This window comes from Bubalus bubalis, chromosome 2, assembly GCF_019923935.1.
Source record: "Bubalus bubalis isolate 160015118507 breed Murrah chromosome 2, NDDB_SH_1, whole genome shotgun sequence".
NCBI lineage: Eukaryota > Metazoa > Chordata > Mammalia > Artiodactyla > Bovidae > Bubalus > Bubalus bubalis.
Window position 1 is genome coordinate 2,380,427 of NC_059158.1, and position 71,200 is coordinate 2,451,626.

General features: G+C 50.6%; 1 long non-coding RNA gene, 1 other non-coding gene and 1 pseudogene across 3 annotated transcripts; 2 read left to right on the plus strand and 1 right to left on the minus strand.

Annotated features, from left to right (window-relative positions):
- Window positions 1–1,709: 1,709 nt before the first annotated feature.
- TRNAF-GAA lies at window positions 1,710–1,782 on the plus strand. The gene has a single exon. It is a non-coding gene; the product is annotated as a tRNA-Phe (tRNA).
- A 16,799-nt stretch (window positions 1,783–18,581) lies between these two features.
- On the plus strand, window positions 18,582–19,281 carry LOC102407653 (annotated as a pseudogene).
- Window positions 19,282–31,477: 12,196 nt separating this feature from the next.
- On the minus strand, window positions 31,478–55,164 carry LOC112579139. 2 transcript variants are annotated; one of them, XR_003103574.3, is made up of 3 exons: window positions 54,893–55,164; window positions 50,695–52,956; window positions 48,898–50,154 (listed from the first exon to the last, which is right to left on the minus strand). It is a non-coding gene; the product is annotated as an uncharacterized LOC112579139 (long non-coding RNA). The 2 variants fall into 2 exon arrangements; XR_006543730.2 differs by lacking the exons at window positions 48,898–50,154; window positions 50,695–52,956 and adding an exon at window positions 31,478–33,469.
- Between the last annotated feature and the right edge of the window lie 16,036 nt (window positions 55,165–71,200).

Consider the following 71,200-nt stretch of genomic DNA (forward strand, 5'->3'; position numbering starts at 1 on the left):
CCCTGCGCCCAAGTCCTTGGGGCTGGGCAGACGCTCAGACACTTCCTTTTGGAGCAAGGTGGCCTCGGTCAGGTTCTCAGGGCCTCCCCTGCAGCAGATGCCACATCCTGGGACCTGCTTCTCCTTCTGCACCCGGGAGCTCTTCTCTGGGGTCGCCTGAGCCCCCAGAAGGTCCACATCTCATCTCCAGAAAGCAGAACCAGCACCCTGCTCCCTGACTTGGGGGAACCCGTCCTCCACCCCTGGCCCTGCCAGGTGAGGAGCACAGAGCATCCCTCCGCCCCCTGACCCCAGGGGTGCACCTGGCTCCAGGCGAGGGGTGCACCCTGCCCCTTCCTGCCCCTTCACAGGAGCTGACGGGGGAGGGCCAAGCAGATCACAGGCTCCATCACTTCTTCCCAAGGCTGCCGTCGCCTTGGTCCCTTCCGTGCAGGCAGCAGAGTCTGCAGGACCCAGAGTCGGGGATGGTCTTCGAGGTTCAGACAGAGACAGGGTTTATGAGCACCCTCAGTGCCTCATCTCCTGGTCACCTGGATTCACAGATGGCTTCTCTGTGGACCCGAGGCTCCAGTCCCATCCTCTGACCTCAGCGAGGCAGGCTGCAGGGAGGTCTGAGGTCCACCCGAGACAGGCTCCTTCTTCGGTGAGGGATTTCCCTGGAAACCAGGCTGCCGGGAGCAGCACCAGGCGCTGGCGGTGATGACTTGTGGCCACGAGGCTCCTTAGGAAGTCACGGCCAGTCTCCAGGTCCACACGCTCAGCGCGAGCTGGGCCAGCCGTGGGCTGTGAGAGCTGCAAAGCAGGGGGCACGCTCTGGGTCATGGGTCCCCTGGGGCCTGAGAGGGCTGCCTTGGCTTCCAGAGCCACTTGGCTAGTAGCCAGGGAACACTTACAGAGAAGGGGGCTCTGCCTTGTGCAGGGTAAGGCGGTCACGTGTTCTACTGCACGGAAGTGACACAGATGCTGAGGGTGGGTGTGGTGGAGGCAGCTGGATTCAGCGCTGGCCCTGGCCAATCAGAGTGCAGGTTCGTACATGGGGCCCCAACCGGTAGCATCTGCATAGCCTTGCCTGGACACTCATTGAACATGCAGATACAGACCTGGACCAGGAACTGTGGCTGTGGGACCCCAAGCAAGGTGCCTCTTAATCAGGCGGCTCTGATGCTGCGAGAGTCCTAAAGCACGTGTTAGAGATACTTGGGGGGGGGGGGGGTGGCTCCAGGGTCAGGAGCCCGCAGTGGGGAGTCTGATGGGAATCTTGGTCCTCATGTGGGGTCCAGCGGTGGGTGGGTAGCAGGAGGGGGAGAATCACCATGACCAGCTTCTCCTAGCACGCTCAGGACCTCCAGGGAGAAAAGGAGGCTGTGATAGAAATGGAAGAAGGTGTCCTTCTGGAACACAAGCAGGGCAACTGGAGCACCTTCCGGAACTCAGCAGAAGCAGAAGATGCTGAGAGCCAAGCAGGCAGGTGGGCCAGCCCCTCCTGGGACCCGGCACTCACTCACTCGTACGTTCATGCACAAACATTAACTGCACGCTGATTATGGGGCATGTGTAAGGAGCTCAGCCTGAGGGATCAGGACCCAGAGTCAGCCCCCGCACTGAGGAATAAGCGTGCCCCCCTGGGTGAAGGGGTGATGTGCAGACAGACGATGTGCCCCCAGATCATCAGTGCATCACAACCCCGTTCGCCCACCTGGATGAGAGGGGACGGAATAGCTCAGCTGGGAGAGTGTTAGACTGAAGATCTAAAGGTCCCTGGTTCAACCCCGGGTTTTGGCAGACTGAGTGTTTTAATTTACATCCAGGAGAAGGAGCAATTCTAGCGACCTCCTTGATCTCCATTTGCATGATTGAAACTCCGCGAAAATTATATCTCTGGGCTTCCCTGGTAGCTTATCAGTAAAGAATCCGCCTGCCAGTACAGAGGATGTGGGTTCCATCCCTGGGTCAGGAAGTTCCCCTGGAGAAGGAAATGGCAACCCATTCTGGTATTCTTGCCTGAGAAATCCCATGGATAGAGGAGCCTGGAGTTAGTGACTGAAACAACAGTAACCTGGATAAGAATCCCGAGCTGACAATAAAGGACTAAATTACTCTCATCTCTTTTACTAACAAGATGGGAAAACATGAAACAGAGACATATCAAAAACGGCAAAAGCGGTGTATTTGAGACCTCACTCTCCCAGCACCACTGTGTGTCTTCCAGTCTCTTCTCAGATGATAATTTCTTTGAACTTGACGGTGGGAAATTAAACAGAAAGTGGAGTGTCTCGTTTTAGGTGTCACTATTTGGATTGTAGCAGCCATTTCATTTTCCATGGGGAAAATAATTAATCTCCTCTTCACGGCCCTATTTGTGCTCAGGTTGTAAGAGCTCCAGAAACAGGAGGGCATCTCAATGTGTCCCGTCATATTTTCTCTGCATCATAATCATCGATCACGTCAAATCTCCATTTAACCATCACTACCCTCAATTAAAAAATTGTCAAGAGTTTAATAGGGCCTTCAAAATCCATTTAGTTTAAATAATGCATCGTTGAAGGGCCATTCTGCAACTGCTAAAGCCGCTTCTGTGAGACAGTTTCACTGAGTGGCCCTGGGGAGCATGCATTTCATTTAGGCAGCGTTTGGTTTGCCGTATAGGATTATCATAAGGAGGGAATTTCCTGAAATAAGGTTTATTCCAAAAATATTTTCAATCTACTTTCAACTTTTGTGTAAAAATAAGGATAGATATTAGTCACTCAGTCACGTCCAACTCCTTGCGACTCCATGGACTGTAGCCCGCCAGGCTCCTCTGTCCATGGGATTCTCCAGGCAAGAATACTGGAGTGGGTTGCCATTTCCTTCTCCAGGGGATCTTCCCAACCCAGGGATTGAGCCCAGGTCTCCCGCATCTGAGCCACCAGGGATGTTTGTCAGATAAACCCATCCTCTTCAGGGATGGTTCCTCCTGCAATTGTTTGGCAGCTTGCATAGAAGTCTGGAAGTATTTTGGACTGAAGCCTTTGACATGTGAGGCAGTCTTCCCCAGTATTTGAAACTGTGCTGGCTTAGTAATCTCCAGGCCCCTGAGCCTAAAATACGATAGAAATTCCCAGGAATAACAACACCCTCCAATCCCACAACTCAGCTCGAGTGCCCCCACGGCCAGCCTCCAGGTCCCGTCACCCAGCTGATGGGGCATCAGCAAGAGTCAGTCATTCCCAGGAAGAAAGTGAGCGACGCTGGGCCTGGAGGCTGCCCTGAGCCACGCGTGTGTCCCTACTGTGCGCAGGCTCGGTGGTTTCCATGGGGACCTTCCCCTCCCTCGTCATTTTATCACAACTAAACAGATGGGCGGCCTCGCTGCCTCCCCTCCCAAAGGCCCTGGTGGACTGGCCTGTCCGCACTGGTCACAGGGCAGGAGGGGACAGTGGCATTGTGGGCAGTGCCCCCGACTTTTCTGGACCTAGGGATGGCTTGGCTCTCGGAGGGGACGCCTCTCAAGTCCACCATCCCTTACATTCAGAGTCCTGGTTAAGATGGAAAGTTATTCTGAGTAATAATGCTTTCCTTCCCCCTGGTCCCCTCACGTTGAAACCGCGATGCTTCCTACCTGGGACTTCTCGCTCAGTAGACGTGACTCTCGGTTCTGGAGAAGAAGGTGCCTTGCTCTCTGAAGTGCAGTGGGGCTTCTGCTGACTGCTCTGACCAAGCAGCCTTCCCATCCTGGGCGGCTTCTACTGACCCCAGAGGATGCCTCACCCGAACTCAGGACAGCCTGAACTTCTCCAACACAAGTCATGTTCCAGGCAGGCTGTGGACACTGGCAATAAATTTGCAAAAAAAAAAAAAAAAAAAAATCCTAACTAAAGGATCCAGCGCGTGCTATTTTGAGCACGTAGGGTCTCTGCTCCCCCAAAGGCGCTGTGTCCCTGGGCTGACCACAGGCCTCCAAGTGGGTTTCCCCATGGCCACCACGTCTCCCCACCCCACTCGGGTGTCCTAGTCATGAAGGGCCACACGGAGAGCACATTTTCAAAGCCCCCATCGCTTCTAGCTGGGGACCTGCTGGGAGCCTGGTTCCTGTATGTGAATGCTGGCCGGACAGGAAGAGTCCTGGGGGTGTGGGAATGGAGAGAGGAGGCATCCGTGCGCAGGGCTGTGGGAATGTGCATTTGCTCACAGTGGGCCCCATAGGAAGCTCTGGGTCTGATGCTGACCACAGACGAAGGCCCAGGTTGGAGATTCTGAGTCCTCTCTGCTGCCCACTGGCTGGATGATCCCCGAGACACATCTAATCTTCCTCGTCTGATACACAGCATGGGGCCCAGGCCAGATCAGTGGCTCGGCTCTCAAACAGTAGAGTTCGGAAGACTCACCTGGCTAACATGTGAAAAACAAGGACCTCCCAGCAACACCCAGAAGTTCTGGTTTCAAAGGTCCCCATGGCGATGGTGCTGACAGTCTGTGGACCATAGGTGGGCAAACGCTGGACCAGAGAGAAGCCTTTTGGCCTCAGGTATCGCTGACAGGCTCCAGCTCTGATTCTAAAGCAGATTCTGTCTGTTGGGTCTGGTGTTCCATTGTTTTTTCTATTTCCTTTTTATTTATTTTTTAATTGTAGGATAATTGCTTACAGAATGTTGTTGTTTTCTGTCAAACCTCAACATGAATCAGCCTTAGGTATACATGTATCCCCTCCCATTTGGACCTTCCTCCCTCCACTGATTTTTATACACATGAAATACTTTAAAATTACCAGAGTATTCATGATCTTTTCTTCATAATTAAATTTGAAAACATTAAGAGAGTAATGGTCTTCCCTGGTGGCTCAGCAGTAAAGAATCTGCTCGCAATGCAGGAGATGCGGGTTTGATCCCTGAGTAGGGAAGATCCCCTGGAGGAGGAAATAGCAACCCACTCCAGTATTCTTGCCTGGGAAATCCCATGGACAGAGGAGCCTGGCGGGCTAGAGTCCACGGGGTCACAAAGAGTCGGACACGACTGGGCGACTACACAATAACAAGAGAGTAAAAGCTTTGAGAAGAGTGTCTTTGGGTGAAGGGCTAAACAAACAAAGCAGACAGATGAGGAGTCGGCTATTTATCAATTACTCCCCAGAAGATGTTCTGGGAGGATCTGCACGTGGTCAAAATTCTCTTTTTCATCCCGCTTTCTTCCCCATCCTTTCTTCCCTTCTCTTCTGTCTCCCTCGGGTGACTCTGCTTTATCTGGGGCTCCTTTGATTAAGGCCACTGCCCGTGTAGAAGCAAACAGGAACCGTGGGTTCAGGGCCCTGCGAGCAGGTCGGAAACCTGACCTGGCGGATGAGTGCGTCTGCTGTCACCATGGAGCCCCGCGCCTCGGTTCTGGGGTTTTGATCGGAACAGGAGGCGCCCTCAGCAGTTTTCAGCTCGCTCCTGGCATCAAGCCTTAGATCGAAAGATGAGGAAAACCAAAATCAGCGGCAGTAGGGAAGGGGAGGCTAGCTGAGATGTAGCCGTTGACTACTTTATTAGAGCAGCCGTAAGAGAATACTCACACACGGGAAAACACCAGCAAATATGGGGGGGAGTGTTTGAATAATATAACGCTTGGATCTCTAGCAAGGTTAATAACACCATACAGAATCACTTTTGAAATTGCCAGTTAGAGAACTAATTTTGCTTCTAAAACTCACTACTTTTTGGAACACCTTTCCTGGGATTTGTATAGAAGACAAAGCATACAAATCTATCAATATTTACTTTATTTGCAGGAGTGATTCGCCCTTGGCGCAGAAAAGCCCTGAGCATGCACACGCCCACAGTCCGCAGCTGACACGGGCCGTGATGACCGCCCTGCGGAAGTTCCTGCCCGGTTCCCGGAAGCGTCGGCCTTCACCTTCCCCTCCCTACGCGGCTCTTGCCTGACGCCAGCGTGTGCCTGGAACAAGCAACGCTTATACGTAGTTGTTTTTTTTTTTTTTTTTACTTTTTTTCCTCTCTACATATGTCGTTAAGCTTTAGTCATTGCAGGAGAATTATAATACTTGTTCCAGTTTTCCCAGTTTCTTGATTAATTTTTCCCAGTTCAGTTCAGTTCAGTCGCTCAGTCGTGTCCGACTCTTTGCGACCCCATGAATCGCAGCACTCCAGGCCTCCCTGTCCATCACAGACTCCCGGAGTTCACTCAGACTCATGTCCCCCCGTTCCTCGAGTCAGTGATGCCATCCAGCCATCTCATCCTCTGTCGTCCCCTTCTCCTCCTGCCCCCAATCCCTCCCAACATCAGAGTCTTTTCCAATGAGTCAGCTCTTCACATGAGGTGGCCAAAGTACTGGAGTTTCAGCTTTAGCATCATTCCTTCCAAAGAAATCCCAGGGCTGATCTCCTTCAGAATGGACTGGTTGGATCTCCTTGCAGTCCAAGGGACTCTCAAGAGTCTTCTCCAACACCACAGTTCTAAAGCATCAATTCTTCAGCGCTCAGCCTTCTTCACAGTCCAACTCTCACATCCATACATGACCACAGGAAAAACCATAGCCTTGACTAGATGGACCTTTGTTGGCAAAGTAATGTCTCTACTTTTGAATATGCTATCTAGGTTGGTTATAACTCTCCTTCCAAGGAGTAAGCATCTTTTAATTTCATGGCTGCAGTCACCATCTGCAGTGATTTTGGAGCCCCCAAAAATAAAGTCTGACACTGTTTCCCCTGTTTCCCCATCTATTTGCCATGAAGTGATGGGACCGGATGCCATGATCTTAGTTTTCTGAATGTTGAGCTTTAAGCCAGGACTCATTAAAATGTATGCATTACCTAAGAAGTGCTGGGAAGACATATCTCTAGGAGACCCTTCTCTGGGCCTCTCGGTTGTAATGGCCACAGCAAAGATGACCTGGTACCCTCGGATGGCTGCATGGAGTGGACAAGACTTTGAACAAGACTAAAAGTGATTTTATCCTCTCTACCTTTGAGGCATTTAAACATTTTCCTTCTTTTTAGTTCAGCCTAGGGTTTCTAAAAAAAAAAAAAAAAACTACATTTGTGACAATAATTTAAATGCATGAATTTGAGTCAGTTCTAATGAGATGGATGAACCTAGAGCCTATTTTACAGAGTGAAATAACTCAGAAAGAGAAAACTATTGTATGCTAATGCATACATATAGAATCTAGAAAGATGGTACCGTATATATGGAATCTAGAAAGAAGAACTTATTTGCAGGGCAGCATGGAGAAACAGACATAGAAAACAGACTTATGGGCATGGGGTGAGGGGAGGAGAGGGTGAGATGTATGGAGAGAGTAACGTGGAAACTTACTTTACCATATGTAAAATGGATAGCTAACAGGACTTTGCAGTATGTGTCAGGGAACCCAAATAGGGGCTCTGTATCAACCTAGAAGGGGGGGTGGGGAGGGAGATGGGAGGGGGGTTCAAGAGGGAGGGGACACATGTACACCTATGGCTGATTCATGTTGATGTTTGACAGAAAATGACAAAATTCTGTAAAGCAATTATCCTTCAATTAAAAAGAAACAAATATTAAAAAATTAAAAAAAATAAGTGTGTGAGGGCTAGGTAATAATTTAATGGGAAGCGGGTGGAGAGCTATCCTTCTAACAGAGACTGACTAATGGGAACTTGCATTAGGAAGTAATCTTTTTATTGTTGTCTTGACCTGTTGCCCGACAGCAAAGCCAGTAAGCTGGAACAAACATCGTGTCCTCCGTCCACGCCCGTCTCCCATGACCACATACTCTTGAGCAATATTAGGTCTTACCCACTGAATCGGTTAGTATTGAGGGCATATGGCGTACACCCAAAATCCACATTTCCTGGTCTTCAGATGAAAGGTAAGGTGTAACAAAATACACTTAAGAAAATTTATTCCAAAATAAAGTACTTCACATGAAAAGACTATGAATTAGAAACTTTAAAAGTAAATATATGCTATGCAAGTTCTCTTATAAAATTCTTATCCAATTAGATCATAGCCTGAGTTAAACAGTTAAGAAAAATTTGTAGGGAATTGTAACAGATGATAATGCTCCAATTGAATTTGAAATATGTGAGCATTCATTCAGTAATCTTTTGGTGTAAGGCCAAGTTCTTTTCTTTCTATATGGTCTGCTGATTGGAGTTGCTTGTCATCTTTCTTGAATAAATCTTGCCTGAGATGCGTTTTCAGCATCTTTAAGTGGAGGTAGGAATTAAAATAGTTCCAAAACAATCTAGGTGCACAAAGCTTCTGGCTTTGTAAGATTAGATTTCCTCTGATTATGATACAATAAAATTAACCTTTTTTTTGGTGTATACAATTCTGTATTAACACATGTACAGATCATGTTGTTGTATTGTTGCTGTTTAGTTGCTAAGTCGTGCGACTCTGTGTGACCCCCTGACTATAACCTGCCCATGGGATTCTCCAGGCAAGAATACTGGAGCGGGTAGCCATGCCCTCCTCCAGGGGATCTTCCCGACCCAGGGATCGACCCGCGTCTCCTGCACCTCAGGTGGACTGTTTACCACAGGGCCACCTTGGCCCTGCTGGAGGCGGAGAGGCAGGCATGGCGGGCCTGAGTCGGCAGCATGTGCAGCTGTTATTCAAGGTCTCAGCAAGGCAGGATTCTCAGCACAGTCATCCCATCAGCTGGGACGTGGTCTTCACGTTCAGCACGACAACTGTCCAGGCAGCCCTGCTGCCCGTGGGAGCCTGTGAGAACTTACATTCTAAGTTCAGTCTCTGCAGCCCCCCACACCGGGAGGAAGCTCACACGCCCTCGTGCTCACACACATGCCTGTTCACGGGCAACGTGAGAGCAAGCCGGGTGAGCGGGATCTAATTCAGGCACACTGACATCTAGGGCCTGCACGTGGGGTTCTGGGCAGCCTGGGTGCTGGAGGAGCCCTGCTGGTCAGATAGGAACACGAATCCACCCCAGTCATAGTCTGCTCAGGGGCTGCTTTCCATGTTCTTCTTCTCTCTTTCTCTATCTTTTTAAGACTGGGCGCTCAGGGCTGGTGCACTGGGATGACCCTGAGGGGTGGGATGGGGAGGGAGGTGGGAGGGGGGTTCAGGATGGGGGACGCAGGTACACCCATGGCTGATTCATGTGAATGTATGGCAAAACCCACTAAAATATTGTAAAGTAATTAGCCTCCAATTAAAATAAATAAATAAATAAAAATAAATAAATAAAATTGAAGTATAGTTGATTTGCAATGTTGTAATAAGGCCTGCTATATGGCAGAGTTATGCATATACATATTTTTTTCCCTCGTGGTTTATCACAGGATGCTGAATATAGTTCTCAGGGCTATACAGCAGTACCTTGCTGTTTATCCATTCTTTCTTTTTCTTTTTTTTTTTCTATAGACAAGGCAGCAGTTACACACATCTTCAAAAATCACCTTCAGGCTCACGTTTAATGCATTCTTTTTCTCGAGAAGACTAAAATGATGCAGACACCAGCACCCCTGGAGGGAATTCTGGAACACTCAGCGCCTTTGAGCCCCCTGGCAACGCTGCAGGGTTTCGTGTCTCCCTGAAACGACGCACTCCTTAGGGGGTGAACCAACTGCGGGGGTGGGGGGCGGTGTCTCCTGGAAGACAGGAGGCCCACTTTTACATGCAGGAGTTGGGGAAACTTCATTTTGGGGCCATTTGTGGTCAATGAGTGGACTCGTGAGTTCCGAGCTTAAGCTGGTTCAGGGACAGAACCTCACGGGGCAGGGGGTGGGCACTACTGAATCAGCCCTGAGGAAAAGCCAGTTGAGAGCTTCCAGCCACATGTTAAAGATGTGCAACTGTTTCCTGAGGACCAAGAGGGTGTGCTAGCCACAGGAGATGCTAAGAATATTCTGCGGGAAGAAAGGAGAAAGGGAGAAAGGAAGGAGAGAAAGGGGATCATCTAAAGCTCTAGAAATAAACACTCCACTCGGAGAAGAAGGCAAACAGAACCCCGGCAACCCCTTCCAGTAGAGAGTCGGACACGACCTAGCAACTGACATCAACAAAGAGCCCCTGGTGCGATGGGACTTGCCGCAAACAGGCCTGGTCCTTCCCTCCTGATTGTGTCACCCTGAGCACCTTATTTACCCCTTCTAAGCCTCAGTATCCTCGTCTGTAAATTGAGCCTTGCTTCACAGGAATTTGTTGAGGGCCAATGGATAAAAAAGAGCTTCTGCATTCGCAATGATGTTAAGGGCAGACACAAGGCAGCCCTTTCTAAGACGCTTTCCATGTGTAATTTGTCCAGTTTTCACAACAGTCTTGCGAAGTTCCCGCCTCTTTGAAAGAGGACAGGGAGATTGAGCCGTGTGCTCGGCTAAGCTGGCAGCAAGACTGGGATTTGAAGCCACAGGAGTCTGGCTACCTGATCTAGGCTGGATCCCTCCTTCCTCACTGTCCTAATTTGCAAGTCTTTCTTTTGACCATTTCACAGGTGAGATGTGAACTCTGGCCATTTTCAAGATTTCAAACCGCAATGAAGAGAAGTGTGTTTGGCCAAACCCGGGCTCAGTGCAGCCTCGGGCTTCTCAGTGGATTGGACTTATCTGGCTCAGTTCACTGCTAACGGACATAATTGACTCGTACTTGTACCTTGTAATCTGAGTCCCAAGAGTATAAAAATTAAATCCACCAGTATTTTCAAAGTTCAAAGTTTGCATTAGTGAAACAGGGGAATAGAAGCTTCACAGACAATGGCAGCTTTCCAAGGACAAATACCTTTATTAGTGGGGAAAGTTGGCCTTTTGTGTCGCTTAATGCTGGTTCTTCAAGGAAGTTGTTATTTAGTTGGTAAGTTGTGCCTGACTCTTTTCAACCCCATGGACTGTAGCCACCCAGGTTCAACTGTCCATGAGGTTCTCCAGACAAGAATACTGGAGTGGATTGTCATATCCTTCTCCAGGCGATATTCCTGGATCAGAGAAAGAACCTGTGTCTCTTGCATTGCCAGGTGGATTCTTTACCACTGAGCCACCAGAGAAGCCCTCTTCAAGGACGATCAACTGTATAAAATCGACCTTACGTTGGTCATGATGGTGAGCAGCTGGGCTGTAGGACATTTTACACCAGTGTTTAAAAATAAACCCCACACAGTGAGAACCGAGGGAGTCCTGGAGGGAAAGGAAACTCCGGAGTTTCTGGTTTCCTCCGGGCTGGGAGCAGACAAGCCCCATCTCATCAGCTCTGATCGCATCTCCAGTGTTTAGACAGTACTTCTCTCCCAGGAGGGAAAGTGGTTCCCTAGAGACATCTTGGCAGTCATAGGCCTGCCCAGGTGCCAGCTTGAGAGTTATTTTCTTACGCTGAGGATTTTCTTCCCAGTCGGCAGAGAGGAGAGATGTCCAGACTTGTTTGGGAATATGATCCCATCCGTGCTCAGATATATTTAGAGTGTCTCCCTAACTCCAGCCTTTCAATAGCCCTCGAGGGAAGTGTTGATTTAATTCTTGTATGTTTTAGGATGTTAAAATGGGAAGTACCCAAAACACAGATCTGAAATTTTCTCCTGGAGTCTGGTGCCTGCTAACTCAGGTTAACGTGAATTCTGACGAGCGTAATTAAATGTGTCAGCGATCCGTTTGCAGAAGAGCATTCAGATCCACGCAGAGCTCCATCAATATCTCTCTTCCTGTCTCTCGCTCACTTTCACATACACATCCAGACTGTCGTGGGCTCTCGCCATTTTCTTGCTATCCCCCTTCAGCCCTAATAAAACCATTTCTTCAGGAGAGTTTCTCTGGAATCAGTATTGAGCTAAGAAGCGACTTGAACATGAATCGTGATAGTGTGTCTCACTGTTTACGTAGCAATGAAGATTCTCAAGATGAATGGAGAGGAGCCAACCACCCTCTGTTCATCTCAAAGCTGTGCAGCCCCACTATTCCTCACGCTGAGAGATGTATTGGTAATTATTGCAGCACATAAGCAGTCTTGAAGGAAGCAAAAGTTTTCAAGAATTGAGGTGCTTCTGTACCAGAAGGAACTAGGATGTGCCGTGAAATCTGAACTAAATTAGATGGAAGAAATGCAAAAAAAAAAAAAAGCTAGCAAGTATTTAGAAAATAGTAATCAGTGTGTGTTGATTATCCTTTTTTTTTGACTGTGCCTGGCAGTACATGGGATATTAGTCTCCTGACCAGGAATTGAACCCAGGGCCTCAGCCGTGAAAGCACAGAGACCTAACCACTGGACTACCAGGGAACTCCCCAGACTGATCTATACTCCAAAGACCTCAGACACTGGGATTATCTGAAACAAAGTCTAAAACAGCCAGAAATAATCTATTTAAAAATAGAAGATTATCTTAGAAGAAAACATAGGTAGAACACTCTTTGACATAAATTATAGCATCATTTTTTGGGGGACCTGTCTTCTCAGGCAAAAGAAACAAAAGCAAAAATAAGCAAATGGGACCTAATTAAATTTAAAAGCTTTTGCACAACAAAGAAAATCATCGACTAAATGAAAACACAGTCTACTAAATGGGCGGAAATATTTGCTAATGATATGACCAACAAGGGGTTAATATTCAAAATATATAAACTGTGAATATAACTCAGTATTGAAAAAAAAACCTCTTTCTGTTTATCTCACTCTTCTTTTCCTTCCATCTTTATCATTGACTATATATATTTATTTACTTTGGCAATATCCTCTATAGACTATAAACTTCATGAGACTAGAGACATTTTCTGTTTTCTTTGCCATTTATTGAATGGCCAAATGAATAAATGGATGATAACTAAGTGACTGACTAGAGCAACATGGGTGGATCTTATAAACATTGTGTTCAAAAAAACTGAGAAACAATGGAAAGTGTAGCACAATTCTATTAATATAAATTATAAGCACAAGCATTGAAAAAGTCCAGAGGGGGGAAGTCTTTTCAACCAATGCTGCTGGAACAACTGTGTGGAAAGAAAAAAGAACCTCAACCCTTACCTCATACTACATGTAAAAACTAAAGACGGTCATAGATTTAAACATAAAAGCTTAAAATATAAATCTTCTAGGATAAAACAGAGGAGAATACCTTCCTGAACTTTGGTGAATATAGGCAATGATTTCTTAGGTTGAACAACAACAAAAAAATCAACCAGAAAACAAAACAAAAATTTTTATATAATTGACTTCATTAAAGGTAGAAATGTCTGCTTATCAAAAGACACCATTAGGAAAATGAAAAGGCAAGCTACAGAGTAGGAGAAAATATTTATAGTACAGAGCTCTAAAACATGTATAGAACTTCTAAAAAAATAGGGCTTCCCTGGTAGCTCAGCTGGTAAAGAATCTGACTTCAATGCAGGAAATCCCAGTTTGATTTCTGGGTCAGGAAGATCCCCTGGAGAAGGGATAGGCTACCCACTCCAGTATTCTTGGGCTTCCCTTGTGGCTCAGCTGGTAAAGAATTCACCTGCCGTGTGGGAGACCTGGGTTCGATCCCTGGGTTGGGAAGATCCCCTGGAGATCTAAAGTATGTATAGAACTTCTAAAAATATTCAAAAAATATAAAGAACCCAGTTTTTAAAGTGGGCAAAGGGTCTGGACTCTTTATAGAAGAAGACTTGAAAATGACCTAAAAGCACGAGAAAAAAACACCCAACATCATAAGCCATCGGGGGATGTCAAGTAAGACTGAAGTGCACACCCATTGGCCTCACCGGGGTGTCCAGTGACACCGGACTTAGAAGCAGCTTCCCAATTTCTCATTAAGTTCAACATAATTTCTCCAATGAGCCAGCAATCCCAGTGCTGGGTTTTTTATCCCAAAGACCTGAGAACCTAAGTCCATATAAAGAGTTGTGCGCAAACTTTCATAGCAGCTTTGTTAATAATAGTCGGTGGAGTGATGTGGATTGAATACAAATGTTTGCCAATGGACAGATAAGTCCACGCACTTGTGTGATGGGGTACAGCAACACCAGGGAGTAAACTGCGGGGTGCCTCTACAAACACGGCTCTGCGAGAAGGCATTCGGGTGTAACAGACCAGACGCTGTGTGGGTCCGCCTGCAGAGCGGTGGTGGTGGTTTAGTCACTGAGTCGTGTGTGACCCCATGGACTGTAGCCTGCCAGGCTCCTCTGTCCATGGCATTCTCCAGGCAAGAAGACTGGAGTGGGTTGCCATCCACCTGCAGAAGAGGAGACGGAAGTGGAGAGCAGAAATCTTAAAGCTGGTGCCTCTAGAAGGTAGGGATTGACTAGAAGGGGCAGGAAGGAACTTTCTGGGGAGATGAAGATGTCTTGACTGGGATGACCATGCTAATATTGATACATACATCAAGAACTCATCAAACTCTACAGATCTGTGTATTTAATGAAAGAAAATTATTATACCATGTAATATGTGTGTGTGTGTATATATATATATAGAATATGAGGGAAATGACTAGACGTGAAGCTTCTCCTGAGGAGAGAAGGCCGGCAGGCAGGAAGCAAGGGGACAGGGAAGGGAGGGGGAGTGAGGCGGAGGATGGGTGGCGGGCGGGAGGGGAGCGAGTGGACCAGCGCCCCGTCTGCTTCTTTCCTTCCGTGTGTCCTCTCCCTGCGTCCGGTTCTCAGTCCAGGAGTGGGGCACCGCCAGCTGCTGGGCACCCCTCAGTGGCATCTTGATTGGCTGGTTCACAGACCCCAGGCGTGCATTCTGCAGCACAGACACCTCCTTTATTTGGGTGCCAGGGAGGAAAGTCCTGGGAGCATCTTACTGGAAGTGTGTTGGAGGCAGGGGTTCCAGGCATTTCAGGATGCAGGGCTTCCCTCCCCCAGGCCCCGGGGACCCCTGGGAGGCCCCCATCTGACGCAACACAGGGGCAGCTGTGGATCTGAAACCTGCCCCGGGCCTGGCGCATCCACAGGGCTCATCTCTTGGAGCCACCCCCCAGCACCGTGGTCCCTGGCCGTCACCCTGGCCTGGCCTGGACCTGTGCCCGAATGCCTCTGACCCACTCAGCACTCACCTGCTGAGTCTCACCCTCGTGCCAGCTCCAGGCTGGGTGCCGGGCGGGGAGGACAGGACCCCTGGGCCCCTGAGCCCTCGGGATGGAGGAAACAGAGAGAGTGTGCAAAGCGAAGTCTGAGAGAGCTGCCAGGCCACCCTCAGGCCCCGGCCCAGCCGGCGCTTTCAGAGGACTCGGCAGAGCTGGCCCCTGCACTCTCGGACGTTCCTCCTCCTCTGACGCGCTCTTAGCTCGCTGCACGTCCTCCCCAGACCCCCAGGCCCACAGGGCAGCCTACTCCTGGCTGCCAGCCTCTCACACTCACCGTGGCGTCTTTAGAGATGGGACGCTGCCCCCACCTCCCCCGAGCAGCCTCACATGGCAACCGCAGGATCGAAGGCGAAGGCCCACCCCTCCTTCAGTGGGTGAAACGGGAGTTTTCAAACTCTGCTTCTCAGAGACCTCTTGCAGCTGGCCATCATATGTATTCACAGCGGGGAGAAGGCAGCCAGGGCTTTGAGAGACTGGTATTGTCATCTTCTAAGCATCTGTGGAGATGTTGTTTATGAGTTCTATTTCTCTTTTCATTCTACCTGTAAATTCCACTCTTACCGACGTCCTGTGGAGCTGGATTTACTCCCAAACTAACCCCAGAAAGCAGAAGTCCTGTCGCCTCTGGGTAGGGAATTGCTTACATTTGTTTCACAATCACCCAGATGCACGGAGAGACACATACGGAGAGGAGGAGGATGAGGAAGAGGAGGGACAGGAGACGGGGAGAGACAGACAGGGAGGTGGTTTGTCTCCCGAACCTGCAGCTCAGCTATGTACCGCCTCCCTGCTTACCCATACCAACCCCACCTTCACACGTGTCGGTGGAAAGGCTTTCTGAAGCCCTGGTTCTAAGATCCCAAAGTGTCGTCTCACCAGGGACCCCAGCTCTAGGCTGTTCACAGAAAATCATTCGCTGAAAGTCATTTCATCTAAGGATCATTTCCATAAAGGCCAATTTGTCCAAGGTCCCAGTTTACAAAATGTGTACCCCTCTTACCTGCTTTTGAAGCTTACAGGGCTCCAGTCCCGAAGCTCTGGCGGCCGAGAGCCCTGGGGTGGGGGCACCGGGCTCCTGGGACCCCAACCTCAGCCTCCAGCCTCTGCTTTCCTTGGGCCAAAGTGCAGCGGCTTCCAATAACAATAGCTATTGATTATCTCACAGAGTCCTTGTGGGTCAGGAATTCAGGGCAGATGAGCCGGGGTGGGGTGGGGGTGGCGGGGGGCCGGGGGTGGTGGTCTGGCTTTGTCGTTGTTCAGTTGCTCAGTCGTGGCCCACTCTTTGCGACCCCATGGACTGCAACACGCCAGGCTTCTCTGTCCATCACCAACTCCCGGAGCTTACTCAAACTCTTGTCCATTGAGTCGGTGATGCCATCCAACCATCTCATCCTCTGTTGTGCCCTTCTCCTCCTGCCCTCAATCTTTCACAGCATTGGGGTCTTTTGCAGTGAATCAGTTCTTCATATCAGGAGCTTCAGCTTTGGCATCAGTCTCTCCAATGAATATTCAAAACTGATTTCCTTTAGAATTGATTGGTTTGATCTTTTTGCAGTCCAAGGGACTCTCAGGAGTCTTCTCCTTGACAGCCTCACAGTTCTTATAGGGTGACTTGTCATCTGAGGGTCGAGTGGGAGCAGCTGCTTCCCAGATGGCCCTTGCAGTGTAGAGAGCCTGACACGTAGCTTTTCTGGTTATAATGTAAGTGCCTGGTTAAGCTTTTGACTGTTGAGGCTGCCACTTCAAAGCCACCTATCTCGAATAAACAACCTCCCAGCTTCACAGCTAGCTAGCAAAAAAGCCAAGCCATTCCACCCATGAAGTTCCCCTATTAGAAAGCCGGGTGACCCAGACAAAAAAAGATAAAAGATAAAAAGGACCCTGCTTTCCCCTGCTAAAGTCTTAATTCTCACTTAGGTTTTAAATTCACCCATAGAGAGAGAACCAGCAAAACCCTAAACACCCCACCCATTCTCCACCGAGAGGTCACAGAGGCCAGGGACTTGTCACATGAGGTCACTTGCAAAGAGGACGTGTGAATGGTCAAGCCTGGGTCTGTCTAGTTCAAGACTCGATCCAGTTCGAGGACCTTTCCCTCCACTCTTGGCTCTTAGTGGGGGAACCGCTTCCTTTCCAAGGCCTCGGTCACCATCCCGCAAGCCGGCTGTGGGCTCTGGATCCCGGGACCCCAGGGAGGGGCTGTGTGAGTCCCACCGGGGACCCTGGGTCTGGGTCTGCCTCTGCGGGGAGACCGCCTCCCTCTCACCTTCCTGACTGTGCGCTGGGACTGAGGTCCTGCCGGTCACCTGCTGACCGGAAGTGGTTACTCAGCGGACCGTGAGCTCCACGCATCGAGTCCTCCCACGCATCGAGTCCTCCCACTTGTGACCAGGGCCTGCAGCGCCGGCCGAGCCCGGGGCCCGCTTTCCCTCCTGACATCTAGAGGCGGTGGCTGCCCCGTCCTGGCAGCTGCCCTCTGGCAGGAGAGGCAGATGAATCATTTTAAAGGAACTTTCAAGCCACCAGCGAGAAAATGTGGGAAAGCAACCTCGTCAATCTCCTCTTGCCTGCTCTCTTGATTCTTCTTCTGTCTCCCTTCCTCCCTCTGTCCCTGCCCTTCCCTCTCGCTGTCTCCCTCTTGTCTAGGTTTTCCTGTGGGGTCAGGGACTAGCCTGACTCTGCCACGGGCTCCCCGAGACAGCGCTGGCAGCAGGGGCCACCCGCAGGCAAGGGGACGCAACGCGGTGGCAGCCCCCGCGCAGCGGGGTCCTCTGGGGGCCAGCCCTGCCTCCCTCCCTAGACTGCGGGGACCTCCTTGGATTCCTGTGTCCCGGCTATGCTGACCCCTGGGGGAATAGTCTGGTGAGGCTGACGGGTCCTCAGGAGCAGAGAGGGTGTGTGGGTGTGAGGCTGGGAGGCTGGGGGAGCCTACCTGCTGGGGTTCCTGCTTTGCCAACAACCACAAGAGCAGACTTCGGTCTTCCAGCAGGTGGATGACAGGTGGCAGGGATCACCAGGTCACCAGGGTCATTTGCAGGTGGCCGCCCAGAGGCTGCTTTCTGTCCAGTCCACTGGAGATGGGCAGGGGAAACTCAAGCTGTCCCAGGGGTGTATTCCAGGCAGCCTGGACCGCCGTCTAGGCTCTGTCGCCAAGGGCACCGGAGGGCCCTTGCCCCTTCGCATGTGGTCCAGCAGTGATGCCAGTGCAGCCGCGGGCAGCACAGGGCATCCGCGTGAGCAGCCTTTGAAAACATCAAGTGTGTCACAGAAGCAAATGAGTGAGTCGTTGTTATTGTTCAGTCTTAAGTCATATCCCACTCTTTGCGACCCCATGGATTATAGCCCACCAGGTTCCTCTGTCCATGAGATTTCCCAGGCAAGAATACTGGAGTGGGTTGCCATTTCCTTCTCCAGGGCATCTTTCCAACCCAGGGACTGAACCCGAGTCTCCTACACTGGCAGGCGGATTCTTCACCACTGAGCCACCAGGGAAGCAAATAAGTTAGATCAATGACAAGTCAGCAGCACCTAATTTTTATTAAAAATATCTCATTTACTCCTCCTTCCTCCCCTAACTTTCCCCTGGCTGGCAGACAGGAGGGAGGCCGAGATGGCAGGTGAGCTCACCAAGGCTCAGGCTGCCTGGCCTGGTGGCGACATGCTCTCTGGGAAGATCATCCGCAAGGAAATCCCAGCCAAGTCGTGTATGAGGAGGAGCAGGGTCTTGTTTTCCCTGACATTTCTCCTTAAGCACCCACACATTTTCTGGTTATACTCACAAAACACAAATTCCAGATTTCTGCAACAGAAGATGAAGATGAACGTCTTCTTGGACATTTGATTATCGTTGGCTGGAAATGTGCTGCTGATCTGGGCCTGAAGTAGGGTGGTGAACGCAGGCTCAGATGGTGGACAGCCTGTCCGTCGTGTTCCTCTCCACATTCTTGGAGGTCAGCAGAAGACTTGGCCTCCTGGTTAAGCGTGTTGTAGGAATACTTTTCCCTTTTCTATGCAGCGATCAGGTTTGAAGCTTCCAATTTGCTAAATAATACTTTGTTGGGCCTGTGTATGGAGAGATTGCACAAATAATTTTAAATACCATACATAATAAAAGACATTGCTGCATGGTTTGAAAAAAAAACTCATTTAAAAATACTTTTCCTATTTATGAAGCTTTAATTTTCCCTCAAGTATAGTTGTCTGCTCTGTAATACCCTGATGGTGGATTTTCAGTCCCAGTAAGTATTGTGAAAAAAGTGGGTGTTAGTCTCTCAGTCATGTCCAGCTCTTTGCCACCCCAAGACTGTACCCTCCAGGCTCCTCTGTCCATGGGATTCTCCAGGCAAGAATACTGGAGTGGGTTGCCATTTCCTCCTCCAGGGGATCTTCCCGACCCAGGGATAGAACCCACGTCTGTGCATTGCAGGTGGATTCTTCACCACTGAACCACCTAAGAAACCCATGGTGAGGGTGGCAGTCATCAAATTTCCACTTCAGAGGTTATTTCTGGAGTCGTCCCTGCCTCCGTGAACATAGCTCACTTCTTCCCAGCGTGGCTCTGGCTCCTTTCCATTCCTCTCTTTCTCTCCTTTTAAAGGGAGAACAATTCACTAGCTCTTTCTGCCCAATTAGGAGGGTTCACAGTGTTTCTCGGAGAAGGCAATGGCACCCCACTCCAGTACGCTTGGCTGGAAAATCCCATGGATGAAGGAGCCTGGTAGGCCGTAGTCCATGGGGTCGCCAAGAGTCGGACACAACTGAGCGACCTCACTTTCACTTTTCACTTTCATGCATTGGAGAAGGAAATGGCAACCCACTCCGGTGTTCTTGCCTGGAGAATCCCAGGGACGGGGGAGCCTAGTGGGCTGCCGTCTATGGGGTCACACAGAGTCGGACACGACTGAAGTGACTTAGCAGCAGCAGCAGTGTTTCTGTGGTGGTGGCCGACCCAGAGCAGAGGGAGCCGGAGTCTCGTGGGCCCTGGCAGCAAACAGCAGAGAAAATGGAGTGAAGAGAACTTTGCTTCCACACCCAGCGCCTGGGCTCATCTCGGGGCCAAGGCTGGCGCAGGGCAGCACCGTGGAGCTGCAGACATCGTCTTCAGAGTCTCAGCCCCATTCGCCCACAGCCTTGGACCTTGGCATTCCTTGAGTTATCTACTCCCGAAAAGATATTAATTATCGACTGTTTACATGTTGCTTGGGTTTTTTATTTTTTGATTACTTTGAAAGTTATTTGACTGGTCTCTGTGTCATGCTGGGTGGAAAGGGTGCCTCCGAAGCTCTGTCCTTCCTGAGCCCCAGGTGCTCGCTGTGGCTGCCCCTGCGTGAATCGGGGACAGGTCAGTACACAGAGGAGAGGACGCTGAGCCTGGGGGGTGAGCGCCGGGCATGCACTCGGGGGGCTTGGCCGGGGCAGCCCTTGGCCGGCCCAGTGCCGGTGCTGAACTGGTGCCCTCCCCTCTGGGGAGGACTCGACGTGGGGACGCTGATTTGACTGGACTAGACAGACTCCACATCGACGCTTTTGATGGGGTAACCGGCGACAGGAGTGACAGAAGACGCTGATAGAAACAGCTCTGGAGGGTGCGAGGCCTGACCCTGGCCCCGGGGCCTGCCTGGAGGAGGGAGGGGAGCTGGCACGTGGGGAAGGTCCAGCATGTGCTGCAGGTACCGCGAGACGGGCTCGGAGGGCGCGGGGCTCCCAGGAAAGACGCGACAGAGGGGAGGTTTTGAGGCGGAGGAGGCTTTGGCCTGGAGGGCTACACAGTGTCTCAGCAGACGTGGGACCAGGTCACACGAGACCTTGATGGGTGGATGGAGGAGCCGTCTCTACGTACCAAGTTAAGAGCATGGATGCTCTGGCCTGGGGCTCTCCTCCTCTGATCCTGACTCCCACCACCCACGCCTGGGGAGATGCCAGGGGCTGACCAGCCTGAGCGTGACTGCAGAATCCGTGTGCACACGGACCCCGAACACCGGTGCCCGCTGGCAGCTGCGGAGGTGCCTGCTCATGTCCACCTTCAGGAGGGACCTCTGCGGGGAGCACAGCTGGTGAGGTGACCTCTGAATGTCCTGGGGCTCCCGGCTGGCAGCACTTCCTCCTGCTGCTCCTGGCCAGGACAGCACAGGTGGGCACAGGTGGGCACAGGTGGGGGAAGGGGACAGGAAGCCGAGGGGGGCCGGTGGGACACATCCCCTCAGGGTAAGTGGTGCTCAGGTGGGCGAAAGGTCATGTGAACACAGCCTCCCGGGACAGGGAGGGAGGCGGCTGCAGTCAAACCACGCCGACGTGAGTTCCCTGTCCCGCTACCGGCACAGAACACGAGGGAGCAGGCAGAGGTCCACGCTCCCACGGTATTTGCACACAAGTATTCTCAGGCAGGAAGACCTCCTGGAGGAGGGCGTGGCAGCCCACTCCAGGCCTCTTGCCTGGACAATCCCCATGGCCGGAGGAGCCTGGCCGGCTATGGTCCGTGGGGTTGCAGAGAGTCAGATGCGACTGAGCGAGTAAGCACAGCACAGCGTTCTCACGCCGGAGCCCCCCCACCCCGGATCCTTTTTCAGGAACGAAGGATCTATTCCCCCAGCTGCTGGACGTGTCACCAGCGTACGACCAGCTGCTGCTTTGTTCTGGAAAAGCCGCAGCTGGGACAGAGTGGAGATGGCCTTGGGGTCCAACCCAGCAGCTCTGGCTGTAGCTGTGTGGTGGGTGGTCTGAGCCCCAGACCTTGGGCAGCAGGAGAACAGCCAAGATGGAGGCTGGTGACCCCAGGCCCACTGGTCTGAGACCACCCCAGGGACACCAGGCCAGGCCTCTCCTCCCCCAGCGCCAGAACAGTAGCGGGTGTGGGACACGTGTGGCACCCTGGGGAGGGGCAGGGGCAGGAGCACCCTGAACTCATGAAGATGACCCCAAATTGGCAGAGAAACCTTGAACTGATGGAGAAACCTCTTGCCTACCTGAGTCCTGGAATTTACTCTTGTGCATGTCGAACTGTGAACCCAGCTTACTGTCTAGGACCGCAGTTCGATTGACTCCTCGCTGCTTTTCATTGCTAGGGTTCAGGCAGGCTTCTTTATAAGTGGAGGGCCAAGGCTTGTATGGGGGCCCTGCTTCCTCCTGGGAGGGGAGTCAAGTCGTGTTCGCTGCTGGGAATCTGACACAGCTCAGTAAACCTTCCAACAAAATCCTGTCTGCAAGGGCAAGGAGCCAGGGAGGCGCCCCTTTCAAGTCTCCCTCTGGGAGAACCTCTGGGGGAGCAGGGCTGACTGACAGCCTCCAGGTGCTGCACCACGGGGTCCACCATGGCCCACATGCCAGGCCTGTGGCTCTGGGTGCCCAGGGGCTCCTACAGTCAGGAGGCCTTGTCGGGCAGCCCTGGCGCAGCCCTCTCCACTGGCTCAGCTGGGACCCTCAGGACTCGGGCCTGAGGCTCTTTTTGCCCCTCCCTTCCTACCAGGTGTCACACCTGTGTTGCAAGGTGAGTAGGACCTGACCCCAGCCATGAGCACCTAGCCTGGGGGGCAGGACAAACAGGAACCAGAGGGTCTGATCCAATCAGATGTGAGCTGCAGAAAAGCTGGGATCAGGATGCCCTGACCGCACAGGAAGAGAGGTGAGTCACTGGGTTTTGAAGATGGAGGAAGGCTTCAGGGAGGAGCAGTGGTTAAACTGGATCTTACAGGCTGAGTGGGTGTCTGCCAGCTGTTCTAGTCCATCCTGGCTGCTATAATAAAATGCCAACTGGGTGGTGTAAACAATAGACGGTTATTTCTGGAGGCTGGGAAGTCCCAGAGCAAGGTGCCAGCTGATTCACTTCTTGGTGGGGCCTCCCTCCCTGATTTGCAGACAGCCACCTCCTAGCCAGATGCTCACACGGCCTTCCCTAGGTGCACATGTGCAGGCGCAGGGACGGCAAGGTCTGTCTTCTTCCTTTTCCGAAGCCACTAATCCCACCATGAGGGCCTCACCCTCGTGACTGCATCTAAATCACTGCAGATGGTGATGCAGCCATGAAATCAAAAGACGCTTATTCCTTGGAAGGAAAGTTATGACCAACCTAGACAGCATATTCAAAAGCAGAGACATTACTTTGCCAACAAAGGTTCATCGAGTCAAGGCTATGGTTTTTCCAGTGGTCATGTATGGATGTGAGAGTTGGACTGTGAAGAAGGCTGAGTGCTGAAGAATTGATGCTTTTGAACTGTGGTGTTGGAGAAGACTCTTGAGAGTCCCTTGGACTGCAAGGAGATCCAACCACTCCATCCTAAAGGAGATCAACCCTGGGATTTCTTTGGAAGGAATGATGCTAAAGCTAAACTCCAGTCCTTTGGCCACCTCATGTGAAGAGTTGACTCATTGGAAAAGACTCTGATGCTGGGAGGGATTGGGGGCAGGAGGAGAAGGGGACAACAGAGGATGAGATGGCTGGATGGCATCACCGACTCGATGGATGTGAGTCTGAGTGAACTCTGGGAGTTGGTGATGGACAGCAAGGCCTGGCGTGCTGTGATTCACGGGGTCGCAAAGAGTCGGACGCGACTGAGCGACTGAACTGAACTTAACTGAACCTTAGTTATTCCCTAAAGGCCCCATGTCCAGATAGCATCAGACTGGGGGCTAGGGCTGCAGCCTACGAATTGGGGGAGGAACACAAAGAGCCCGTTAAGGATAGGCGCATCCTCCAAGGGCAGGGAGGCAGGGATTCATGCCTTGCCTGGAACGTGCTGGAACAGAGGCCAGGGGACAAGGCCGTGGATGCTACTCAGCCCTAGGCCTTCAGGCCCTGGGACCCTGTCCTGAGGAGCCTAGACTAGCCCGGTGGTACTGGGGAACCCCTGGGGTTTGTCATATTTTGTATTTCGATTATAAAAACATTGCTGATTTATTAACAACAGAACTATCAACTACTCACTTTCTGCACCCCTCACCCATACTCACTCAAAGATGCCAGTTTCTGGAAATGACCGATCCCCTTCCAAACCTTTGACTCAGGGGTGAAATCACTAGTTTGTTCTTTTTAAGAAACATACTATGTGGACTGGGACTTGCTTTATCTAAGAATAAAGTTCTATTTTTCTTTCAAGTTTATGAAAGTGAAAGTGAAAGTTGCTCAATCGTGTCCAACTCTTTGTGACCCCATGGACTGTATAGTTCATGGAATTCTCCAGGACAGAATACTGGAGTGGATAGCCTTTCCCTTCTCCAGGGGATCTTCCCAACCCAGGGATGGAACCCAGGTCTCCCACATTGCAGGCAGATTCTTTACCAGCTGAGCCACCAGGGAAGCCCAAGAATACTGGGTGGGTAGCTTATCCCTTCTCCAGGGGATCTTCCCAACCCAGGGATGGAACCCAGGCCTCCCACATTGCAGGTGGATTCTTTACCAGCTGAGCCACCAGGGAAGCCCAAGAATACTGGAGTCGGTAGCCTTTCCCTTCTCCAGGGGATCTTCCCAACCCAGGAATCGAACCCAGGTCTCCTGCATTGCAGGCGGATTCTTTACCAACTGAGCTATGAGGGAAGCAAGAGCCTCTTATTTAGACTCTGTGTCCTCTGAGGCCCCCAGACCTCACATCTAGGGAATAAGAAAAGTTTCACTAGAAGCGAAAATATCATTCCTTTGCTCTGACTCTACAGAATGGGATGAGGGTGGGAACCCAGGACCCCCAGACTCCTCCCAAACAGCCGGCAAGCTCCAGGGTGTGTCCCTGGGCTCTGCTGCCCAGCTCTTGCCCTCCCTGGGGCTTGGTTCCCGCTCCAATCACTGGGAGACTCTGGCCCTGGAGCTCAGCTCTGCACAGGCCTGCGTGCTGGGCCCCGTGTGTCCGTGCAGGTCTGCGCGCTGGCCACCACCTTGATTGACTTCTGGGCGCTTCTGCGTGGAGCGGATTTGTAACCGTGCCCTGAGGACTAGAGCAGGATCTGGCCAGGGACAGGAGAGCGGTGCTGGCAGCGGGGACGATTTGTGACCAGAAAAGCAAGCCTTCGGCGCACCATGGTTTTCTTCCAACTGGACTGTGTGTGAGCGAGTACAGAGAAGCATACAGGCTGGCCCAGGGCTTGAGGGCGCAGGGGAGCCCCGCTGCACGGGCAGGGGAGGGGTTCCCTTGTTGGGTTTAGAGAGGCTCACCAGAGGACCCAGGTGTGAGAGCAGGGAGGCCGGGAGGGGAAGCACCTGAGCAGGTGTGAGTTGGCAGGTGAGGGCTGGTTAGGGGGCAGGGAGGGCGTGGGGGAGGAGGCGGGGGGTCCCTGGGGTCAGCAGAGTCACATGTCGTGACTCAGATGCCCTGGATCAGAGAGCGGAAGTTCATAGATGAAGTCGTGAGGTGGTCACAGGAAAAGTCAGCAGTGTGGATCTTTTATCCCCTGGGAAGCGTCTGTTCTCAAAACTTACACCCGGCCTCCCTCTCTGGCTTTAGCAGTGAAGCACAAGGACACTCTCTGGGACTTGCCAGATGTTTGGAAGAAATCTAGGGTCCTGGGTTCCCGCCTCCCCCATCTGAGACCACTTCGAGTCTGTTTGGCATCCATATGGCTGGACCATCAACTCGGTGATGCTGTTACAGGAAAGCCAGTCCTTTTATTGGTACTGACGCCCATCAGGGGCTCCTCCCTGGTCCCGGCCCTGGTGTGGGGAGGGCTGGCGTTTCTTCCCGGGACAGCACAGCCCACCCTCTGGGCTCCACCTGGTGATCCCCAGGCAGAGCCCAAAGCCTGTTGGAGGGAATTTGGGTCATTTTGCATTGAAGTTCAGGTCATTCTGCCCCTGCCAGGCTGCCCTGGGTGCAGCGTGATGCACGGAAGCACGCTGCTGTTGTCACTGGGAGGTGGACTGGCATGAGAGGCACAAGGCATCCTGCACAGGCCCGAGCCGGAGTCACCAGGGCCACCTGTCACCCCAGGGACGTGTGCAAAGGGCAGGAAAGGCCGGATGTGGGGTGGGAATGGGAGGGATCGTCCCCCCATTAAAGGAAACCTGTCCTTCCCACTTACTCTTATTAAATAGCACAGCCTTCCCTTTGAGGATTTTGCAGTTGATCAGACTTGAATCTGAGTGGGTTTTGTGGCTACAGGATGAAGTGTTAGCCCTTGGCTGGGCATTTAAGAGCCTCCAGTGTGGGGGCAGGGCTTCCCTGGGGGCTCAGGGGTGAAGAATCCGCTGTCATTGCAGGAGACTCAGGAGACAGCAGTTGGTTTCCTGGAGCGGGAAGATCCCCTGGAGAAGGAAATGGCAACCCAGTCCAGTATTCTTGCCTGGAGAATCCATGGACAGAGGGGCCTGGCGGGCTGCAGGCCATGGGATCGCAAAGGAGTCGGACACCGCTGAGTGACTGAGCGCCTGGATGTACTGTGGGGCCGGCCACGAAAGCATCATATATGGGAACGCGCTGGCCTGGGACGGAGGCCCCTGGACTGTAACGACTGGGTTTGTTCTCCAGACAGCCCACTGCTGCTCTCCTTCCCTCTTCTTCCCGGAGGCCAGCCCCATGGTGGTCTCTGTCCAACCTACAAACTGTTAATGCATGTGGCAAAGAGAGAGGAAAGACTTTGAGATCCACAAACAGAACGTAAATCCCAAGGCCTCCCTCCTCCTTATTTAGCCTTCCTTCCGAGACTGGCTGTGTGGGTCTCGTGCAACACACAAACCTCTTCGGCCTCCTCTTTCTTCTCCTGTGACAGGGGTCTCAGGTTTCCTGGAGCAAGACGAGGACGTGGGTGTGCCGGGGCGGGGCAGGTGCCCCCAACGCTGACCACCCCCCGGCTCACATCCCCCATCACTCCTTCAGCGTCCATCGCATCTATGTACTTAGATATAATCACTGCATTATGCCTCTGTCCTGACTTTGCAGCTGAACTGATGACATATTTTTCTTTCGTTCTTTGAAAGAATGTTGGACGGAGGGGCTTATGTCCCCAGGTTGTGCTGGGCAGGAGGGATTCAAAGGGCGAAAGGTGCTGTTCCCAACGGGAAGCCTCGTCTTCTGCTCCGCTTCTTTGTAAAGTCACCACAAACACGTTTTTGACACAGGCAGAGTGAAAATACACAGAATATTTCTCCACCTAGTGGTATGCTAATAGGTGCCAAATAAATATTTGTTGAGTTCTGGGCTTTGGAGTTTTGGGTGAAGGTGTGAAATGCTCTCATGGTGTTATTATTATTTTATTTCTGAGCTGAGCTTATTCCAGGTGTGACCAAGTAGGAAAGTCTGAACTTTCAAAACAGCAGTGCTGAGAAATGACTGCTCACCGCCTGGGAGGGTCTGCCCTGGGCTTCCTTTAAAAGCTGCCGGCCTCCCGGGGTTCCGTGTGTGTGTGTGTGTGTGGTGTGTGTGTGGGGGGTGTGTGTGTGTGGGGTGTGTGTGTGTGGTGTGTGTGGTGTGGTGTGGTGTGTGTGTGGTGTGTGTGTGTGGGGTGTGTGTGTGTGTGTGGTGTGTGTGGTGTCGTGTGGTGTGTGTGTGTGTGTGTGTGTGTGTGGGGGTGTGTGTGTGTGTGGTGTGTGTGTGGTGTGTGTGTGTGTGTGTGGTGTGTGTGTGTGTGGGGGGTGTGTGTGTGTGGGGGGTGTGTGTGTGTGTGGTGTGTGTGTGTGTGTGGTGTGTGTGTGTGGTGTGTGTGGTATGGTGTGTGTGTGTGTGTGGTGTGTGTGGTATGGTGTGTGTGTGTGTGGTGTGTGTGTGTGTGTGTGTGGTGTGTGTGGTATGGTGTGTGTGTGTGTGTGTGTGGTGTGTGTGTGTGGTGTGTGTGTGGTGTGTGTGTGTGGTATGGTGTGTGTGGTATGGTGTGTGTGTGTGTGTGTGGTGTGTGTGTGTGTGTGTGTGGTGTGTGTGTGGTGTGTGTGTGTGGGGTGTGTGTGTGTGGTGTGTGTGTGTGTGTGGTGTGTGTGGTGTGTGTGTGTGTGGTGTGTGTGTGTGGTGTGTGTGGTATGGTGTGTGTGTGTGGTGTGTGTAGTGTGTGTGTGTGTGGTGTGTGTGTGTGTGGTGTGTGTGTGGTGTGTGTGTGTGTGTGTGTGGTGTGTGTGTGGTATGTGTGTGGTGTGTGTGTGGTGTGTGTGTGTGGTGTGGGGGTTGTAGAGATTGTTCAAACAGCTCCCTTCAAAGTGAAAAATCCATCACAAGCTAACTGACTACATTCCCTAGATTCTAGCGTAAGTCAATGGGGGAAAGTTTATAAAAGCTGAATTGCATACAAAATTTCAGGCACAAATCCCTCACCCGGAGCCAGGCTTTCCTCCTAACTCCCCAGCCTTGTGGTCCAAGCCGAGGCTTCGCTGCCAGAGGACGGAGCTGGTTTTGTGCCGAGCGTAAGAACCCTTCGACTCACTATTTCTGGATGAGTGTCAAGGAATAATACATTGAGGTTTTTCTAAACGGCCAGTCTCAGGGGCTTTCCTGGTGGTCCAGTGGTTAGGACTCTGCCCTCCAGTCCAGTGGTGGTGGGCGTGGGGTGCGGCAAGCTCATTCCCGGGTTGGGCACTCCAATCCAGTGGTGGTGGGTGCGGGGGTGCTGCAGGCTCGTTCCCAGGTTGGGCACTAAGGCCCATGCGTCTTGTAGCAAATAAAAATGGAGAAGCAATATTGTGGCCAATTCAATAAAGACGCTGTAAGCGGTCCACATCAAAAGAAAACATAAAATAAAGTGGCCGATTTCTGTGTGCAAACAGCTTCTTCGGCCGTTCCTCGGGTCCCGTGTTTCTTTCTGCTCCCGCCACGGAGCCCCATCTTCTCTGTCTGTCCTGTGTCGACGCTCGAGTAGCGTTGCTGGTGTGTGACAGTCCCGCTAAGACGCCTGACGTCCCAGCTCTCTGCGGGGCCTGCTCTCTCTAGGGCGGGATCTGTGGCCCTGGCCGCCTGGCTGTCTCCCGGTCGCGCAGTGGCTGCTTGCTGTCACGCGCTCGGTTCCTCACCTGCAGGCGAGGCTGTCTCCGGGGAGAGCGTGCGCGCCCTGTCCTGGCTCCTGGGCCCCGAGGTCCCCCCAGAGCCCTTCCCGCCCCCCATGTGCTGTTGTCTTCTCAGGTGCTGGGCGTCACCGGCAGCTCTCACTCTAACAGTCACAAGCGTGAGAAAGCTCGACACTTCCGTGGGAGCTTACAACCTGCCGGGGCCTCCCAGCCATCCAGTCACTCAGCCACACCTCCGACCCTGTGACCTCCTGCCTGCAGTCCTTGCACGACTCCTGGGTTTGCAGGGAGGAGGCCAGGCCCCCGGGCCCCATACCCAGGGCTCTCGCGGTCACGCCTCCAGCTCTGTCGCCAGCTGGCTGCACGGCCTCCCTGCCCCGCCGACCACCGCCCTCTCCTGCGACGGCAAGCTGCTGGCCGTTCACGGCACATGCCGCCCTTCCTCTGCCCCTCGTGGTTTGGCCTTTGCTGCCTCGGCCTGCGTGTCCTTCCTTTTTATCTAGCTCCTTCCTGCCCACCCCGGCCACGGCTGTGCCCCTCCCAAGCCACGCCAGCCCCGTCAGAGCTCAGAACAGCCCCTGCACACCCCCCGGCAGGTGCTGCTGTGTGTGTGGTTTCTTCACTCGGGTAAAACACACACAACATAAACGCTGCCATTCTAACCATTTTCAGGGTAGAGCTCAGTGGTGTTGACTTAGTGCTCTACAAACACCACCACCATCCTTTTCCAGAAAGTGTTCATCGTCTCAGACTGAAACTTGACCCATCCACCTGAGTACATCCTCCTTCCAGACCTGGCAGCTTAGACAACAATACTTATTCTCGCACACCTCTGGAGGCTGGAAATCCAAGATCAAAGTGGTCTCAGGGTCGGTGTCTGGTGAGGACCCTTTCCTGGCTCAGTAGATGGCTGCCTTCTCTCTGAATCCTCGTGTGGCCTTTTCTGTGTTCACATGTGGATGGGGGACAAGCTTTGCGTCTCCTCCTCTTCTTAAAAGGATACCAATCCTGTGTGATTAGGGCCCCACCCTTGTGACCTCGTTTCACCTTAGTAACCTCCCTAAAGGCCTCATCTCCAATTTCTGTTGTACTGGGGGTTTCCATGTAAGAATTTGGAGGGGACCCAATTCTGCCCATAACACCATTAACCACAAACTCCCCTTGCTCCCTCCTCCCAGCTCCTGGCCACCCCATTCTACTTTCTGTCCCTATGAATTTGACCGCTTTAGGGACCTCATTAAGTGGAACCAGCAGTAGCTCTTATTTCAGTGAGCATAAGGTCCTTCTTAAGGTCCATCCACGTTGTAGCACGCGTCTGCATTCCCTTGCTTTTTGTGGCTGAATCCTATTCCACCGTATGGATGAACCACACTTTGCATGTCATCATCCATCAGTAAACACGTGTTTTACAGGTGTCCGTGTTTGTCTCTCCTGAGGCTGGACACCTTGTCTGACACGTCTGTGCGTCCATGTGCCAAACACAGGTGTTGTCTCCACAAACATTGACTGGATGAATGGATGAATGAATAATCAACCAACTAACAGTGATCATCACCACGGCCCTCAGAGTTACTGCTTCCACTTCGTGGAGGAACAGCCCAGACTTGGATGGGCAAAGGGACTTTCCATTATCTTCAGTTGCCTTTCTTACCTTTTTGAAGATAATTTTTTAAATTTCTTTTTTCTCCATGCTGGGTCTGCATGCTGTGTGGGCTTTTCTCTAGTGTGGCGTGTGGGCTTCTCACTGCTCGGCTTCCCTTGCACTGAGCACAGGCTGCATGGCGTGTAGGCTCAGGAGTTGCGGTTCCTGGGCTCTTGGGCTCCGTCAGGCTCAGCAGCTGGGGCACACGGGCTTTATTACTCCACCATGTGTGGGACCTTCCCGGATCAGGGATCGAACTTGTGTCCCCTGCAGTGGCAGGTGGATTCTTTACCAGTCTGCCACTAGGGAAGCCCTTTTTATTATCTTACTTATAATTCAACTGAATAGAAATCAACTTGCTTTTTCTGGACACTATGCCCTATTTTAGAAATCAGCCGTAGAGTTTCATTTCTGAGATGGAAACTAAACTCTGGGGAAGGAGACGGTGCATAGAGGAGACACACAGGAGGGAACGTGGGGTCCCCTGAGGAGAATCAGGGGCAGGTTTCTGAGGATGAAGCCAGGGGGCCCTGTGATTAGAGATAAGGGGCCTAGCAGGTGCTGAGTGACTTGCTAACAGATTAAGTCTAAGGGTTTGGTGAGTCTTGGAAGCCCACGGTTTTTAGGAGGCAAATATTAGCATAATAGGCCAGTATCTCCCCAACTCCTTGTGATGTTCTGTGTGTGTTGCCTTTGGGGATGAAATCTTAAAGGGTGTCTATAGACTGCGACCAAACAATGTACATCATCACTCTTGGCTCAAGAGGTCCCCAGTAAGGACCAGACTTCACCTCTGATGGTCCCCATAGCAACAACGTCTAAGGCTCTTGGTTGACTTGTTACAAAAATCTTGGTTTGCACCAGAACATTACTTTTTAAACCACATTTAAATGGAATTTGACAAGGATCTAACACAGAGATGTAAAGCAATTTCACCACCATGATTCATAAACATCGAGGCACATTTTACATTTATGATTATGGTCCTTAATTTATTCCATAATCATCCTCATCCTCCTAACAAAACAATGAATGTCACCAAAGACTGGGTGAGTGTTTACATATTCAAGATGTAAAGACATTCAGAGAAAATGATGCCACGTGAAGATCTTCTCGGATAAAGATCTGAAGGGTGAATTGTCGTGTCAAATCTGTAATGGGCTCCTCTGTTTCCCACCTGTGTAGACTCTGCTGCAGGATTTGCATCTACAGATAAAGGCGATGGAACTCTTTCTGTCAGGTAATGAGTCTCCATTGCATCTTCTGCTGTCGGGCCACCTGCAGGTCCACCTCAACACCATCGCCTGCTACACATGGGTTAAAATGTATCCACCGGAGACAGCTCATGGCTAAACCACTGGCAGCAGCTGAGATGGACCAGGCTGCCCAGCAGAGAGAAGCAACCACGCTATTTGACACTTCATCCCTTTGGCCCCCCAGAAGTCCTCCCTGCTGCCGAGTTTGAAGACACTCTGAGATGAAGAGCAGCCCAGCTGGTGATCTCATGTTTTGTGAGCAAATCTGAGCTCATTTGCATCCTTGCATCCATTGCAGTAAAGAATGACCTCTAAACCTTAGAACCCTTTTCATACACGTGTGGGACCCCCACTCCAAAGAAATCACAACATGGACAATGACTGCAGTTTAGGGGGAAGCAGGAGTTTCTCCGTAAGGTCACGAGCCTGCCGGCAAGGCTACTGGCTTCGTGATGGAAATCTGCAGGCAGATTTCTTACCATCTGAGCCACCAAGGAAGCCCAAAGCCGGTCGCCATTTCAAAAGCAAAACAGGAAAGTAACTTCTTCCCCCACATGATGGCCGTGGATCTGCCGGTGACTCCGTCTTGGTGTTGGCCCCGCTCCCTAGTTCCATGGGCAGTGAGCCCTGGAAACCAGCCTGTGCTCAGACAGCGAAACAACCCCTGGCGAGCTGGTGGAAGGTGCTGGTAACAGGGCTGGTCTTGAACTGCATGGTGAGAATGTAATGCCAGGGGTGTCTATGGAGTGGAAGAGTCAGGCGGCTGGAGGGTCTAACCCAGGCTGAGCAGGGAGAAGACACAGCTGGCAATTCTAGAAGTCACCACAGATAAAGAGAAGAGTGCCTTGAACTTAGCATGAGTCAGAATCATTAGGGAGATTTGTTGAAAGGTCAATTGCTGGATCCCGTTCCCAGACTCTCAGCGTCAGTGGATCTGGGATGAGGCCAGAGGATCTGGGTTTCTGGCAAGTTCTGGAGTGATGCTGGGATGCAAGGACCACTCTTCCGAACCCAGTGGTCTGAATCTTCCAGTGACCGGCTTTGCACTTTCTGCCCAGAACAGCGCTGGGGCTGCTGGGGGTGGGATGGGGGGAGGGTGGTAAAGGTGGAGGCTCAGGCCAACGGCTACTTGCCAGCCTCGTGGTCCTCCCAGCAGCCCGAGAGTGAGATGTGCCTTCCCATCTCTCCTGAGGACACTGGATCAGAGGGGCTTTTCTCGGGTCTCACGGCCAGTGTCCATCAGAGCCTGCTCTCTCTGGCCTGCAGGCGCGGTATCAGACTGTCTGGAGCTCCCAGAGGATTGCCACACGTGGCGAAGGTTGAGAGCCCCTGGGCTGGGACTTGCCCCCAGAACCAGCTTCCAGAACGCGAGGCCGTTGGCCCCTACACTGTAGAGATTCTCCCCTGGGGGGTCTCAGTGGGGCCTAGGGGTTTCCAAAGTCAGTTTTGTGAAAATGGATTTTTTTTTCCATCCTAGAACTAGAGGAGTTGTTGGGAAAGGCAGGCCTCAGTGGACAAAACTTTTGGGGAAAACTGTTTTTAAGACAGAGGACGCGGTGGTCACCCATGGTTGGGGGCTTCTCCTGGCTCTCCTGAGGAGTGGGCTCCAGTTCTAGGCCATGTCACCAGCACACCTCACTCCCAGGTGTGTCCTGGCCGGCGCCTGTGACTCATCTGTTTTCCACCGTGTCCACCACGATCTGCAGGAGACAAATGGCCACTTGAATGAAGGTCGTCTGAGGGTTGTCAACACGGGGGCTGCTTACAAAGCTGGGGACAAGCTGGGAAACCAGAGACAGAGCAGTGCCCAGAAGATAAGCGTGCGGAGAAGACTACTCCGAGAAGAAGAATGACCTTCGGTCAAGGTCAGCCGGAAGCTGCCCCACAAGAAGGGAGTCAGCAGAATGAATGTCCCACTGCCGGAGTGTGTGCTTAACACGTGTGACATCTGTCCATTTTCCTGGTGTGATCTCTCTCCCCATCCCCTAATTCGAGCTACTAAGTGAGGACACTGGATGATTTTCTTTTCTTTTTATGAATTTTTTTTTTTAATTTTGGTAAAACCACATAAAAACCTTCTGTCTAAACCATATTTAACTGTTCAGTCCAGTGGCACTAAGTGCATTCACACTGGTGCACAACCATTACCATCATCATCTCCCAGGTTTTCACCTCCCTGAACTGAAACTCCATCCCCATTACACACCAAGTCCCCATCCCCCGGGCCCCTGGCACGTCGGAGGCAGAACTGACAAGAGATGCGCTCGGCTGGCTCCAGCCCGGCACCGCCCCATTTCACCCCAGGCTCCTGCCCACTCTCCCCACTGACCACCCCAGCTGGGGGCAGAGGGGGAGGGCAGCCCAGGGAGGTGGTCCACATGCAGGGAGACTGGGGGCCCGAAGTCATGCCTCCTGAATCTCTCCCACCCGTTCCAGGGGCCCTGAGGCTCCTTCCTGGGACCCAGGGCTCCTCAGGGCCTGTCTGGACGCCCTGACCTACATGCTGATGTCAGGCTCAGCTGACACCATGGCTCCAAGCAGACCCCAGGCCTGAGATCCGGGCTGTGGTCGGGGAAGGGTTAGGGCCAGGAGGGGCACAGATGTCCTCTAAGCCCGGCTGTGAGAATGAAATCTGACGCCAGGGCGTCGCTGGGGAGTTGGCGGGTGAGGAAGGTGAAAACCTGGTGGGAGTTGGGGTCCCTGGGAGGGGAACGCTGAAGAATGTCCCCATGCTCTGACACAAGTCACTGCGGAGGGGGTCACTCCGCCCAGTCCCCGCATGCAGACACGCTCTCTGACTCTCAGGAAGGCCAGCATCTGAGCTCCCCTGACTGAATCAGTGAGCGATTCTTCCCTGGAGATGGGAAACCATTCCATGAACACTAGATAGAATAATTCTTACAGGATTTCATAAACATCTAGAAAACATTTTCATTTTGTACATGCATTTTTTTTTGTTGTTTGGCTTCTACAAAAATTCAGAGGCGCTTTCACCAAAGGTTCTTCAGTTCAGTTTAGTTCAGTCGCTCAGTTGTGTCCGGCTCTTCGCGACCCCATGAACCGCAGCACGCCAGGCCTCCCTGTCCATCACCAGTTCCCGGAGTCCACCCGAACCCATGTCCATTGAGTCGGTGATGCCATCCACCCCCTCATCCTCTGTCATCCCCTTCTCCTCCTGCCCCCAGTCTTTCCCAGTGTCAGAGTCTTTTCAAATGAGTCAGCTCTTTGCATCAGGTTCTTACAACTGTAAAATGTCATTGCTGTGATGATCACCTAATACTCCATATGAATCCCAGCCGTGAAAACCCGTTTTTAAAGTCTCCTCAATCCAATTAAATGCCTTCCTGGCCCTCTGTCTGGTGTGTCACAAGGGGATGGCTACACTTGATTCTATTATCCTGAAATGTGTGTCCAGGTGCCTGAGGGGCCAGGGGTTAGGTTCCTAGCTGCTAAGCCATGAACTCAGGGTTGTGGGCTGTTGTAGGAAATGCTGGAGGGAAGTGATGGGGGTCTCCACGTTGGGGAGTGGACGTGAACACAAGGCCTGCGTGTCCCCTCGTGGAGCACGGCCATGCGTGATCCAGGAAGGACCCCCAGGAAGTGATGCCTGCCCTCCCCCACTCTTGTGAGAGTCAGCCCTCCTCCAGGAGCCCCGCCACACAGACCCCTGAGCGCCCGGCCGGCTGGGACTCCAGCAGGAGGCTCATCTGTTATTTTGGGACCGTGCCGGCTTCTACCTCCCCACCCTCACTGAAGACCCTGAGGTCAGGGACCTCTGGGAAGGCGTATTCACCTAAACCACTGGTCTCAGAGCCTCCTGGGCTGGGTGGTAACTGGCCTGTTGCTTCGAAAATATTCACCAAGAAGGCAGGCTGAGCAGTGGAAACATATGTGGACCCTTCGAGAAGGCACACCCTCTGCTCATCCAATCCTTGGGAGTTTTTAATGATGCAGCGGAGGGTCCAGAGAGGGTGACAGCTGGGGGCAGGCCGGGGGAGTGCCCCGCCTTCTGACTTGTACCATCTTTTATGTCTTCAGGCACTTTCCCCTACATTGCTCCGTTTGCTCCCAGGAGCGAGAAGACCGTTACAAGATGCGGGGACAGGCTCAGAGACACCGTGTGGCCCACGCACGCTGAAACCGCAGAGACTTAGATCCCGGCTTTTTGACGCCAAGTCCAGCTTTTAACACAACTGGGCGAGGCTTCAGAGAGCAAAGCTCTCAGCACTCACTGAAGACCTACTATGCGTCTGGCACATATTTTTCCTGTTTCATTCTTTCCCAGGCCAGCCTGGTGAGTACGCACTTGTTCATTTTAGTGAAGAGGAAGCCAGCCCAGCATCCAACAGCATGACCAGCTGGAAAGTGGTAAGAGTTGGGGTTAAAACCCAGTTCTGCCTGCCTTTTAAACCTCTTTCTCTCATCTCTGCTAATGTCGTCCTTTTAAATCACATATGAGAGAACAGAGGCCCCAGGGGTTAAGTGACCTGCAGGCTGGCACAGCGGGTCTCAGGGAAAGCTGAGCCTGGACTCCGACCCACGACCCTGCCAGGCTCTGGGCCTAGTGATGGTCTCATCGTGGCTGCCCCCAAATCAAACAAGACCATAATGAGGGGCCCGTTAGTCCTTCACAAGCAGCTCTGACATTTAGCAGAACTGGGTGAGGAGAGAGGGCTGGCATCACAGCTTGTGGCCGGGGATGGGTCTGGGGCAGCCCTATATATAGATGTCATTGTTTGCCAGTATTTTCAGCTCACTCGTCCGAGCCTCCTGGTAAAGTCTTTCAAGTCCTGTTTCTCCGTGGGCACCGTGAACCGTGTGGAGAAAATCTGTGGACGCCGAATCACTAATGCTATTGATTATCTCATTGTCTGAAGTAGCCCGCTGGGACTCTGTTCTGACCCAGCTGCAGACATCCGAGCGGTGGGCACGCAGTCTGAGCTGTGTCCGCAGAGGCACGGACCCCCGGGAGTCGTGGAGAAGGACAGAGGTGCGGAGCCTGTTTCGAGACCCCCCACAGCCCTCACAGCAGTGACAAAAGGAGGTGCAGACGGAGGCGGTCTCTATCCAGGGAGCAGCAGCAGAGATGCTGACGTCAAGAAAACACAGGGGCTGTGACCCCAGCGATGACTCTATTTCCTGTTCCAGGCGGCTTGGCAGGGATTCCTGGTACGAGGAACACTTACTCGCTGTCAAGATTTACTGGTCTCTATGCCTCACAATGATCTGAGAGGCTAAAGAGATGGGAGAGCCTATCTTTCAAGGACACAGGTTGGCTTTGAGTGACATTCTGCCAGCATCTCTCTGCTGTTGCAAATGTTTATAAAGACTGATTAATACGGGAGGCGAGGAGCGAGTGGATCTCTGACCCTCCCGCGGGCGAAGGATTGCAAAGCATCCCTATTAAAGTGAGGACAACAGAGGCTGAGAGAGAGCACCAAGGGTCACTGTGAACAGTTGTGCGGGTTGTGCACTGAACAACTCTAGGGGGAGCCATTTACTTTCCAATCTCTCTTCAGATTTGTGCTGTGCATACTGTACATGTTGTATGTGATGCCCCGAGAGTCCAGGGCAACCTAGAGTCTATCAGCTCTGAAACATAAAAATCAGAGAACTGATTCAAGGCAGAGCGTCTTGGATTTAAATTGAAGTCCACCTGACCCAGTCGTCCTGACGCCCTCCTGTACCTGGAGGAAGATGGCTTCAGGTTTGTTTGAACTCTCAGAACTGGAACATCAAGGACTCAGGCAGTTTCTACAGGCAACACCATTCTCTCCCACAGCTCTCCAGAGCCAGGGTCAATTAAGGTAGGTTGACCCCGAAGGTTGACTCCAGTAGGAGCAGATGGCTGAACAGGCAGCTGTGCCCTTGGGGACAGCCGGAGCCTGGCCCTCCAGCTCCGGTACGGCCGAGGGCAGCACGCGGTAACCAGTGGGCTCCCTAAGCTCTTGAGCGCAAGCAGCAGTGGCGAGGAGGCAGAGCTGCTTCCAGCCCCATCCTAGCAGCTGCTGTGCCCGGCGAGTCCCACCGACCCCGTGGGCGTCACGGCCCCAAGGACTATCAGGGTGGCTGTGGTTGTTCAAGTTACAGGGGCCCAAAGAGCGCCCACTGTGCCGCGCATGCAGGCCACTCAGAACCATCTTCAGAATCCAGGGCACGCTGGGAGTCTCGGACACGTCTCGGGGGGTTTGGGGGAGTGAGGATCGGGGAAGACAGTCCAGGCTCCGCAAAATCGGGCTGTGGGGATCCAGGGATATGACCTCATTTGTACCCAGAGGCTGCCAAAGCCCGAGGTAGGCTGGCTGCACAGGGAGATTCATTTCACTGTAGAAACAGGGAGCGTATCTTGAAATGCTTTGTCCTGTACTCCTAGGGCTCCTGGGAGGAGGGGTGGGTAAGAGGAAAGGCTGGGACCCCGGAACAAAAATAAAGCAGCCTGCGCTTCCCAGGGGTCAGAGTGAAGCCAGCAAGGAGACAAGAGGACCGGGTCACGGGTCAGCAGGAATGAAGTCGGGGGCCTCAGGTGGAGACGCGGCAGGTAACACTCAGGTCCTACTCCCCAGACTGTCCTGGCCCGGGACCAGGCTCCTTGTTGTCCAAGAAGAGGACCTGAGGGTCTCGTGGGATCTTCCTTGAGCTACTTCCTCAAGGTCTGGCTGGGGCCCAAATCAGGAGGAGAGTAAAACCCATCCATTAGGATACGCTGCTCTCGGAAGTCCCTGCCGGGCTGACTCGATGGCCATCGCGCTGAGCATGTTGATGTTGTCCAGGCCTCACCAGGAGGTCCCGGCAGAGGTGTCTGAATTAAGACGATGGGCAACCTTCTGTAAGAGGGAACAAAAACGGGGCCTCTTCTGCCCAGAATGATATGACGGAGACGGAAACTCGTAGAATTTTATCAGATTCCTCCAAAGAAAACGCAGGGAAGTACTGTTTCAGTGCAGCCAGAAGAAAACTCGCGGACTGACTGTCAGAGGGGCACCCCAAATGTCAGGGAGCAGGGGCCCTTTGCACAGCTGAGCCGCTGAAAGCAGCCGTTCCTTCTCAGAACCTTGTGCTGTGACGGTGCTGTCCGACCGGCAGGCTTCCGGTGGGTCGTTGGAAGCGGCACGCATCTCACCCACTTCCGTGTTTTCTTCTGCTTTAATGAGATTTAGGGAATTGAGAGCATTTGAAAGAAGGCTGGGGGCACTTCCTTGGTGGTCCAGTGGCTAAGACTCTGCACGCCTGGTGCAGGGGGCCCAGGTTCGATCCCTGGTCAGCAACTAGATCCCACATGCCACCTCTCGCATGCTGCAATGAAGCGCGTGCCACAGCTAAGACCCAGTGCAGCCAAACAAATAAACGATTTTTTGGGGGGAAGAATTCTGGAGACAAAATAAGCTGGGAGTTTTTTGTTTTTTGCTTTTTTTAAGCTGGGAGGTTTGCTGTGGACTCCAAACTAGTCAAACTCTGAAAGTCACATATGAGATTTTAAAAAGTAGCAAACGGCACCCAGGAAGCATCAGCTTTATGAGATCTGTGCTTCCACGGAGCCCTGAGGGCAGGGAGTCTGAACCAAGAACAGAAGTAAGGAAGACGGACTGTGGCTGCTCATAGCTGGGGCCATGCAGGTCTCTGGTGCCATTTATAATAGAGAACAAGTCTCAATGTTTAAGAAATCAACAAGTTTAAGAAATTTCTTAACAAGTAAGAAATCTTAGGCAAACAGCAATATCCACTTAGGGCTTCCCAGGTGGCGCTGCTGGTAGGGAACCCACCTGCCTCTGCAGGAGACACAAGAGACAAGGGCTCAAGCCCTGGGTCAGGAAGATGTCCTGGAGGAGGGCACGGCAGCCCACTCCAGTATTCTTGCCTGGAGAATCCCAGGGACAGAGGAACCTGGCGGGCTACAGTCCACGGGGGCCGCAAAGAGTCGGACACAACTGAGCACACACACAGTATCCGTTTACTGCCGAGAGGAATTCATTAGCAGTTGATCAGCCTCTGCTTGTTACATCTTTTCCTTTGTTGTCTCAAATAATTGGCTCCCAAAGCACGAGACAAAAATCATTGGCAGGGCTTCAAATCCCTTTGCACAGCACACGTCATCTGTGGATTCAGTAAATATTTATCACATGTTCTATGGACTACCATTTTTCACATTGGTATTAATAAAACACTAATCTAATAGAAAACATTGCTAAAAGGTATTGACACTTTTTGTCATGTACTTTTTCAATCAATGGGTACTAAATAAATACAAATGCTATTCTAAGCCTGTATCTTTTAAACTGTAGTTTAAAAACAGTATTATTCTGTTCTCTAATTGAAAAAAAAATAAAGAATTCTTATCTACCATGTATTGAGCAATTATTATTTGTCTGGCTATGTGTGAAGCCCTTCACATGAAACATCTCATTTAATCCTCATAACAACTTATCCAGGTAGATGTTAAGGTGTAACTCCCATTTTATAGATGAATAAACCGCGACTTGAAGAGTTTTGGTAGCTTACCTATGTTCCCAAGAGGTGGAGACCAGTCCAACCTATAATTGAAGGAAATATTTCTCTCATAGCCCTTCTATTCAGAGATAGGTGTGAAAAAATTTTAGACTTGGTTTTTGTGTCTTTTTTTCAAGCTTTTTCTTTTTTCACGAAAGTGGTTTTGTGTTTTCACAGGCATCTTTATATATCAGTTTTTTCCCCCATAATACCATGCCTTGTCCATTGTATGGTTGAAATGCATTTTATTTTGCCATTTCCCTGTTTCTAGGCATCTAGATGTCTTTTTTTTTAATATAATGAATTTGACTGCACTGGGTCTCAGTTGCAGCCTGTGAGAACTTCAGCAGCAGCGTGGGAACTCTTAGTTCCCGACCAGGGAGGGAACCAGAGCCCCTGCACTGGGAGCACGGAGTCTTAGCCACGAGACCACCAGGGAAGTCCCAATTTAGATGGTTTCTAAGGTTCATTATCAATAATGCATCATGAGAGAGTGTAAAACTGCCCACCTAGCATTTGCCTCTACGTCTCCAACCTTAAAATCTGTGCTGGCCATGAGCCCTGACGAGCCAAGCGAATCCAAGCAGAGACTGGTGGTGTGCTCACACGCTGGGGGGCTCTCTGGCTGCTCTTGGGAACCCAACAGTGGCCCCCACGGGACGAAGCCAAGCTGGCGTGCTGGAGGCCACCACACGTGGCCCAGTTACCCTGCCACCCCTGCCGACAGCCTGTCAACCGCCAGACCGCTGGGTGAGCTCATCCGTGGTCATCTATGGCCAGCCTGACTGCAGACACACGATGGAGCCCAGCAGGGCTCTGACAGGCTGATCTGAAGGAGAAGAACCACCCAGCTGATTCACAGATGTGAGTGCTCAGTCGCTCAGTCACCTCCAATTCTTTGCGACCCCATGGACTGTAGCCCACCAGGCTCCCCTGTCCATGGGATTCTCCAGGCAAGACTATTGGAGTGGGTTGCCATGCCCTCCTCCAGGGGATCTTTCTGACCCAGGGAGCGAACCCCAGTCTCTTACATCTGCATTGGCAGGTGGGTTGTTTACCATTGGTGCCACCTGGGAAGCCCTCCAAAGAGCTTACCAATTATGAAATATTATCTTTTTCTGTGATTTAAAATGCCAATTTTATCATAAATTGAATGCTGGCGCACACATGCACGCACTTGAGTCTCTTTCTGTTATCTTATTTGATCCTAAATGAGTGCAGACTTTTTAACAGCAGGGGTTTTATAGTCCTTTTGGGCAGCGGCAGTGCAAACACTTCCTCCTCCCTAGTCACTGCTTATAATTCTTTTCAACTTTTTCTTGGCAGTTCTTGCTCATTTTTTCTTCCCAATGAACTTTAGAATCACTTTATAAGAGTCTAAAAAAAAATGCCTGGGAATCATGACTTTTGATCATTATTTACATTTTTACTGTGATTTACATTTTCACTTCAGTCTCATTTGTCCAGGTTGCTTGCAGACTTCCTAAAGTAACATCCACATCTTATTTACATCTTTGATATCTCCACAGAACCTTATACACAGAAAATGCCCAATAAGTGTGTGCTGATACAGTGAACACTCCCCAGAAACCTCCATCACCAGGGCTTTTTAAAAATGTATTTTTAAGCTACATATCAAAAGAGGAAAATAATAGCAGCTACTGTACATCTGATTTCATGATGTATTTTCAAAAGACTCAAGTGAAATAGTTTAAAACAGAAATATCAACATTTAAATGATTCTATGCAAAATAAGGGGCGGTGGCCAGGAGGACCAACCCCACGTCCAAGGAGCTGTGGCTGCGTGGGCTCAGGAGGGCCTAGAGGAGCTATCCCACGTTGAAGGTCAGGAAGGGCGGCGGTGAGGAGATACCCCTCGTCCAAGGCAAGGAACAATGGCTGAGCTTTTCTGGACCAGCTGTGAAGAGATACCCCACGCCCAAGGTAAGAGAAACCCAAGTAAGATGGTAGGTGTTGCAAGAGGGCATCAGAGGGCAAACAACACTGAAACCATACTCACAGAAAACTAGTCAATCTAATCACACTAGGACCACAGCCTTGTCTAACTCAATGAAACTAAGCCATGCCCTGTGGGGCAACCCAAGACGAGCGGGTCATGGTGGAGAGATTTGACAGAATGTGGTCCACTGGAGAAGGGAATGGCAAACCAGTTCAGTATTCTTGCCTTGAGAACCCCATGAACAGTATGAAAAGGCAAAATGATAGGATACTGAAAGAGAAACTCCCCAGGTCAGTAGGTGCCCAATATGCTACTGGAGATCAGTGGAGAAATAACTCCAGAAAGAATGAAGGGATGGAGCCAAAGCAAAAACAATACCCAGCTGTGGATGTGACTGGTGATAGAAGCAAGGTCCGATGCTGTAAAGAGCAATATTGCATAGGAACCTGGAATGTCAGGTCCATGAATCAAGGCAAATTGGAAGTGGTCAAACAAGAGATGGCAAGAGTTGACACTCTAAGAATCAGCAAACTGAAATGGACTGGAATGGGTGAATTTAACTCAGATGACCATTATATCTACTACTGCGGGCAGGAATCCCTCAGAAGAAATGGAGTGGCCATCATGGTCAACAAAAGAGTCCGAAATGCAGTACTTGGATGCAATCTCAAAAACAACAGAATGATCTCTGTTCCTTTCCAAGGCAAACCATTCAATATCACAGTAATCCAAGTCCATGCCCCAACCAGTAACGCTGAAGAAGCTGAAGTTGAACGGTTCTATGAAGACCTACAAGACCTTCTAGAACTAACACCCAAAAAAGATGTCCTTTTCATTATAGGGGACTGGAATGCAAAAGTAGGAAGTCAAGAAACACCTGGGGTAACAGGCAAATTTGGCCTTGGAATACGGAATGAAGCAAGGCAAAGACTAATAGAGTTTTGCCAAGAAAATGCACTGGTCATAACAAACACCCTCTTCCAACAACACAAGAGAAGACTCTACACATGAACATCCCCAGATGGTCAACACCCAAATCAGATTGATTATATTCTTTGCAGCCAAAGATGGAGAAGCTCTATACAGTCAGCAAAAACAAGACCAGGACCTGACTGTGGCTCAGACCATGAACTCCTTATTGCCAAATTCAGACTGAAATGGAAGAAAGTAGGGAAAACCACTAGACCATTCAGGTATGACCTAAATCAAATCCCTTATGATTATACAGTGGAAGTGAGAAATAGATTTAAGGGCCTAGATCTGATAGATAGAGTGCCTGATGAACTATGGAATGAGGTTTGTGACATTGTACAAGAGACAGGGATCAAGACCATTCCCATAGAAAAGAAATGCAAAAAAGCAAAATGGCTGTCTGAGGAGGCCTTACAAATAGCTGTGAAAAGAAGAGAAGTGAAAAGCAAAGGAGAAAAGGAAAGATATAAACATCTGAATGCAGAGTTCCAAAGAATAGCAAGAAGAGATAAGAAAGCCTTCTTCAGTGATCAATGCAAAGAAATAGAGGAAAACAACAGAATGGGAAAGACTAGGGATCTCTTCAAGAAAATCAGAGATACCAAGGGAACATTCCATGCAAAGATGAGCTCGATAAAGGACAGAAATGGTATGGACCTAACAGAAGCAGAAGATATTAAGAAGAGATGGCAAGAATACACAGAAGAACTGTACAAAAAAGATCTTCACGACCCAGGTAATCACGATGGTGTGATCACTGACCTAGAGCCAGACATCCTGGAATGTGAAGTCAAGTGGGCCTTATAAAGCATCACTACGAACAAAGCTAGTGGAGGTGATGGAATTCCAGTTGGGCTCTTTCAAATCCTGAAAGATGATGCTGTGAAAGTGCTGCACTCAATATGCCAGCAAATTTGGAAAACTCAGCAGTGGCCACAGGACTGGAAAAGGTCAGTTTTCATTCCAATCCCAAAGAAAGGCAATGCCAAAGAATGCTTAAACTACCACACAATTGCAGTCATCTCACACGCTAGTAAAGTAATGCTTAAAATTCTCCAAGCCAGGCTTCAGCAATACGTGAACCGTGAACTTCCTGATGTTCAAACTGGTTTTAGAAAAGGCAGAGGAACCAGAGATCAAATTGCCAACATCCACTGGATCATGGAAAAAGCAAGAGAGTTCCAGAAAAGCATCTATTTCTGCTTTATTGACTATGCCAAAGCCTTTGACTGTGTGGATCACAATAAACTGTGGAAAATTCTTCAAGAGATGGGAATGCCAGACCACCTGATCTGCTTCTTGAGATATGCAGGTCAGGAAGCAACAGTTAGAACTGGACATGGAACAATAGACTGGTTCCAAATAGGAAAAGGAGTATGTCAAGGCTGTATATTGTCACCCTGCTTATTTAACTTATATGCAGAGTACATCATGAGAAACGCTGGACTGGAAGAAACACAAGCTGGAATCAAGATTGCCGGGAGAAATATCAATAACCTCAGATATGCAGATGACACCACCCTTATGGCAGAAAATGAAGAGGAACTCAAAAGCCTCTTGATGAAAGTGAAAGTGGAGAGTGAAAAAGTTGGCTTAAAGCTCAACATTCAGAAAATGAAGATCATGGCATCCGGTCCCACCACTTCATGGGAAATAGGTGGGGAAACAGTGGAAACAGTGTCAGACTTTATTTTTCTGGGCTCCAAAATCACTACAGATGGTGACTGCAGCCATGAAATTAAAAGACGCTTATTCCTTGGAAGGAGAGTTATGACCAACCTAGATAGCATATTCAAAGCAGAGACATTACTTTTCCAACAAAGGTTCGTCTAGTCAAGGCTATGGTTTTTCCTGTGGTCATGTATGGATGTGAGAGTTGGATTGTGAAGAAGGCTGAGCGCCGAAGAATTGATGCTTTTGAACTGTGGTGTTGGCGAAGACTCTTGAGAGTCCCTTGGACTGCAAGGACATCCAACCAGTCCATCCTGAAGGAGATCAGCCCTGGGATTTCTTTGGAAGGAATGATGCTAAAGCTGAAACTCCAGTCCTTTGGCCATGAGAAGGCCAAAAGGCCAAAAGGCCAAAAGGGATTTCTTTGGAAGGAATGATGCTAAAGCTGAAACTCCAGTCCTTTGGCCATGCGAAGGCCCAAAGGCCAATGAGTCAACTCATGCGAAGAGTTGGCTCATTGGAAAAGACTCTGATGCTGCGAGGGATTGGGGGCAGGAGGAGAAGGGGACGACAGAGGATGAGATGGCTGGATGGCATCACTGACTCGATGGACGTGAGTCTCAGTGAACTCCGGGAGTTGGTGATGGACAGGGAGGCCTGGTGTGCTGCGATTCATGGGGTCGCAAAGAGTCAGACACGACTGAGCGACTGATCTGATCTGATGCAAAATAAATTAATAGATCTAATTTGAAACTAATGCCAAAAACTATCCAGTCTTTTTCGTACTTCCCTTTTACTGTCATGTTGAACACTGAAGTCTAAGGAAGCCATTACTCAGGTTTCCGTTGTTTTGTTCTGTGTGTGTGTGTGTGTGTGTGTATGTGTGAGATGAAACCCAGTAAGACTGACTTCTGCTATAGTGCTTCCCTGGTGGCTCAGATGGTAAAGAATCTGCCTGCAATGCAGGAGACGCGGGTTTGATCCCTGGGTCAGGAAGATCCCCTGGTGAAGGGAATGGCTACCCACTCCAGTCCTCTTGCCTGGAGAATCCCATGGACAGAGGAGCCTGGTGGGCTGCAGTCCGTGGGGCTGCAGTCAGACACAACCAGTCACATGCATGCACGTGCACACAGATGTAGGAATGTCTCCATATACACATGCTTTAAAATGGAGAACCTTAGTAGAGGTAGAGGAAGTCTATAAGGCTGGTTCATCCTCCTGACCCTCCAACCTCAGTGTGTCCATTTGCAGAGGAATCTACACTATTACGTTTGACATTGACCTCGAGAGGCAGTTCCTCCATTTAGGTAACAAGGAAACAGATTATGAAGAGAAACATCAGGCCATATAAGGAACTGACAGCAAAACCGGGCCTGGAATCCCCTCCACTTGCTCCCATTTGAGTGATATTTCTATTACGTTAGGCTGTGACATTGCAAATTTCTTGACCTTTTCCCAAAACCAAATTAGAGTTACTTTGTGGAAGCGTGCCTTGTATAATTTTGGCCCTGGTTTTGGGGAGAGAGGGTGTCATGAAATCAAACACACTGCTAATGGAGGCCTGAAAACTCTAAAAGAGATGGATTTTTGCTAAAAGATAAACCTGCTCTTTAAAAAGAGCACTATCTCTTTCAAAGCAAAATGGCAGCCCAATAAAGCTATTGAAGACTATGTGCAATAAAAAGTGAAAAGAGGCATAAAAAGTGAAAAGAGGAAATGTGGCCTCAAAGGAGAGTGACTTTCCATAGTACAATCCATCAGGCTGCAGAGGAGGTGGACGGAATGAAAGGGGGGCCGCCAGACGCACCTGGAGCAGGACTGATGCCGGAAGGGGAGGCTGAGATGCACTCAGAGCTGCGCTGCCTCAGAGGGCTTCACATGCGATCGCAGCTACGGAGGTAGAGCACCGTGAAACGAGGAGTTTAGAAGACAGCTTTGCCGCCTAGCCAGTCAGTAATGCCAGTCAGTAACCTAACCTGGGGAGAAACACCCTTCAGTCAGAGGCTGTGCAGCCCGACTGTCATCTGACCAGAGACCATTTATCACCCAGAGGTGGTAACCGTGGTTACAGAAGATGAACGACAGGTAGGTGACTCACAGATTCTTCCTTTCCATGTGACAAGGCAGGAGTTCATAGATCAGGCACCGCACCTCGAGCAGAAGGGAAATATTTATGTTCACTTTTAGAAAAAGAGACCCCAAGAAGCACACAGAAGAGACATGCGTCCTCCTTGTAAGGACAGACTTCTAAGGATTTCCGGAACCTCCTAACACCCACACAGTTGTCAGAAAAAGAGGCTTAGTATAGCTTGATGTCTTCTTTTTATGGATTGGGGTAAAAAGAGTCTTTTCTCTAATTGAAGACAAAATAGCAAATGGGGAGGTTGTTCCGTGGAAGCCGGGTTTCTCTGGCTCTCTGGCGTGTCTGAGTCACTTAGCTTGAAACATCACAATGAAGGATTTTTTGAAAGAAACAAGGCAGAGTTAATAGAATGATTCACCTCCTGCCTGATACAAACTCAGTCCCGGGGGGAATTGCGAATGCAAATGTGAAAGGCAAAACAATAAAGCTCTAGAAGATAACATAGGGAAACGTCTCCACGACTTTTGAGACGGACAAGTATTTCTCAAACAGAACACACAAAAGCACTGGTTTTAAAGGAAAGACTGTTAATCTGGACTGTGTTACAATTAAGAATTTCTGATCTACAAAAGTCACTAGTAGGGAGAGAGTGAAAAAGCAAGCCGCAGAGTGAGAGAAGATATTTGCAATACGTACATTCAATGAAAAACTTGTGTCCAGAAAATATAAAGATTTCCTGCAAATCAGTAAGAAAAAATAAGTCAATTTTTAAAAAAGAGGTCAAGATCTTGAATAGGTGCCTCATGAAAGAAGACATCCAAATGGCCAATAAGCGTCTGAAAATGTGTTCAGCCTTACTGTTCATCAAGGAAATGCAAATTAAAACTCCAATGAGATTCCATTGCACGTGCACCAGAATGGATGTTAAGAAGACAAACTATCCCAACGGTTGGCAAAGACATAAACTAATTAGAGGTCTAATATACCGTTAGAGAATGGAAACTGGTACCGTCACTTAGAAAAATTCTAGGATAGTATCACGATGTGGGCTCAGTCCCTGGACGGGGAAGATCCCCTAGAGAAAGGAGTGGCTACCCACTCCAGTATTCTTGCCTGAGAAATCCCACAGACAGAAGAGCCTGGTGGGCTACAATCCATGGGGTCGCAAAGAATCAGACATGGCTTAGCGACTAAACAGCAAGTTGACTAAAATTGAACATACGCCACCCCCGCCACTCAGTGAGTCTGCTCCTGGACTTGCATCACAAGTGTGCACCAAAAGACAAGAGGAAAATCCTCGTAGAAACACTCATTGAGCTTGTAAAGGATATTACTCGTTATAGTTCAAAGCTGAAAACCAATCAAGTGTTCATCAACAACGGAATAGCAAATTTGTGCTCTAGTCATAAAATGGAGTAGTATACAACAACGAGAAGGAACAATTACAACGTGGAGGAGTCTCTCACACATGGCTTTGAACAAAAACGATCAGACACATAGGAGTGCGTGCTATGTCATTCCATCTATGCCAAGCTCAAAAGCAGGTGAACTCACAGCTATGGTGGTAGAAGGACGTTAGTGGCTGCTGCCTCCTGGAGGTGGGACGAAAGAGACATGATTCAGACGGACGTGTGGAAGCCTCCTCAGGTCCTGACAGCATTGTTTTCTAATCTGGACTAGATTACACGGGGATGTCCACTTTGTGAAAATTCTGTGCACTTTTCTGTAGCAGGTATACCTCAATCAAATATTTATCTAAAATTGTACACAACATGAATACGTGTATACACACATTCCTTAGCTATGTACTTAAAAATGGTCAAAATGGTAAATTTTGTTATGTGTTTTTTACAATTAAAAATTTATGCATGAGACAGGGTGCTCAGGGCTGGTGCACTGGGATGACCCAGAAGGATGGGATGGCAAGGGAGGTGGGAGGGGGGTTCAGGATGGGGAACACATGTACACCCATGGCGGACTCATGTCAATGTATGGCAAAACCACTACAATATTATAAAGTAATTAGCCTCCAATTAAAATAAATAAATTTAAAAAAATTGTAATAAATTTTTATAATACAAAAAGAAGGACCAAACCCTGCTGATACCTTGTCTTTGGACATCTGGCCTCTAGCACTGTGAAGGAATAAAGTCCCATAATTCAAAGCCAAATAGAATGAAGTCAAATAATACACAGCCAACCTCTTTTCCATATTTAGCTCCCCTCAGTTCCTGTATCAGTATTTTTTTAAAGCTCAAGTTAGTTTCTTATGTTAGCAATATCTGTACCCCCAAATAAATGCTTTCTAATACAAAATGTATCTCAGTTTAAATAAGGGAGTTTCTTAGAGAACAAACTATGGTTGCCAAGGGGAAGGGATAGGGAGCTGGGGATGGACATGTACGCACTGCTGTATTTAAAGTGGATGGCCAGCAAGGACCTGCTGTACAGCACAGCGAACTCTGCTCAGGGTTACGTGGTGGCCTGGGTGGGAGGGGTGGTTGGGGGAGAACGGATGTGTGTTTATGTGTGGCTGAGTCCCTTAGCTGTCCACCTGAAACTATCACAACACTGTTAATCGGCCATACCCCAGGAGAAAATAAAAACATTAAATAAATAGATAAGGGCGTCTCACTCCAAGCCCTATGGCTAATAGAAACAGCACTCACTGCCCAGGGCCTCGCTGGGCTCTGGGATGAGGTCGCCACAAGACGCTGCAAAGCAACTATACTCCAATTAAAAAAACTTAAAAAAAGGAAAAGGTCTATTCTCAGCTAAGCTCCAGAGAGACACTTGGAAGACGTAAGCCAGGCCATGTCACTCCTTTGCTGAAAAGCTTCCATCTCACCCCAGGATCCGTCCCAGCCAGCACTTGTCACATGGCTTCATCTCCTGCTCCTCTGTGCCTCACTGGAGAGCAGGTGAAGTCCTGCTTGGAGTTTTAATGTGGATGGAAGCCTTGATTGGTTAAACAGCAGCAACGACCACAACTGGAGGGTGCTTCCCCCCAGGATCCTGAGGTGGCGGGCTCAGAGCATCCGCAGAGGCCCAGCCCTCCAGGCGCCGTCTTCCTCATCCCCGTGGTGTGGGGCTGGGCTGGCACCAGCTCTGATCTCAGCCGTGGGCCCCGTGGGCCGTCTCCAGACCGCACCGAGGGCCGGGACCAGGTCTCAGCTCTGCTGGGAGCCCTGTGGGACCTGGAGGCCCTGGGAAGACTGGAGGGACACAGAGGAGAAGAGGGTTTCTGCACCTTTCCCTCCAACACGCCACGTTCCCCCCGCCCCCGCCCCAGTCTCTGCCTTGTGTCTGCTTCCAGGGCCTCCTTCTGGGGTGGGGAGCAGGCGAGAGGCGCAGAGCTGAGCTTGATGGCAGCCTCCCCAAGGACTGCTGGGGGCATGGCGGACCTGTCCCCTCGCTTAGCTCCGTGCAAGTCATTCTCCCTTCGTGGTCACTGCATACATGAAATTTGGGGGCCTCCATGGTGACTCAGTGGTAAAGAATCTGCCTGAAATGCAGGAGATTCAGGTTTGACCCCCTGGGTCAGAAAGATCCCCTGGAGAAGGAAATGGCAACCAGCTCTAGTCCTCTTGCCTGGGAAGTCCCATGGACAGAGGAGCCCATGGGATCATAAAAGAGTCGGACACAGCGGAGCCACTAAGCCACCAGCAAGTCATCCCCGACACAAGCGCTCTGCTGGGAAAGACGCTGGCGCAGTCAGTTTAGCTCTTTCTCTAACCCCTGCTTCCTCCACTCACCCATCCTCCTGCAGAGCAGAATTTCCACTTTGTGAAGGTTCCTCTCCTCCCTGCGTGATTCAGGGGGCTCCAGCTGCCATTCCGACCCTGACCCGAGAGGAGACCCCAGGAGGTGCAGGCCCGTGGTGACTCCCCACGTCCCTCTGCCAGGGGCTGGTTTGTTAGCTGTTCGTCAGAGACCGCGGGGCGTGTGAGGGGCTCCCGGGAGGGCTTGCTCCTTGCACGGAGACTGTCCGTGGGTCGATGATGTGGGAGCTGCTGCAGCCGGTTCCGGCTCCCCAGGGATAAAGTCAGCCCTGGGCACAGCCGGGCAGAAGGAACCTGCCAGCCGTGACATCGCAGCCACTGAATTCACCGACGCTGAGCCCCTTCGGATGACAGGGAATAGATTTCCTTTTCATTTAGGCCTATTTGAGGCAGGGTTTTTCCACTCGTCACAAATGAAGGAACCCAGTGTCTGCCCTCTCAGGGCATCTAGGCCTTCTGTGATAAATAAACCCCCTGGCCGTATCTCCACCGCCTGCAAGAGAAGACTTCCCTTCTGTGGGCTCCCTCTGGCTAAGGCCGCCTGGGTGTCTGAGGCCTGCTCCCCGAAGCAGTTCATAACCGTAACACATCAAGTGAGGGACGGGGACCCTCCTGTCTGGGGACTCGTGCGTCAGCCTGTCCCCTCCTTCCTGTGAAAGATGAGGAAAGGCAAGAGGAGGAGGAGGGGGCTGGCAAAACGCAGCCTCCAGGGCCTCCCCGGATTTATGAACGCTCATCCGCACCTGCTCTGGGCGCTGAGTGCAGGTTTGAGGACCGGAGTCGGGAGAGTGAGGCAACATCTGAAAGCTTCACTCGGCCTCGACCCCCACTTCCACCTCCCTTCCTGAGACCTTCCCTTCTGCAGCCTCCAGGCTCCAGGCGGCGCCCTTCGCTGCTCCTGCTCTGGGCTTTGCCCTGAGCTGCCGCTTCCAAGGGGCCTGTGCTTTGAGGTGCTCAGACCTGGGGTGCAGACACCGTTTCTCAGCCACAGCCCACGGGTGCCTCACCAGCAGTGAGGACCTGCCCCAGGGGGTGTGCTGCTGAAAGCAGTTGAAGACGGGCTCGTCTGAAGATTGCAGACCCCTTGGCCTTTAAAGCGCTTGTTAGAGCTGACCCGAGACTGCACCCCACCCCCCCCCCCCCCAGGAGACGGGCCCCGGGCATGCTGCCTCTCGGTCTCAGGGCTCAGGGCAGTGCCGCGCACGTGCAGAAACCGCCGTCTGCTCACTGCTCGTCGGTTGGGGCAGGTGGGGAAAGGGAGACCCCTGGGCAGCCCCGGACGGGCACGTGGCTCCAGTCTTCACGGGAGGAGGGACATCTGTCCTGCCCAGGGAGAGTTGTCTGCGCAGGTGGGGTGGCGGATGTTGATCTTGACCCCCTCCTCCCAGGCTGCCCCTTCTCGGCCTTCTCTGACCAGGGACAGCCCCACCCTCTGGCCCTTTCTGTGCTCCCCCATCCTCCTCAGCATCTCCACAGTCTTCAGTCGTGCTCGGAACCGGACATTGCAAGTTAACAAGACTCTGTTCCTCAGACGAATGCCCAGGGGAGCAGCCCTGCTTCCCAGCGATCATCTGATATATTTCTTATAATAGTTTTCAGGATCTGGCTGGTCAGTGGACAATGGGTCCAATGAAAACCCTCTGCCGCTGTGGGAACATGTGCAGGAGGGGTTGGTCAGGGGCCGGGGTGCTGATGGGCATCTCATAGACTCGGAGCCTCTGAACTGCCTGCAGAGAGACGGGGACCACAGCCTCTGCTCCTGGAGGAGCCCTGAAGGACAGAGGGAGGTGCTCTTGGGGTGACACTGGGGTCACCCAAGGCCGGCCCCCTGACGCCTCCGGGCACCGAGCAGCTACAGGGCAGCCCTGGCCTTGGGGCAGGCTGCGACCAGGAGTGTCTGGGCTGGTCTGTGCTGTCCCCTCCGGCCGGATGCCACCTCCTCCACCCTGCCCTGGAGGCATCTTCAGATCTTTCTTTCCCAAGCATCTGTGTCCTCTCTGGCTGCGATTTCAGAGTGTGTGGCATCAGCTGCTGTGGGCTGGGACTCACTTGTATTCTCTGCGAGCGTCCTCCCCACCCAGAGCCTGCCCACTGTGGGGTGGGCGAGGGGGGCACCTTCACCTCCACGGCCTGTAGCTTGCAGACACGGCGTAGGTTGGTTCATAAAAGAACAGATATGGTCCTCGTGTCTAAACCATGAGACGAGCATTGTCACACCCATTTCACAGACGAGATCTGCCAATAAAGGCAGAGAGCTGGATTAGCGATTCAACTCAAGTCTGCTCTTGGGATGACTGTGTTACTGTCTGTTAACCTTGGTTTGATGTGACCACCAGGCGCAGGGCCTCCTACGTAAATGACTCCCAATAAACATGGGATCTGGGAGTACTGAGAGAGCCAACTGGGCGTCTGGAATAACACAGTTGTTGGCGTAGCCTTCTTAAGGGGTGCTTGCGCTTTAGACAGGGGAGGGTGAAGAGAAACAGGTGGAGGACCCTCTGCACTTGGTAAACAGTAGAGGTGCTTTCGGAGAAGGCACTGGCACCCCACTCCAGTACTCTTGCCTGGAAAATCCCATGGATGGAGGAGCCTGGTGGGCTGCAGTCCATGGGGTCGCTAAGAGTCGGACACGACTGAGCGACTTCCCTTTCACGTTTCACTTTCATGCATTGGAGAAGGAAATGGCAACCCACTCCAGTGTTCTTGCCTGGAGAATCCCAGGGACGGGGGAGCCTGGTGGGCTGCCGTCTCTGGGGTCGCACAAAGTCGGACACGACTGAAGTGACTTAAGCAGCTTAGCAGAGGTGCTTTCCACCCTCCTTCCCTGACCCACTGCTCAGAAGGGACTGAGTGAATATTGTCACTTTGCCCAGCCTCCCCCCGAGGTGGGAGCCCCCATGGGTCCCCCTGGGTCCTGGAGACATCCAGCCTCCATCAGGTGGGAGTCCCCGTGGGGACCCCGGGTCCTCGTCTTCCTGGTCCTCGCTGGTACATGCTGGGTTCTCATTACATGAGCATCTCTGCAGCATACATGGCTCCCCGTCCTCCCTTCCAGCTTCAGCAGTGCTCCCCTGGTGCAGCTCCCCCCAGGACCCAGGTTGTGACCCAAGGCCACCGCCTGCACAGCTGCTCCCCTCCAGCCAGGGGCTCTTGCCGACCGCCCCTTCCTGCGTCCACCTGCCGCTCTGTGTCATCTGGTGGCCGGAAGCCAAGAGCCCTCTCTGCACAGCTGTCTGCTCGGGGGTTTCTCTTCCATCGTGTTGGGGATGAGCACAGTGCTGGGTTTGAGCCAAGCACCTGCTCAGTGAGGAGCCAGCACGGCCAGGCTCCCCTGAGGACTCCGGCACCTGCTCATAAGCATCTTCCCATGCAGCCAGCCCTTCCCACACAGAAACTTCCTCAGAGTGGAGGCAGGCCGGCCCCTTGCCCGTCATCACGCCTCCACGCCCTCATCAGCTTCCAAGTCTACTTGTTCGCTGCCATTTCCACGAGCTGCGATTCTCTTCTCATCCACAAATATTTAGGCTCTGAGACCCAGAACATCCGCTGAACCACAGCTGGGAGCCGGCTGTGCGGGCGTCTGTTCAGTTCCCTAAATCCACGGCCCTGTGTCTGGCTTCCCGCTCCGGCCACCTGACCTTGACCTGAGTGATTTCAGAGCTGCCAGTGGGACTCCAGCAGGAAGCGAGGCCTCCGAGGGGGACGGAGGCTCAGCTTCAGAAAGCCGCTGGGGTCACAGCACAGGCGCCCCCGAAGGTGAGTCTCTGCCCCCTCCTGGCACATCCACCCCCCAGGGCAGGGCTGGAAGCGCGTGCCCGGCCCCGCGGCCCACCACCGCGGGAGGCAGGATGGGTCACCGTGACTGTGCTGCAAGCCGAGGGGCCAGCGTGTGGCCCTGGGGCCTGGCACCCACCCCTGCCACTCGTCACGTCCGCTCTCTTCTGGGTTTGGAGAGCTGAGAGTGAAATGAGAAGACACGTATTGCTTCCCTTCTGTTTCTCTTCCTGTAACCATTCTTTCTCTTGGGTTCTGTTTTTGTGGAGAGCAAAACAAAGTTAAAGGGAAAGAGCTCCAGATGCAGTAACACCCAGGGCTGAATTGTAAGCCTGAGAAATGCAAACAGAGTTAAAGCTCGGTGCAGCACCTCTGTGATGCTGAGTAAATCACTAACCTGCTCTGGACCTGAGGCTGCTCACAGGATCCCACAGAGCTGTTGTCAGGAATCTCTCCTGGCTGTGTTCTCCCTGACTTGTGTGGTTTTCTGAGCCCACTTACAGGAAACGTGTGAGGTGCCCTCAAGGCACCGGGTGATGCCGCCCTACTCCCTGTGGGTGGTGCTGCGTGTGGCCCGCCGGGAGCCAGGGCTGCTGCTACTTCCTGTGTTTCCAGGAAGCCGAGGGGAGACGCGGAGTTCTGCTGTTGGACAGACGCCCTCCTCTTCCAGCTGGGCAGGTCCAGCAGGCCCACGGGCAGCTGCCTGGCGGCGAGTCCCTGGCTTCGTCCTGTTTGACACCAGCGCCCTTTGGAAAAACTCCCAGAGCTGTTTTCTGTCTCTGCTCTCCAGCATGAGGGCAGAAGAGGCAGCTGGATTTCGTCCCTCAGCAATCAACAAAAATGAGGCGAATGAGAGTGACTTCCAAAAGGAAAAAATACTCCTGCTTTCCAGGGAGACGCATGATTCGGGACCTGACACGGCATTTGCTGTTGACTGTCTATTTTCTATCTGAATTCATGTGTCACGAGTAGGGAAAAGACAAGGCGAGTGCATGCAGGAGGGGGTAGCGGAAACCTGAGAACGCAGCACGCATGGAACAGGGAACGCAGGCCACAGGGCCCACTCTGACTGAAGTTACACCCGCTGCAGGCAGGCAGGGCAGCAACACCGTCGACACACGCCTTGTGCAGTGCGCGGGTCGTTCCATTCTTCCTAGACCAGCGCGCTTTCAGTTTAGGATGGCGGTGGGCGGGGAGGGTGGGCATAAGACGGGCCCCGGGGGTTTCTCAGACTCCACACCCCTCTCCCTCTCCCCTCTCCCCTTCCCAGAGAGTCCCCTGCCTCCTGGCTGAGAAGAGTTGCACTTTATAAGGACAGTCTCCCAAAGACAGCCCAGGGCATGCTCAGGCTATTAATGGATCAGAGATAGAAAGTGAAATCCTGCTATTTCCTGCCAATCAAATTCTTCCCCGGGCCAGAACCCGAGCCCAGGTGAGGGAGTCTTAGCCTCAGCTCACAGGGCTCCCCAGCCTTCGTGGGTCTGATATTTTACATTTAATTAAAAGAAATCATTTAAGCTTACAGGCAACATTAAGTCCTTGGTAGCCGGGGAGACCGTAGGTCATGGATAATTGATATCCAGCAAAAATCCCCAAACCTCATTCGCATCAGTAATCTCAACGCCGCCGTCCCCCGGCCAAACAAGCGCTCACCAGAGCTGCTAATCATGCTGCCCTCTTGCCCGGCTGGCACCCCCTGCCCCACTGACCCCCTTCCCCACCGGCCCCCCTTCCCCGCCGCCCCCCCTTCCCCTGGCTCCGCTCCCCTCCGTGGAAGCGTGAAGTACTGCACAGGCCCGCCGGCCGACCGCCAGCCACAGAAGCAGAAAACAGTATAACTGAGCCTCTGCATGCATGCGCCCCATTTCCCACACAGCGAACACCCCAAACCCAAGTCTTAGAACCTCCAGATTAGTGCTGGAGGACTACTGCAAAGACACCTGTGCTATAACCAGGCTTTTGCTTCATAACCAGACTCACTGTGAGATTCTTTAGGCCAATGGGTGTTAATTTCTGCAGGTTCTCAGATTCTTTCAAGAAATTGAAGACCTATACAGATCCATCCCCCCCTAAATCATGTTCACACGTATATACATCAAATTTCACTTACAGTAGTGTGGGTTTCACAGGACTGGGGAGCTTGTAGATATTAGCTCTAATGTGAAGAATAAATAAAGGTGTGGAAGCAACCTAGGTGTCCAAGGAGAGATGGATGGATAAAGAAGACATAGACAGTAGACAATGGAATACTACTCAGCTGCAAAAAAGAACAGCATTTTGCCATTTGGAGCACCACGGACAGACCTAGAGGGCACGTGCTAAGTGAAATAAGTCAGGGAAAGACCAATACTGCGTGATCTCACATGCATGGGGAACCGAAACAAGCAGACTAGTGAATATGACAGAAAAAAGAAGCAGTCTCACAGATATAGAAGACAAATTGGTGGTTACCAGTGGGGAGAGGGAAGGGGCAAAGTACGGGTCGGGATTTAAGAGGTACAGACTATTGGTCGTAAGACCGGCTCAAGGATGTACTGCGCCACACAGGGAATACAGCCAATATTTTGTAATAGCTGTAAGTGGAAAGCAACATTTGAGAACTGTATTAAAAATTTAAAAGAACAAATAGACGTGATCTTTTTCTTTTATTAGCCTGCAGCCTACAGGAAAGAAGAGTGTACCATGTAAGACCAGCTGTGTTAAAGACTGCCATGACAGCGACCCAAGAGGGAACTGGTGGTCCAGGGGGACTCTGCCCACCGACGCAGGGCACACAGGCTCGGTCCCATCTGGCAGTGAGGATCCACACGCTGTGGGTGCAGCTCAGCCTGGTGCCGCCGCTGCTGAGTGTGACCGCCAGCGTTCCACACAAACACGCAGCACAGCCAGAAATAAAAATAAATTAGTTAAAAAAATTTTTTAAGTGCACCAATAAAACATATGTGCTTAGTCGCTCAGTCGTGTCCTACTCTGTGCGACCCTGTGGACTGTGGCCCACCAGGCTCCTCTGTCCATGGGCATTCTCCAGGCAAGACTACCTGGGTGAGTTGCCATGCCCTCCTCCAATAAAAAACCGAAACATATACACAGTTTAATTATGTGTGTTTTATCAGGTAGAATGGACAAGGATTTACCAGATCTGTTTGGGTTACTTTGAAGACTACTCTTCAATATCCTTATAGAGATTACTTCAGAGTATATAATAAATCTGTTATTAATAATTAAAATCTATTGGCAGCCACTGCACAGCTACACACGAGGCCAGAGCAGGGGTCAGTTATTTCTGACAAGAGCAGGGTTGTCCAGAATGACATCACAGAGAAAGTGACATTTAAGAGGAGCCCTGAGTGTAATCGGAAAAGAACTTCAGTAGGTGGAAGGACATGACATTAACGTGTTAGGAATCGAGACCAACGGAAGGTGAGCCGGTAATAAATATGCTGCCTCTCTGAAACTGAAAGTCATTGGCATTTATCAACATTTAGAAGCATGTCAAATGCATAGGTGATGTCTATTTGAAAGCCATTTTCTCCTGCCTTTCCTCATTTCCTCATAATTTCACTGCAGGAATGTGATCCCTGCACAAAGAGGCCTCACAAACTCCACCTGAAATGTTTCGTTGGCGGCTCTCCAGGCCTTGGGCACGGGAGGCTTCTCCTATGGCAGGAGGTTGGAAGGAAGTGCCAGGTCAACAAAAATGCACGTGTGGAAATTGCCGGATGGGACCCCAGGCCGGGGAGAGAGGTGCCAGAGGAAAGTGCAGTTTTAGGGGAGATGGTTCCGCAGTCGGGAGGGCCGTGGATGGAGAATTTCACTTTGCAAAAGCTGGTAGTGGGCGAATCCAGCCTTCATAGTGCTTTGCACTGAGTAGCCTTAGGGGCTGCCCAGGCGGCATTAGTGGTAGAGAATCTGCCTGCCAATTCAGGAGATACTGATTCAATCTCTGGGTTGCAAAATCCCCTGAGGTGGGAAATGGCAAAGCACTCCAGTATTCTTGCCTGAGAAACCCCATGGACAGAGGAGCCTGGTGGGCTGCAGTCCATGGGGCCACAAGCTTTGCAAAAATGGTTTCTTGGATAATTGAAAACTCCATCTGTAAGGGGCTTCCCAGGTGGCGCTAGTGGTAAAGAACCTCCTGCCAACGCAGGAGACAGAAGAGGCCTGGGTTCGATCCCTGGGTGGGGAAGCCTGCGGGAGGGCACGGCAAATCCGCTTCAGTATTCTTGCCTGGAGCATCCCCATGGACGGAGGAGCCTGGTGGGCTATGGTCCAGAGGGTGGCAAAGAGTCAGACACGACTGAAGTGAGTGAGCACACACACGCCGTCTAGAAGGCGGCCCCAGAGTAAAACGTCTTCTCTTACTCTTAACAAGGGGAACTGGAGTTAGTTGATCCTCTGCCTCTTTTTAAATCAAATTTTATTATGAATCTTTAGACCAGGTTTTTTAAAAGTTAGATCTGTTTTAAATTAGAGCTGCTTTTGTTCCCAATAAAATCTAATAGGAGACCCCTGTAAAGTGGGGAGCCGCTCTGGTAAGAGCAGAGCTGGGGCGGGCAGGGTAGCCTTCCTCCTCCTGCTCATGGACTGGGGACCCAGCAGCGTGGTGTCACCTGGGGGCTGGTGAGGACCGTAGCATCTCAGCCCTGCTGAGCCAGGGCCTATGTGATCCTGGTGATATAAACACGCATGAAAGCTTGAGAAGCTCTGCTCTAAGGAAACTTCAGCTTTGTGTGATGTTTGCCCACGTAAAAGATGAACCGGAGGTGGAGGCTATTTTCCCTTAAAGGTGGAGATAAATTCCAGGCGACATTATTTTCTCTGGTAGCTTATGAAGCAGGGAGAGACCCCGTGATGGATCATCTCTGCCAGAGATGCGGGCAGACTGGGTCCCTGAACAGCCCTCAGGCCCGGCTTACCTTTCCAGGAGTCACAGCATCTTGACCCTGGCCCTTCAGCTCCAGTGCTGGTCTCTGCCTTGGGGGTCCCATCCTCCCCACGGAAATCACTGAGCTCATTTCAGAAACAGCAATCTTCTACCCACCCCTCAACACACAGTGGGCACCCACTGTGGTCCCTCTAAAGATGCTGGCATCCTAGCACTGACGTATTTTTCTGGGTCGTCTTGGGGACATAGTTAGAAGAGGGATGGATAGGTTAACACTTTCACTTCAATTCCCCCACCTCCCTGTGTTTGTAAGTCTCTGTTAACCATATCTAAGAGTTCCTGTTATCTTCATTTAATTTCATGCCAGCTACTCACATTTCAGTCAGCTCAGCAAGCAAACAGACCATCCCCAGTTATTCAAGGATAAAAAAATTTCAAACCAATGTATCCGTGTTGACAAATTTCATCCCAAAGTCATTGCAGAGGACCTGTGAGCCTGAAATCCGTAGACCTAAGACGGTTCTAGGCAACCCACCAAGATCCTACTTGATTCGTGTAAAAGCAAGCAGACAGACCAGCCAACAGAACTTCTTGGCCTGGAGGCTGGAGGCTGCTAGACTGATCCTGAGGGCTCAGGTCACCGACACGGAGTCCCGGCCACTCACTGCCTCAGGGTCAGTCCAGAGACACAAAATGAGGGGATGTAGCATTTTTGAAGCAAGATGGTGCAGCGAAAGCCCAGGGCGTCCCAGTGCGCGGGACTCATCTGCCCTCCGGCCGTCAGGAAGCTAGCGGCCTGTCCTCGGAGCCCGGCTCTAAGATAACGTGAATGCTCAGGGCGTGGGAATGCCTCTGACGTTTACCGGATGGAGTGGCCCCTTATGAAGTTTACCAAATAAAAAATGTTTCCGATCAAACTGTCCCCTGTGAACTCAATGGAGGGTCGTGTGATTACTGTCCTAGTTCCTGAACCCCATGTTCGGAGGAGACGTGCTTGGGGCCCCCCACGTTGTCCTCCTGACCTGTAAAGTGAGGGTTATGTAAGGAAGCCCCAGGTGGGGACCTAGGGAAATACCCTTCCCAGTTAAATAATCAGTCAAGGGAATATATCATCCAAGGGGAAATTTCCAAGAAGGTCACTCTTGAAAGGTGTAGGATTAAGGATACCGATCATACCCTGTTCTGACTCAGCCTTGGCCTGTGTAGAAGGCAGGCTTGTGGGCATGATTTACAATCAAACAACCAAACAGGGATGCTAATTGCCCATGCTCCTCCAGGGACAGACTGCTGGCTGGAGAACATCAGAATAACTGTGAGAGCCTGGTGCACAGCTATTGATCCAGAAAACTCTCCTTCCTGTTTCTCATAAGCAGAAAATACCAAACCCATTTTATTTCACCTGGAAAGGATGGCAGTACACTCCAATCTTCCCATCTCCTTGGGTTTGTATGTGTTTTTTGATAATTAAATTTATTTTAATTGAAGGGTAATTTCTCTACAATATTGTGTTGGCTTCTTCCAAACATCAACATGAATCGGTCATAGGTACAACTATGTCCCCTCTCTCTTGAACCTCCCTCCCACCTCCTTCCCCATTCCACTCTTCTAGGCTGTTACAGAGCCCCAGTTTGAGTTCCCTGAGTCACACAGCAAGTATGTCTGTTTTAACCATATCTAAAGAATTTCTGGCATCTTCAGGTCATTTCATGCAAGCCACCTAAATTTTAGTCAACCTGACCGGCAAACAGAATCATGCCCAACTAATCAAGAATAAAAAAGGAAATCTCAAGCAAGCATGTATGTTCAGTCCTTCAGTCGTGTTGGACTCTGCAGCCCCATGGATAATAGCCCATTAGGATCTCCTGTCCATCGAATTTTTCAGGCAAGAATACTGGAGTGAGTCGCCACTTCCTACTCCAGGGGGTCTTCCTGACCGAGACTGAACCTACATCTCCTGCATTGGCAGGCAGATTCATTACCACTTGGCGCATTGATAAGTTTCATCCCAAACTTACTGCAAAGGATTGCCTTACTCAAGACAACACCAGCTCTGGGCCCCTGTGCCTTGTTTAGTCTGCAGACATCTCACCCCGATCCACTGTATTGAACTTGCAGTGCTGATAGGAGTGACTAGTGAGCAGGAGGCGGTAAATCCCTGGACACCTCGACACTATACACATGCACTGGAATGTGGGAGGTAAGCTCTCAAGGTCGTGAGCGTGCGGTGCTTCCATCGGGTTCCTGGGGTCTGGGAGAGCAACTGGGGCGTGACGAAGATCCGCTTTGAAATTAAGTCCGAGTTCTGGCCTTGCACCCTAGTGATGAATAATAAGGTGCAAAGCCGGATGGGGGTCTTTGTATCCTGGAGACAACTCGCTCCAGATACGGCTGCACTGACCCAGGTTACTTACTAGGCAACCCCAAGGGAGCCAGTTTTGGGTGGGGCCCGAAGCAAGAGGAGCCTTTTCCAGCTGGCTCACTTGGGACTTATGGCCTAACGCCTCACGAGTCTGTGACAGAACACGATGCTGGATGGAGCCTGGAGCAAGACCAGGGATATGCCTTGAACCAGAGGCCAGAACTAGAAAGCAGGAAGCCGACCATCAGGCCTCCCTGTCACTCCTGAGGACCACTTGTGACCAGACCCCAGGCCACGCACGCATAACGATCTCCATCACCTCTGCAGTAAAGCCTTGCAGCCAACTAGGCTCCGACTGAAAGCACGAGAAACAGAGGATGGGAAGAAGAGGAAAGGAATCTGCCATGCATAATGACCTCCATCACCTCTGCAGTAAAGCCTCCCAACCAACTAGGCTCTGACTGAAAGCACGAGAAACAGAGGATCGAAGAAGAGGAAAGGAATCTGCGCCTACCGCCTGCGCCTTCTGGCACTCCACGAAGACTAACACCGCAATGACTGAGCCAGGCTCCAGCTCGCCTCTCTGCTGGGGATGTACTCACGCACACGAGCCAGCTTTCCCTTTCTCGCTCACTTTCCTCCACTATTTTTCACAGATTACTGGCACACTTCGGAGATATTGGGAGTCTGTTTCCAGACCATGGCAATAGAGAGAATATTCTAGAAAGCGAATCACATGAATTTTTTGGTTTCCCACGGCACATAAAAATTATGTTTACACTATAGTATAGTAAGCATGCGATAGCCGTGCCTCAATTTAAAAATACTTTATTGCTTAAAAAGATGCTGTCCTCTGAGTCTTCAGCAAGTCATAATCTTTCTGCAATAATAACATCAAAGATCGTTGATCACAGATCACCATTACAAACAGAACAATAATCCAAAAGTTTTAAACATTTTGAGAATTACTGAAATATGACACTGAGACGTGAAGTGAGAAAATGCTCTGGGGAAAAATGGCACCAGTAGACTTGTTCTGTGCAGCGGGGACTGCAAACCTACAATCTGTGAAACACTCAGTATCTGTAAAGCCAAATAAAGCAAAGTGCAACAAAACGAGGTCTGCTGGTCAATTGTTGGTTGTTAACAGTGTATTTTGATGCTGGGTTTCAGGACCTCCAAACAGGGTTGGGACTGACCTGGACGAGGGGAGTCAGGTCTCTGCTCTGGGGAAAGACGTGCGCTTCCGGTGAGACGCTCCGTCATAGGGACAATGCACGTGGCTGTCGAGTGGCCGGTTGAGGGGACCACCGTGGGTGCCGGTGGCCAGCTCTCCTAGCATCCACTCCAGCCCCTGGTGGCGAGCCAACCTGCTCTGCCACGGCTGGGGAGGTGAAACTGCGTTTCCCAGATGGCCCTGCCAAGAGGACCTGCCAACTGGGAGACACAGAAAGAGAGGCAGGTGTGAAGGGAGCCCTTGGGCCATGGATCCTGGCAGAGCCGGCACCAGCAGCCTGTCCAGGCAGCTCCCCTCAGGGCTGCAGGGTCAGCGTTCTGTGTCTGCGCCTCTGGGGGCCAAGCTCCCATCACAGCAGAAGCTTCGAGTGTGAGGCTGGGGCTCCCAGAGAGAGAGCCCTGCCGCTGTGTGAGCATCTAAGACCAGGTACCAAGCCCGCTTCTGCCCCAGCCAGCAAAAGAGGCTTCTGTTCTCTGCCCCCAGCCCCGGCTGACACTCTGGGAGCGGGCAGCATTAGCCTTAGAAGCTCTAGAAATATAAAAACTGATGCCCATTCAATTTCAACACTATGGACTATTTATGGACTCTTATAATGAGAAATAAAAAGAATATGCCCATTGTATTAGCCTGTTATGTAAAGGGCATTTTTCAAAAAGCTTCAGAAAATACACTGGTCGAGTGAGTCATCACGACCCTTCGCCTTTGAAAACAGTTGTGTGTTTGGGCCCCAAGTGCACATTGCATTTGTATTTAATGCTACGCAATCGCCAGGAAGATAACTGTGCGAGGGGCCGAGACACACGTGCCCTATGCAATCACGGGAAGATAACTGTGCGAGGGGGCAGAGACGCACGTGCCCAGAGCCGTGGGCGCCAGAGCAGGTGGCCTGGGCTAAAACAGGGGGTCGACTCGCCAACCACAAGCTGTTGAGCAAGTGCTTACTCTCCCTGGGCTTCATTTTCATCTTCTGTAAATTGGAGATAGTCCTAGACACTACATCCCCAGGGAGCCGTGAAGGCGAACTGAACTCAGGTATGTAAAACGTGTGGAGCAGTGTCCAGAGCCTGGTAAGCTGTGCACGTTTGCTGCTGTTAGTATTATTTTATATTAACATGTTGGCTTCTAGACTTACCAGCAAAAGGAAGATGCAGAAAACACGAGGACAGAAATGAAGAATCTACTGCACCGAGTTGGAGACAAGTAATATTCTTAGGGGGCAAACGTCCCCTGGACACAGCTCCTTGCAGTAGCACCTGAGGCCGGGTTGCAAGCCCCCGGGGCGGGTGTGCAGGAGGACCCCCACTAGACATCTGCGAGAGGCCAAGGCAGCCAGGAAGCACGCTTCCCAGGGGTGGGAGCACTGTGGGCAAGGCCTGCCCCACCCCTGCCCCACCTGCTCACCGAGGCTGCAGCGCCCGGGGCCCTGAGTCTGCCTCCGCCGAGCAAGCCCATCAGCTGGAAACAAGAAGCCGTTCTCACCACCCCCAGGGATGTCACCAGGCCAGGGGCCTCCACGGGTGTGAACACCCTCAGCCAGGATTGAAAGGACCCACGAGGGTACAGTACCCCTCATGCCTGCGCCATCAGGGCGGGTCCACGTCTGCATGGCCCAGCACGGTCAGTGCATACTACCAGGAGCCACGGATTGCTAACAAATGCCTCCTCTGAACAAGCAGAGAATCACTGTACGTTTCCTGAAGAAAGCAAAGGATTGAAGGAATGCTGTCAGAACACGCCATCTGCAGTCATTCAGACACCATCGTGGCCTCTAGTGGCTTGCGGCAAAATGAAGGTACGGTCCACTTGGGCGGGTCACTTTTAATCTGATGATACGGGGAACACAGTAAGGCATTTGCAGTGGGAGTAACCTGTAATTGGCTTTCCTTCTCTTACGTAATTTGGATTTAGGGCAGCCAAACTGAGACACAGGATCTGAGCCTATTTGAGGGAACAATGGTCAAGAGCTACATGAAACTGGGACTGTTCCAGCAAACTCGTGATTTGTGGCCATCATAGAAGCAGGGTTCATTTCAAACACACTTTAAGGAAATTGGTCTGCGAAAGCCTTCTGTGGTCTCACTCTCCTAGCCTGAGGTTTCTACCTTGTATGTCCTGCCAGTGCTATTAAGACTCGTTTTAATTAGATGTTTACTTGATTGAACTCATGTGGGAACTTCCATGGCAGACATACAGGATCTCGGTCCTGCGGAGCCTTGTCGGTGGGGAGAAAGAAACAATCGCCCTGAACTAATTGCAAATGATGTGAAAGAAAAGCACAGGTAGTTATGAGGCTATCACAGAGAGCATAATTTGGGTGAGGATCATAGAAGGTACCTCGGTCAGGACTCTTACTGTTACTAATTCTGGCTGATTTAAGAAGGCAAAAAAATATGCTGAAAGGCCCCTGGATACTCACTGGATTGCTGGACGGGCCGGAGAACCTGGCTTAGTGTAGTGCTAAATCACTTTCAGTCGGGTCCGACTCTTTGCGACCCCATGGACTGTAGCCCACCAGGCTCCTCTGTCCATGGGATTCTCCAGGCAAGAAGACTGGAGTGGGTTGCCATTTCCTTCTCCACGGGATCTTCCTGAAGCAGGGATTGAACCCAGGTCTCTTACAACTCCAGCATTGGCAGGCAGTTCTTTACTACTAGCACCAACTGGGAAGCCCATGACGCAGTCCATGGAATTCTCCAGGCCAGAATACTGGAGTGGGTGGCCTTTCCCTTCTCCAGCAGATCTTCCCAACCTAGGGATCAAACCCAGGTCTCCCACATTGCAGGGGGATTCTTTACTAGCTGAGCCACAAGGGAAGCCCCAGCTTAGAGCCTGCTTAGCCTCAAATGTCAGTAATGCCAGGCTGCAGGATAGGAGGTTAATATATAATAGTGAATTGCTTTCATACCAACGATGAACAAATGGAATTTGACATTTAAAACACAGAACCATGGCTCAGTGGTAAAGAATCCACCTGCCAAGCAATAGATACGGGTTGACTTCCTGACTTAGGAAGATCTCCTGGAGGATGAAATGGCAACCCACTCCAGTCTTCTTGCCTGGGAAATCCCATGAGCAGAGGAGCCTGGCGGGCTACAGTCCACAGGATCACAGAGAGTCAGACACGACTCAGCGACTAAACAATAACACCACCACCACCATTTACATTAGCACCCCCTAAGATGAAATACTTGGGTATAAACCTAGCAAAATATATACAAAATCTATATGAGGGAAACTACAAAACTCTGATGAACAGTCTTACGGTAGAAGTAGATAAATTGAGAGATATTCCATGTTTGTGGATGGACTCAATATTACCAAGACATCAGCCCTTCCCAACCTAATCTGTAGATTCAATGCAATCTCAAATTTCAATAAGTTATCGTGTGGATATTGGCAAACTGATTCTAAAGGGTATGGAGAGACAGAGGACCCAGCAGAGCCCCCACAGCCCTGAAGGAGGAGCTTTTCCGAACAAGAGGTGGACACCACGTATTGATGACCGTGGAGAATTAGGAGAGAATGAGACTGAGCCCACCGCGGCCAGGAAGCTACCACAGCACACTCGGCTTGCCTGCCTTCATCTGTGAGTGCACTCACCTTCTGTTTTAAGGTCCTGCTACTTTGAACTCTCTGTTCTTTGTAGCTGGACCTAATCCTCATACACAGTGTGGTACCAGGAGTAGGATTCAAGAGGTGGTTTATTGAACGTTGCGTGGCAGAGGTGGTGAAGACTCGATGTGATGGTCTGAAATTGGCCTCTCCTAGTACTTCAGTGGCTGAAGAGTTGGCAAAACCGACTGTGAGCAACGCTGTGCTAAGTCATGTCGGAGCCTGAGACAAAAGGGAATGAACCCCACCTCTGTCTCACATTTTGATATTGTGTTCATCATAGATTTTTTTTTGTATTGCTTTTAAAACATATCACATTAAAACATTATCTTGATAACTGGGGAGGAAGTTGATCAAGTTGGTAACTTGATAAAGGGAGCTGGTGCCCTTTACATATTTGGCACTTGAGAGAAGTGTCTCACTTCCTCACCCCAGTCCCAGCCCTGCCCCTGAGGTTACACCACACACCATCCAGGGGCATATCAGCAGGACAGATTTAGAATATTTCTGCATGTTGGTAACTTAGGACTTTTTCCAACAAGGTCTTACAAGAGAGAAATTAACTCTGGTTATACTGAGCTTATCTGCAGGCAGAGATGAAGAGGGTAACTTTGCAAAGTGGACTCTACTGACTGTGTTTTGCAACTTAAATTCACTGAGAGCTCATCATTGAGATCTTCTGAGCTGAAAACATCCACTGCTTCTGCATCTGAAACTTCCAGATTGTAAGCAGTGACTTCAAAGTGCCAGCCCATGGCCACGAATTTTTAAAGTAACTTCTTCTAGGTTCTCTCTGCTGGGCAACAGGCACCTCCCCAGCACCTTACTTTGAGAAACCACACACTAAAAGAAAAATCTTGTGATTTTAAGCCATCCCTTGGCACCAACATGATCAAGAATGTGAATGTCTGACTAAAAGGTGCTTATCTGGATAATCTAAAACATGTTTACTTTATCATCACCAAAGAAAAATTGCAAAATTTAAATATTCCCATGAAGATCTCTTGAATGACACAGAATAGACCTGCACACCTCCAGGGGCCTGGCACACGTACAATGAATTTCACATTTTAAAAATTCTATCACATTTTCAAGAGCTATAGAAAAACTTCCTCAGGAATTTTGAATATTAGTTTCTTTTCCTATAAAAACAGAATTAATGATGGTTACACAGTATTTCCAGACAACGCTAGTGGCAAAGAACCCGCCTGTCCATGCAGGGGACTTAAGAGACACAGATTCGAGCCCTGGGTCGGGAAGAGCCCCTGGAGGAGGGCATGGAAACCACTCCAGTATTCTTGCCTGGAGAATCCCCATGGAAAGAGAAGCCTGGCGGGCTTCAGTCCATGTGGTCTCACAGAGTGGGATATGACTGAAGCAACTTAGCATGCACATAATATTTATTGTTGAACTAAATGAGGACTTAGGAAATTTCAAAGCTTGGTACAAATATAAAGAGCTTATGTAACATGACTTCACAAGTTCATAGCTGACTCAAATTCAAAAGATTTTTTTTAGTATTGGAAATCAGTCTTTTACAAGATATACTTTAAAAGAACTAAAAAAAAAAATCAACAATTTATGGCCAGCAATTTTGCTGTCTGATAAACTTAACTAACACAGTAGGGTTTATTGATACTGCTTCTCTGCTAAACAGAAATATTCTGGGAACAGACGCAGAGAACGATAAATAAATATGTGGGTCTGGCAAGGAGCTAAGACAAATGTGGAATTAAAGGACATCCAGACAAAGCCCATAATCATCTCTGGGACTTGGTGGTTCCACACATGCCAATTAAGCATCCCAAGATGCCCCAGCTCCATTAACCATCACTGGTCAGCTCAGAAGGCACCTGTGCTGGGTCCCGGCCAACCTAATTGGATATTTTTGTTTCTCCAAGACATAATTACAATGTGCTTATCTTGTGTCATATACACACTGAGACCAGGTTCATCTGAAAATATACTAATCAGTATCCTGGGACTCACTCAAGGTGGAGAACACTTTTCTTTATAAAAACGAGGAACAGTCAACCCTCCATATCTGTGGTTTATGCATCTGCAGATTTGACCAACCATGGATTAAAAAAATGGTTTTTAAAAAATTCCAAAAATTTCCCAAACACAAAACTTGAATTTCCTACATGTAGGCAGTTATTTACGTAGCATTTCCATTGTATTAGGAATTAGAAGTAATTTGAGATGATTTAAAGTACACAGGAGAATGTGCATAGGTTAGGTGCAAACATTATGCCATTTAATGGGAAGAACTGGAGCATGCATGGAGGCCCTAACCCCAGGGATACTGAAGGATGACCGTTTATCTGGGTACAGAAATGGCATCCCTGACTACCGTCCAGATAAACAAGTGAAAGCATGTTGACGTGAAACCAAGGGGCCCAGAAGCAAAGCTGGTCATTTTAGGTCACATCACTGGACTGTTCTCTTCAAGGAGTTTTAGAGTCACCTTGTCTAGACAAGGGTGACATGAAGTCAGACCCCTAGATGACAAAGCTGTGATATGCCGGTCATGTGTACGGGAGAAGGGAGGTGAGTGTGTGGGGCAGGTAACGTGGAGGCTGCACGTGGCAGAAGTTGTGGAATCTTCCAGGTGGACTTTCTTGAAAGTTATCCGTCTGGTTCTGTGGTTGTCCTATGTATATACTCACAGCAAAATGACTAAGGCAAGAGGAGTCTGAGACCTTAACTCTTTTTGGTGGATGAGGGGCCCTCTCGGTCCGTATTGTCCAACCAGAGACATGGACATAGGTGGTGCGTGAAACAGTCCATTGAGACGTGGCGAAAAATATTACAATTTCTGTTTATATTGACTTCAACTTTTTATTGTGATAAAATATATATAACATAAAATTTGCCCTTTTGACCGTCTTTAAGGGTACAGTTAAGTGACACTAAGGAACTTGCGGTGTTGTGTGACCAATGCCACCGTCCATCTGCAGAGCGTTCACCTTCACAAACTGAAACTCCACACCCTTCAGATACTAGCTTCCACGTGCCCCTCTCCCGGCCTCCGGTAACCTCTGTTCCATCTTCAGTGTCTATGAACTGCTTGATAACCCTACCTACCTCATTTAAATGAAATTACATGTTTGTCTTTTGTGACTGGCTTATTTCACTGGGCATAGTATCAATATTCTCAAGGTTTGCACATGTGGTAGCATGTGTCAAAACTTCCCTCACTTTCACGGCTGAGTAAAATCCCATTGTAAGTGTACAGACTGTGTGTATTGATTCACCTACCAATGGGCACTGAGCTTGCCTTACCTGTTGACCACTGAGAATGACGCTACTATGACATGGGTGTGCAAACATCTGCTTGAGTCCTGCCTTCCTTATTTTGGGGTTACACCCAGAAGTAGAATTACTGAATCATATGGCAATCCTACTTTTAATTTTTTGAGGGACCTCCATGCTGGGAGAAGGTGATGGCACCCCACTCCACTACTTTTGCCTGGAAAACCCCATGGACGGAGGAGCCTGGTGGGCTGCAGTCCATGGGGTCACAAAGAGTCGGACACGACTGAGCAACTTCACTTTCACTTTTCACTTTCATGCATTGGAGAAGGAAATGGCAACCCACTCCAGTGTTCTTGCCTGGAGAATCCCAGGGACGGGGGAGCCTGGTGGGCTGCCGTCTATGGGGTCACACAGAGTCAGACACGACTGAAGTGACTTAGCAGCAGCAGCAGCAGCATGCTGTTTTCCACAGTGATTTCACTATTTTACATTCCCAGAAACAGGGCACAAGTGTTTCAGTTTTATCACATCTTCATCAGCACTTGTTTTTTCTGTTTTGTTTTTTTATTTGTTTTTTTTTTTTGATAGTGGCCATCCTAATGGTGTGAAGCAATGTCTCAGTGTGGTTTGATCTGCATTTCCCTAATGATTAGTGATGTCAAGCCTCCTTTCGTGTACTTACTGGCCATCTGTGTATCTTCTTTATAAAAATGTCTGTTCAAGTTCTTGGCTCATTTTCAAATAAGATTTTCGTTGTTATTGGGATGTAGGGGTTCTGTGTGTATGCTGGATAATAACTCTTTTCAGACAAAAGTTTAGTAACTATATCTTCCCGTCCTGTGGGTTATCTTTTCATTCTGTAGATAGTTTCTTCTGATGCATGAAATTTTAAATTTTGATGCATTCCAATTTATCTTATTTTCTCTTTGCTACTTATGCTTTTGATACCATATCCAAGAAAACATTGCCAAGTCCAATGTCATAGAACTTTCTCTATATGTTTCCCTCTGTAAGAGTTTCATAGTTTTATGTCATGGTCTTTGGTCCACTTTGAGTTAAACTTTTGCATATGATATAAGATAAGGGTCCAGTTTCACTCTTTGGCCTGTGGATATCCAGTTTTTCCAGCATAATTTGTTGAAAAGTCTGTTCTTCCCCTACTGAATGGTCTTGGCACCCTGGTCAAAAACCATTTGACTCTATTTCTGAGGGTTTACTCCTGGGCTGTCTGTTCTCTTCCATTGGTCGATATGTCCGTCACTCTGTTTTGATTACTATATATTTGTAGTAAGCTTTGAAATTAAGAAAGGCGAAGCCTTCATATTTATTCTTCTTTTAAAAATTGTTTTGGTTA